The sequence below is a fragment of the Protopterus annectens genome, chromosome 2.part0 (genome assembly GCF_019279795.1).
Source record: "Protopterus annectens isolate FY-2018-M chromosome 2.part0, PAN1.0, whole genome shotgun sequence".
NCBI lineage: Eukaryota > Metazoa > Chordata > Ceratodontiformes > Protopteridae > Protopterus > Protopterus annectens.
Genome location: NC_056728.1, coordinates 995,418,255 through 995,490,343, shown reverse-complemented (window position 1 = coordinate 995,490,343; position 72,089 = coordinate 995,418,255).

Below are 72,089 nucleotides of genomic sequence, written 5' to 3'. Positions count from 1 at the left end.
CAGGTGCCTTTGGAAGGAGACTTCTCTAGTCAGGGCTTAACTACCTGGAGAAACAAATTAAGGGAGATAGTGAAGGAGACAGAAATAAGTAAAATACAAATAGTCTTATAAGAGGGTAAGTTAGGCAGTCAGACATTGTGGCAGTTTTGGAAAGTAGAAATGGTAGGCATTGCAGTTCAGAAAGTTAGTGAGACAGTGGTGGGAGACAGGTTACGGTGAATGTGTATTTGATACAGGGAGAACAGTATAAATCAAACTTTCAGCAGCAATCCTTATAATAAGAATTAAACCATCCACAGGCTGCACTTAGCAAATAACTAAGTAAAATATTAGCATTTTATTGGGAATAGCTTAGCTTTAGTGGAAGGTGTCTAAAACTATGTAACTTTCTTTGTTATTATGCAGTAGAAGGTGACAAGAAGGGAAGGCAGAGTCTAGTGAGATAGAAATGCTATTTAAATATAATAGGGATTGGCAGGCAAATAATTAGGTCTCAGGGGTATTTGTTGTTGAGATGTACAGGGTAGTAAAGGGGGTTACTTAAGCAGAAAAAAACATTGGTTGTTGTTACGGCAGGTGAAAGGAGTAGTAGGTTGAGTAGAGGGGGTCAAAGGTAGTACATCTCAGGCGATGTGTAAGGTAACCTGACCTATGTTAGATAAAATATAAAGCAAAACATGAATAGGCAGAGAAACACAGCCAGAAGCATAAAATCAAATGTGTTAATGAAGTAGGTAAGCTCTTTCTCACTATAAAGTAGTGCTTCATCAGACCATATAAAATATACATGCATCACTTCCTTTTTACACAAAACAAACTAATGAAATAAATTTAAAAGGACCAATGAGGTTTTGGAGATATGCTCTAGAGAGAAGAGGAATGAAGGTCAGCAGGACTAAGACAGAATATATGTGTGTGAATGAGAGGGAGGATAGAGGAATGGTGAGGATGCAAGGAGTAGATGAGGCGAAGATGGATGAGTTTAAATACTTGGAATCAATAGTTCAGAATAACGATGAGTGTGGAAGGGAGGTGAAGAAGAGAGTACAGGCAGGATGGAGTGGGTGGGGAAGAGTGTCAGGAGTGATTTGTGACAGAGGAGTACCTGTTAGATTGAAAGGAAAGGTCTACAAGAGGGTAATGAGACCAGCTATGTTACATGGGTTGGAGACAGTGGCATTGATAAAAAGGCAGGAGTTTGAGCTGGATGTGGCAGAGTTAAAGATGTTAAGATTTACACTGGGTGTGAAGAGTGTGGACAGGATTAGGAATAAGTATATTAGAGGGTCAGCCCAGGTTGGAAGGTTTGGAGACAAGCCAGAGAGGCAAGATTACATTGGTTTGGACATGTGCTGAGGAGGGATTCTGAGTATATTGGGAAAAAGATGCTAAGGATGAAGCTACCAGGTAACAGGAAAAGAGGAAGGCCTAAGATAAGGTTTATGGATGTGGTGAGAGAGGACATGCAGGTGGTTGGTGTGACAGAGCAAGATGCAGAGGACAGTAAGAAATGGAAACAGGTGATCCGCTGTGGTGACCCCTAACAGGAACAGCCGAAAGAAGAAGAATGAGGTTCTAAAACATATATAATGACTCAAATACATGGTCATCACTTTAAGAGACCACGCACTTTTAAAACAGGTTTGATAAAGACACTATCATTTAAGCCCAGAAGCTTATCTGCTTGTAGTAATATAATCCAATACAGTTCACCGGTTTCACTAAAATTCATAACATCACCACCTCATTCATTGACACTTATAATTTCAATCACTCTAAATGTAAAACAATGTTCAGCCCCATTTTCCATGTAATGTCTAGGTAGTGCATTATGGGCGTCATCATTCCTTATACTTTAACAATGTTCTCTGATCCGTTCCATTAATGATCTATTAGTTTTTCCAATATAGAAACAACAGCATGATACACAGAAAACCATATATATCAAATTCCTAGTACGGCAGTAGGCCTTTACTTTAAATTTGTATTGATGATTGTACTGGATAGGTAAAACATACAGATGTATCAACGTATGTACAAAAGTTACATGTCGTACAGCCATAAGTTCCTATAGGGTCACTCATTTCAAACAGGTCTATTCTGAATCTTGATGAGCAGATTGCAGCAGTTGTAGGGAGCAGACTTAGTTTTGTTTTTAAAAACAAGAAGTCACTTAAAGACAACTCTGCTATAAACTTTCTTTCATATGGAAACTGACTGCCCTAACACCCCACAACATTGACTGCATCTGAGTTGCCACAGGTTTCTGTTCCTCCTCTTGCTGTGCAACTCCAGTCGAATGTTTGTACTGGATTCCTATGGAAGGCTCCAAAGTATCTTCATATGGCAACTGATCAGATGTTTCTTGCTCCACTGGTTTTGCTTAATTTGGGGATCCATTGCTCAATCCTGCTGTGGTGTTTTCTGAGTTAGATTTTTCTACACTAAATTCCTCACTTCACAGATATTCCATAACCACAGTTTCTATGTCTTTAACTTCTCCATTACCAATCTTCTTTTCTACTTTTCCTATTTGTTTTCTTATTTTGTATTGTAAAATTTTCCATGTCCAGATGCCTTTGCCTGTATTTCTCTTTAAATATCTTTGGTGCTGCTGTTTTTGTATTGATTAGTTTTGCTTTCTCCTTTACATAAATATTACACCATATTAAATCTCTTTTTCTTTCTCATGTCCATATTTCTTCTTCGGATGTCTCCTGATCCTCCTGTTTTTCCTTACTTTGGGGATTCATGCCATCATGTGATGTAACATGTATGAGACTTTCTACACTAAATACTTCACTTCACAAGTATTCCATAACTTCTTCTATTTTTTAACTTCTACTTTACTAATCTTCTGTTCTGCATTCCCTCTTTGTGATCTTATATTTTTCATTGTGACATTTTCCATATCTGAATTTCTCTGCCTGTATTTCTCATACAATATCTTTGGGGCTGCATTTTTTTATTGATTAATTTGGCTTTCTCCTTTACATAAATGTCAAACTATATCAGATCTCCCTTTCTTTCCCATGTCCATATTTCTTTTTTGTACCTTTCAAAGGTCTGTAGATTTCATTCTTTTTATTTTTGCACTTACTCGGATGCTTCTTTTTCCAAACAGATTAAGGTTTCTTTGTCTATATAATGTTTTTCATAAATCTGTTGTATTAACGAATACAAATTTTTATTGAAGCTTCTGACAGTTTTTCTTCTGGAAGTATTTTGCTTTCTTCTAATTTCTCTCTTAATCTTTTCTTGTATATCTTCTGTCTGGAAATTCTGGGCTTCTTGCATAATAGTAACGGTACATAATTTCTTACATATCCTCAGCAGTTCACTCTATCCTCTTTATGGTGCTTTTTTGGCCTATCATTTTTTCTGATTTTTGTGGACTGCTATTTCCTTCTACAACAGGGGGCCATCCTCCCTTTGGACTTGGCCTAGCCCCACTGTAGTAATGTTTCCATTTCTTGAGGATTCTACACTGTCATTTTTTCCACTCCTGAAACCAGTGCACCTATCAGGATTGGGCACCTTTTTATCCTGGGCCTTGTGTACCCAGCCATCTTTTTTTATTTAAGCTACTTCTGTTCATGATATATGCTATATACAATACAGTTTCTGTATCAGTCTCGTCTTGGTGAGGTTTTGTGTAAAACAGGGTCCACCTCATGAAGGCACTCACCAAGACTTGAGGATGAATTCAGTTCCAGCAATATTACTCTCCTTTGCTTGCTGACTTATCATCTCTCCATTCAGACCATATGGTACAGTATGGACTGCAAAGTAAAGATGCAAGTTATGTGACTGTCACACAAGGTGACATAACAATGGAGAAGATATCATTGTGAGATAAACATCCTGCCATGAACAATGAAAAGGACGTATATCAGGGATGTTATATACAATCGTGGGTTAAGTGCATATTGTGAAGCTGTGCAAACCGATTTGCCTGAATATGAGTGCAATGTCAGCAGAGGTCTCCAACATGTGGGACACAGTTACAGGCTCATGGACAACAGTAAATGAAGCACACACAATCATGGTGCAAAGCTGATTTATTACTTAGTATATCTGAATTTGTGATGTTGTTTTGCTAATTGTACCTTTGACATATGACAGCTGGGTTCCCTTCAAAACATCTAAAACCCATAACATCTAAAATCATAACATCAAAACCATAACATCTAAAACCCAAAACATCTGAAACCCATAACATTGAATTTCATAACATCTAAAATGTGCATTACAACACCAAACACTACAAATCACAGGAAAATAATATCCCCGCCACATATAATGACACTAAACTAACAAACATACTTTTTCCTACATTTCTGCAGTGGGGCTGCCCCCTCCCCTCTGTAAATTAAATATACCAACTCCGAGATCACACTACAGTGGGAAAAAGTTAATTTCCTAACCCCACTGTTTCACAATCACCATAAAGAATGTACACATAATGTCTGTATCACTTACCTGTATGGCCTAAAAACACATACAGAGTGGCAAAATAAACACTATATAAATAGTATAAATTCCTACACTATATAAATAATAACTATAGAAATAAAAACTACAGCATCTCATGCTGATACCACAAGATTAACAGATTAAACTATAACATTTACACGTTTGATGATACACTATTCAATATTATACATTTTAGATGTTATGAAATTCGATGCTATGGGATTTAGATGTTGTTGGTTTTAGATATTATGGTCACAATGTTTTGATTTAGATGTTATGGGTTTTAGATGTTTTGAAGGGGAACTGACAGTTGATAGAATCAAAATTTTTTTGCTTCAGTATTTTTAATAATCTGAGGGTTGTAAAATCTGAAACTGAAATGTTTCTTATTACTTTTTATAACTTCTGTCTTTCATAATTTTCCAGTACAAAAGTATGAGGCCAAACTGAGGACACTCAGTGACCATCAGTGCTTTTGAGAGGTATGAATGTGAGAACTTTTGATGCCTGAAGCCTACTACTTAATGGAGGACACATGAATTGACATAAGTCTCTGCTGTCACATGTTAAAGTCATTTCTGTACAAATCACTCACCTTTTACTTGCTTACATTGCCAAGTAACAACATGCAAGGATATACCATTCATTCATATTATTACACAATAAACTCCAGGTTCAACACTTTCCTTGTACATCCAGTAGTTGCAACAGTTTTAGCTCAGGGCTGAATCTGATGCAAGCAGTACATAGCCATTACATGGGTAGGTAAAGGTTGTGAGCGTTGCCTGGCATCAGTGTTACTATATGTATGTGCATAGGAGGAAGGTTTTAGCTCCTTAGGTGGTAAGTGAGTGAGTGTGCTATGCATTGCCTCTTAGTCAATACAAAGGCATATTGAGCATGCCTACATCTGCCTACACCCACAGCAGCTGCTGGATCCACCTCTGACTCCTTACCTGCGTGTGGCTGTGGTGACCTTGCCATTGGTGGTGGAAGGTGTGCCCCTTCTCCTTGTTGATCCTGCTGAAGCTGTTTTCTCAGGATGATGTTTTGTAGCATGAAAGATGGTGAATATTTCAGTACTTGTACATGGATTGTACTGCAGGGCTTCCCCAGATTCAGTACTTGTACATGGATTGTACTGCAGGGCTTCCCCAGATGTATCTAGGCACTGGAACCATGACTTCAGCAGCCCAAACACATGCTCTGTGATATTTCTGGTTTGAGCATGTGCCTTATTATGGCATTCTTCAGCAGGTGTGTATGTACATTTCTGATGGGCATCATCAGCCACAGTTCCAGTGCATAACCTGCATCCCCTAGTAAATGATCTTGTGCGATATTCCCACCTAGTGAACTTCTGACACTGTTGGGAGGTGTGCCAGATATGTGATTTTTGGTAACTGCCTGGGTTACCAGCACACACATTCATGATGATTCCCTTGACATTACACATGACTTAGCAGTTAATAGAGTGGAAGCCCTTTCTATTTATGTAGAGCCTTCCCTGTTCCCTGGGCAGTGCCTTAATTTCTATATGTACACAATCTATGGCACCCAATATTTCATGGTAGTATGCTACAGGGTAGAACTCCTGCATAGTTGTGGCCCTGTCCTCTGGAGTACAGGAAAATATATGTGGTCATACATACTGGAGCTTAGCATTCAGGAATTGATGGGAGGGTCTGGATGTTGATGCCTGCGACACCCCCAGCATGTACCCTGTTGGTCTCTGAAAGATTTCTGTAGCTAATATTCGAAGTGCTACACATACCTTTGTCTCTACTGGTATGGGTTCCCCTCGGTTTGCCCTTCATCTGAGTTGAGGCCGACAGAGGCTGCAGATTTCCTGTAGTTTGTCTCTATCCACCCAGTAGCACTCTACAATTTTCATGTCATACAGATTGTGATAACTTACATGGGGTCTGAAAACTCTTCCCCTTCTTGACCATGGTCTATTAGCAGCAGCAGCAGCATAGACTTCACCCTGATGCACATACACATGAATTAAAGCAACAGCAGCCCCTAACATTCTTTCTGTGTAGACTCCTTTCCATGGCTGTATTCCGATAGGTTTTGGAATTCAGAGGGAAAAGCAGCACTGGTTGCTTTATAGTTTGTTGAATAGCTCCTCCATGTTGGATTGGTTGATTAGCATACAATGTAGCTGCTTATGCTGCAGTTAGCATGACACTGTGTTTACCTTGTTTGTGTGGCTCTACACACTGTGTAGAGCAGCTTACTGAATCCAAACCAGTATGCTAGTGTGTGTGTCATAGTGCGACGTGCACATGATGTAAACAGACTGTGTAGGGTTTATTTAATCTGCCTGACAATCTAAATCTAAACTAGTATAAACATTATTTATTTCTAATGGGAAATCTTAAGCAATCTTGTCAAAATAATATATTATACTACACGTTTTCTTCCTTATTCTACTCCTTCCTCCAATATCCTTCATTTAATTTAGTTTTTTATCTGTGTTCTGTGATTCTGCTTTACGTATCTAGATTTGAAATTATCATTTTACATAATTCCATATGATTCTTAAACTTTGAGTTCTGTGAATAGCAATTTAGAATTATCTTTTGTTCATAAGAGCTGATACATCCACAAAGCAACAACAAACTGAAATAAGAAAAAAGTGTAGCTTATTCCACAAAACCTGTTTCATTAAGTCTACCTCTATTTCTTTAAAGTCAGTTTACATTTATGTGACCTTGACAAAAATGTGAAATGTTTACCTATGCATCTACTGACATGGAGGCAGCATCCCATACTCCTGTTACCCATATATATTAATTCCAAGATCACTGTTGTTCAGAGTAGGCATTTGAGCATTTATGTATATTTATATGTTTATTTTTCTAATATTATGGTCTGTTTAATTATAAAGCATTTAAAATTTAAGCACCAAATTGTGTGCTGTTTTATTTGTTTAATAATCTGTAGAATGACTTACAGATTAAAGCTGATTTATATGATGTGTCTAAGTCTACATATAACACTTTTCACTATTATTAATATATTAGTGTCTGTTAAAAGTGATCAGTTCTAGGCATGACAAAAATGTATTTTTATTCCCTCTACTTCTCTGGCAGCTTGGTCCCATCTCTGATGTTTGTAGAACATGTTCAATTGATGAGCCAAATGGCCAGAAAAGGTGGTCAAGGAGATGGATTCAATGTTCAGGGGCAAGTTTTCCTGACAAAGTGGAGTACACATGAGGTCCTCATTCAGTTTCTGTCCTCTGGTAGCAATTCATTACATGAGCACAACCACAATTACTAGCTGCCCAGCCTTGATGATATCTAAAACTTTACTTAGGCTCAGTATTGTATACACATTGAAAAACAAGACATACTGAATGTGAAGGTTTACTGTCAAAATTCTGAAATATCGGTTTTGTGAGTAGTGATTTACTCAAACCAAAATGATGAAAATGTGCACACCATTTGCTCACAATGAACACTGTAATGTTTGTATGTCAAATTTGACATTGTCGACATTACCCAACTTACCTGGACATCTGGAGATATTCTACAAACATTTTGCAGGGGGAAGACAAGCCCCCCTGCACCCCCCAATGTGGTGGGCTGCACCCCAACCCCCTCTGCTAATTATATATTCTAACTTTGAGATCACATTACATTGAGGAAAAAGGTAATTTTCCCAATTCCCCCTGTAGTTTGATCCAGTTAGAAAGCAACGCTCAAAACCACGGACGCAACCTACGTGTTGACATTTCAGAGGTGACGGGATTTCCACTTGCGATTTTAAACTTTTGCTCCTTTACCCACAACCTTATGAACAACGTTAACGTCAGTTTCAAACATTTGATAGTAAACCAAATTTGAAGATATGTCAATGCAGTTATAGTTGCAGGTAAGATAACTCATTTCAGTGTGTGCTGAGAATGAGTCTCTGTTGCCCCTCACTGGATAGTAGGGGCCTTGTCACATATGTTGCATCCCAAAGACAGTGATCCAGAAATTATAAGGAAAAATGAGGATGGGGAAGAGATATAGAAAATAGTCAAAATAGTCCATCAGAAATCCTACAGAAATTCTTCTGTGATGTCACTGCATCTTTTCAGTGCAGTATTTTTGTCCTGAGATATTCATTAAAGGTCTAGTAGATTCTATTCTGTCTAACAAACTGTACTAGCATATTTATCTAGAGGATCTTTAAAAGCCTAGCCTTGTATTCCCATGGTAATTACTAGCCCTTATATTTTCCAATACAACTATTCAAAGTTGGGCTGAACAAGTACATTTTGGGATAATTACTTTTCTTCTATCCATGAGGGCCATTGGTTGAATGAAGAATTTGTGGTTATTCATTTATTAAATCAAATTGCATTTGAACAGATTAAGAGAAGTACTCTGCTATATGTGGATTGGAAAACAGTTCCATAAAAGTGGCAGTCTCTAAGATGCATACTTATCTCCCTAGCATGTTCTACTAATTATGCAAAAGGGATTGAGGTCCCTTGAGACTGTGTTTATGATATCACTGGAATTGCAAATATGTAATAGGTCTGATAGAACAGAGTCTCTTGATGCTGAGTTCACGAGGCAGAAGTCACCTCTAAATAACCTGATACTGAGAAGAGGTAAGGCTTTGAGTCCGTCAGCGTAGGTTTTATGATTTGGGTCCTTGATTTTTTTTCTTAGAAAGTGTTCTGCTTGTTTCAGATGTGAAAAATGCTCAGACTACATACCAAAAGGGGAATTGCTCTCAATGAGTATCCAATGAATGCCGAGTAGAGTGGAATAACTATGTATCTGGATCTGGATACCATAGCTTTGGGAGTCAGCTGTGTGATGATAAAGGACTGTCTTAGAACAGTGGATATATGATGATCAAAGGACAGTTCATACAGGTTCCCAGATCTCTAACTACAGGATCAGCTTTCAGGAGTTGTTGTCAGTGTAATAGCTACAAGCATTTGATTTTAGTCCATGGTTTTGACATTAACTATTTATTTGGGATAGAACCTTTTGTAGGATCCTGGTGTTCTCTGGGGAGTTTATGATGTTATCAAGTTTGCAGTCATTTTTAAACTTGGTCAGCAAACTTGGTTAGTCACAAACTTTGATCTTCAAAAAGCAATTGCCAAAGAGAAGTGGTCCAAGGACTGAACCCTGGGACACTCTACTAGTGACAGATGTTTGGGAAGAGGAAGAGCTGTCCAGTATTAATTCCTGAGTTCTATTTGTGAGCCAGTTAGCTATCTAATGTGTTATATAAGGATTAGCATTTAGCTGGCAGAGTCTGTCTGTGATTCCTTAAGTGTGGAATGGTGTCAAACACATTTGTGAGGTCAGTGTGTGCACTGATTTATTTATTTTATTTTTTGAAGAAGTCAACCAAATTATATAGTCAGGACCCACCCTTGATAAATCTAAACCGGCTATAGGTTACCTACATCCCTATTTAATAGTACCATAATAATCCTTTCCATAGTGTTATAGATGAAGCATTTCAGTCACATGCATCTATAATTACCTGGGTCTATTGAAGCCCCACCTCATGTCTGACTTTGGATGATATGATTAGACTTTGGACTTCCTTCTTTATTTTAGCAAGAGCATTTTTGTCTTCTTGAGAGTTAGATTTATTTCTGCATGCAGTGAGTTTTTTCTTTTATTATAGAGTCTGTTTATATTAGGGTGTCAGCACAAAGGTTCATTTTTAAATGAGGTGCTGTATTTGTTTCTCCGGGGGCACAGATGCATCTCTGCAGGAATTTACATATGCATAGAATTTGGCATTAAAGGATTCCTCATAAGCAATGGGATCACCTAGGTTGAAGGGGCTTTTGAACTGAGCCAGGTCATCACTCGGTTTTAGTAGAATAACCTTGGCATATTCCCTAAATACTGAGGCATTGGAGGATGGTTCAGGCTTCCTTCTTAAGGCAAATGCAACTGACCTGTGGTCTGATTTAACCAAGGAGGAAATTACAATTGATTGGGAGGGGATCCACCCCATACTGGTAATGATCAAGTCCAGAATTTTATCGTCCCTAGTTGAAGTACAGACTACCTAGTTCAGAGAGTTTGTATTGATGAAGTCCAGAAATCTCTGGGCTTACATGTCTGAGGGAGTATCAGCCTCCCAGTTTATGAAGTGATAGCTGAAGTCTGCCAGGAGAATGGTGTTTGTTATAATACATGAGGACTCCATGCAGGCTAAGAAGGAGGTATAAGTTGAGGGGAACATAAAGGGGGTCCTTGCATTGGCTGTTATGTGATAAGGGGTTTTTATAATAAGTTGGACATGGAGGAGTTCTAGGTCATTATCTTGCAACAAGTCTGGAGATGAGATATTTTTTCAGAATATAGAGACACCTCCACCTTTAGTGCCTTTATCTAATGAAGTAGGCCTGATTTGAATATTAGACATTGAAACACTGCACTGATGGAGTGCTTTCACTGGTATTGAACCAGGTCTCTGGCAAAATGCATATATTGATGTTTTACATGGTAAGTAGTGCTCGTAAGGTCAGGTTTGTTAATGTTCCTTGCATTAAGCAGGAATACATAATGCTATCCTGACTCTGTTTAGCTATGTTGGAAGCCAACAAGAAAAAACTCATGAGGCAGCCAAATGGAACCAAATATGGAAAAAGCAAGTCTGAACTGTAAAAAAAAACAACGGTCCAAAATGTCTCTGTATTAAAATGCAGTATATATATATATATATATATATATATATATATATATATATATACATATACATATATATATATTTTATGTAAAGTAACAAAGCTTTTGAGTCATATAGACCCTTTCTCGATGTCTAAAACAGTGAATGAACTTAATGAGTAGCATCTATATTTATCTTATAAAGTGAGTCTGTCAGAAAATAACATTTCCGTCACATGAGGTAATGACTTAATTGATTAAAAGATTTAAAGTGCTAAAGTGCATTCCTTTCATAAAACAGAGGAACATTACATAAATACAGCATATACAATACTACACTTTGGTACTCCATAAAATAAATATTAGATATTGCAAAAGAAACACATACAAATACTGCTTGGGTACTTCATGTAATACATTTTTAATGGGAAATTTTGGCCTTATGGCATGGGGAGCTGCACCTTCTCACTCTCGTGTAACATATATATATATATATATATATATATATATATATATATATATATATATATATATATATATATATATATATATATATATATATATATATATATATATATATATATATATGTATATGGTTTACTATTAAATGTTTGAAGTGCCTTTGCCCAACTGGTATGCGGTCAAAAGGCACTTTTTAAATGGGCAGAATGTTGAACCAAAATACATCGGCTACACTACAGAATAGGTAGTGTAGTTCGAGTATCTGAGTTTGGCATTGTGAACTGAGATCGTGGTTCAACAAGGAATTAGCCCAATTTCTCACTGCAGTGCAATCTCAGAGTTGGTATAATTAATTTGCAGGCAATGTAGGGGAGCAGTCCCCCACATGGGGGCTGCAGGGAGGGGGGTGTAGCTCCCCTGAAAAATAGTACAATTAATGTACCGTTGACTGTTGAGTGTAATGGTAGATTAAGGGGTATAGCATGGGTGACTGATGTCACCTTCTGCTATGTCAAATACATCGAACTATGGATCTCGATGTATTCATTTTCACCACGGTTGCTGTTTTGAAGTTCCAAATTCAGCATTTCGGGTTGACCATGTTCGACAAATGCAGTTTCATAATTTCAATAGTAAATATATATATATATATATATATTTATATAGAAATGGTCTCTGGTACTGCATGTATGGGTATCATTTATTTATTCTATTTGTGCCTCACCATTGAATTGAACTGTAATTCTAAGTGTCAGAATTTTCAACAAGAACACTGATAATCTAGGTAGCATGTGGTGTTATAGATGATATTAATGCTGCCATTATTATATCATCCTTGAAGTGTACATAATACCTCTCTATGGAACAGGATCCATAATAATGTAAATGGTGTTCAATGCCAGAGACTGTGTAATCTTGGGAATATACACATTGCATTTGTGTGGCAAAGGATCCATGATTAGCCAGACGGTGTGCAATGTCACAGACTGTATTGATGATAATGCTGTCTGTATTAAATCATTTTGGAAATGAACATAACAACTGTGTAGTATTTGCAGCACCATGATTATGCTCTAAAAATGGGAAAAAGACAAAACTGTTAAGCACCTTTTTGACATTAGAAAGGTGCTTAACAAATGTTGCTAACCATCCCTCACTGCTGTTAAGATCTGGCCTTGTACTAGGTACTCACAACCTCACTTTTGAGGTCTTAGCATACATGTCTCAAGCACACAACTAGTTGGATATGATCAGAATCCCAGTCATAATTAATATATAAAAGAGGAGTGCTGATTATCTAGGTGCTGTGCACTGTCAAAACTTGCGTTAACATAAATCACCCTGGGAATACACGTAATACTCCTATGTGAAACAGGATCCCTGATAAGCCAGTTGGAATGTGATATCAGAGACTATATCAATGTTGTTTACATTAAATCAGCCTTGGACTGCACATAATATCTTTCTGTCTAGAAAATGGCAATCTTATTCTTAGCTTTGCTAAAGGTGTAATATCCTGTGGCCTTCTTTTCATCAGGAGATGTAGTATACATGACAGGCAAAGTACTGAGTAGGGTCTATGCAAACAAGGAGTACACCAGTGACAGGAATCAAAACACACACACACACACACACACACACACACGCACACACACACACACACACACACACACACACACACACACACACACACACACACACACTCGGAAGCAACATGATATTGAACCAATGAACAATGCTGTAGTGCTGTACCAATATTACTTACAGAAATATGGGCCTCATGAATGTAAACAGTTCTTTATTGCTCTAAGAAATGCTTTGGATTAAGATTGCAACATTCTGCTATTCACCAAGATATCCGGAGATGAGATGCAGCTCAACTGCACTTCTTGGTGCACTTTTTACCAAGAATGGTCTTCTCGACAAGTTTTGATTCAGTTTGATTTGCCCACCCCAAAACTTTCATTACTATTCTTTGTAAGCTCCATTACCCTAGGGTTACATAAACTTCAGGTCATTCTCTATCCATTTAGCCTTTGCTTTCTTCAAGTCCAACTGTTCACTTGCTGTATTCAGTTCTAACCTGGATACTGCCTTGAAATCAGCAACAGCTGTATCAAAAAAATGTTCAAAAATTATCAAGTTTAAAGCAATGCTTATAGATACTTGTCCCAAACAGAATGTAATCTTCTTTCATTGTGACTGAACCCTTTTCTATATTTGTACGTGCACACACACACACACACACACACACACACACACACACACACACACACACACACACACACACGAATCATCTTAAATGCAATATTATTCGTCATCTTGTTAACCATGAAGACAGGTATACTTTATGAAAGGCTGACTTTACCTCTTAACTGAACGTATTGTCAGTATCATACTCCCTGCACACCTGCACTAGCCTCCAACCCTTTCTTTATGAGTTTCCTTCTTCAGTGTATTAAATCTACGTCAGTAGAATCACAGCTCTACAGTAACAAGAACTTACTGGCAAACTGATATGGAATGCTCCCATCTAGCCACATGCTTACCAATGCACAACCAACTCACTGTAACCTGTGTCCTTTTTCTGACATACCAGTGGAAATCTCTTTACTCTTGTTTTGCACTCAGCTTTGTTTTTCTCTGCCTTTTACAACTGCCTCTTGCGACAGTGTCTGTAATGTTAATTGTGCTGTACTATGGAAGGGGTGTGACTGCGAACTCTTCTCACACTTCTTCCCTTCTTTTAAAGATAGAGCATGTCACATTTAATGAAAAGTGTTCCTTGCAAGTACTGAATCATACTCCCTTAAAGATCACCTGAGAAGCCGAGTGACAGCAACCTCTCCTTTGATAACCACATTGCCACTGTAGTAAGAAAGTCCTTCTGTGTGGCACATCTCATTACAAAAGGTTTCTCATCTAGAAAGAAAGAGGTCATAATCCCTCTCTACTCATCCTTCATTAGACCTATTATACAACTCCTCGTTTGATAAGTACCTCACTAGATGCCTACAACAACTGGAAAGGCCACAAAAATACCTCACTAAGAGGATCTTAGGCCTTAGACATATGCCCTATAAGGACAGACTCAAAAAATCCAGCTATACTCTTTCTCTTATTGCCTACTTACAGGCAATCTCTGCTTGACCTACAAAGCCATGTTTGACCCAGAGCTGCTAGATATGGTACACCTAAAGAAATCTCAATCCCTCTGTGCCACACGCTCCAGGGACCTAAACCTCATTACCACAATAAACAGAACATGCTGGAGGGACAGGTTCCTAACCCAGAGACTTCCCATACTCTGGAACAAACTTCCCATTCATGTCAAGCAGAGCACTTCACTGGCTCTCTTTAAGAGAAATCTTGACGAGTGGATGGGCAATAGGAAGTTCACCCTCGGGATTACTTCAGTGGCCTTGCTTGACAGGGGCACTCGGAAGTAATTTTGGGCAGCATGATGCCAGGGAATCTTCTTGGGCTAGGCTTATATAGGCTCCTGGGCCATTAGCCTAGTACACACCTATGAACCTATGAACTATAACAGACATTATCATAAATTATATCTTTGTACTCTCCAAGAATGCAATTCAAAGTATTTTTCTCTGCAACTTATCTAGTGTACCTTATCTGTCTGTGCTGTTGTTACAAGTTTACACACTTACAGGTATCTCTTTTACATTTTTCTCTTTCTTGAATACAAATTCAGTACAAAGTACAATGTACTTTTAGAATTTGTTTGATTAAAAGAATATTCTTGTTAATTTTGCATGCACAATGGAGCCATTAAGTTTCTGCTGTGATCAGCTTCACTGTAACATTATGAGCTACATTTATAAATGTTTAATGCTAATTATTAGGTCTGTGAATTCAGCATATGTTCATGCAATGATTTCTAGTTCATGGAAATAAGGAAGACTGAAGCAGACATGCCAACTCAGCATAGTCTAAGAAAGGCTAGGGTTACAAATCATATGTGACAGTGCACATTTAAATAAGCAAACTAGAAAGATAGCAAAATTTGTCTGTGAGTTATTTCTGGATAGGAGTAGAGCACCAAGGCTTATAAAGGGGTACAGGAGAACAATTATCAGTAACATGTTTTCTCTTCCCCAAACCAATGATTAAACATTACAATAGATGTGGGATAACCCAAATATATTACATCAGAACATGACTCATTAGGAAACCCAGGAACAATTAAGGCAGAGTCAGCATCCTGACCACTATTTGGTATATTTTACAATAACATACAGTCCTACAAGTGCCTTTGGATGGTCTATACCCCCAGGGAATGAGATAAGCTCACCCTTGTGCATTCTAGCTACACAGATGCTCCATAGTGTCACAAGCAATGCAATAGAAATACCTCATAGTTCTATACCTTATAGTTCTTCCTAGATACTATGTTGCTGTTTATCAAAGATTATATTCTATTGCTGCAAATCGACTGGAGTTCAAAAACGACTTGTATGAATTCTGTGCCTTAGCTGAATTTTCAGTACTAGGTGGTATAAAATGCACCCACATAGCCATGAAGACACTAAATGATGGGAAGGGAGTTATACACATTAGCCTGAAAGGAAACTATTCTGTTAAATGTTTGGTTATCTACAAATGGCCTGATAATAATTGTGTATGTCCAGCACCCTGTGAGTGCACACAGTGCATGTGTCTGCATTAGTCAACATCACTAGTCCCTCCTCCATGACAAGAAAATAAGCAGGCATCTTAGTGAGTATTGACACTGGACAACGACAGCCAATACAGTATGGGTAACAGATACAAATATATATATATATATATATATATATATATATATATATATATATATACTTTGAGGGGTTGATGAATGAAGAGAATGAGAGGGAGAGAAGGTTGGATGATGTGGGGATAGTGAATCATGAAGTGCAATGGATTAGCAAGGAGGAAGTAAGGATAGCTATGAAGAGGATGAAGAATGGAAAGGCTGTTGGCCCAGATGATATACCTGTGGAAGCATGGAGGTGTTTAGGTGAAATGGCAGTGGAGTTTTTAACCAGATTGTTTAATGAAATCTTGGAAAGTGAGAGGATGTCTGAGAAATGGAGAAAAAGTGTTTTGGTACTGATTTTTAAGAATAAGGGTGATGTGCAGAGGTGCAGTAACTACAGAGGGATTAAATTGATCAGTCACAGCATGAAGTTATGGGAAAGAGTAGTGGAAGCTAGGTTAAGAAGGGATGTGATGATTAGTAATCAGCAGTATGGTTTCATGCCAGGAAAGAGCACTACAGATGCAATATTTGTTCTGAGAGTGTTGATGGAGAAGTACAGAGAAGGTCAGAAGAAGTTGCATTGTGTTTTTGTAGACTTAGACAAAGCATTTGACAGGGTGCCTATTGAGGAGTTGTGGTATTGTATAAGGAAGTCAGGAGTGTCAGAGAAGTATGTAATAGTGGTACAGGATATTACAAGGGCAGTGTGACAGTGGTGAGGTCTGCGAGTGATGGATGCGTTTAAGGTGGAGGTGGGATTACATCAAGGATCAGCTCTGAGCCCTTTCTTATTTGCAATGGTGATGGACTGGTTGACAGATGAGATCAGACAGGAGTCCCCTTGGACTATGATGTTTGCAGATTACATTGTGATCTGTAGTGAGAGTAGGGAACATGTGGAGGAGACCCAGGAGAGGTGGACATATGCTCTAGAGAGAAGAGGAATGAAGGTCAGCAGGACTAAGACAGAATATATGTGTGTGAATGAGAGGGAGGATAGAGGAATGGTGAGGATGCAAGGAGTAGAGGTGGTGAAGGTGAATGAGTTTAAGTACTTGGGGTCAACAGTTCAGAGTAATGGTGAGTGTGGAAGAGAGGTGAAGAAGAGAGTACAGGCAGGATGGAGTGGGTGGAGAAGAGTGTCAGGAGTGATTTGTGACAGACGAGTACCAGTAAGAGTGAAAGGGAAGATCTACAAGAGGGTAGTGAGACCAGCTATGTTATACGGGTTGGAGAGAGTGGCATTGACAAAAAGGCAGGAGTCAGAGCTTGACGTGGCAGAGTTGAAGATGTTAAGATTTGCACTGGGTGTGACGAGGGTGGACAGGATTAGGAATAAGTATATCAGAGGGTCAGCCCAGGTTGGAAGGTTTAGAGACAAAGCCAGAGAGGCAAGATTACATTGGTTTGGACATGTGCTCAAGAGGGATGCTGAGTATATTGGGGAAAAGATGCTAAGGATGAAGCTACCAGGTAACAGGAAAAAAGGAAGGCCTAAGATAAGGTTTATGGATGTGGTGAGAGAGGACATGCAAGTGGTTGGTGTGACAGAGCAAGATGCAGAGGACAGGAAGAAATGGAAACAGATGATCCATTGTGGTGACCCCTAATGGAAACAGCCGAAAGATGATGATGATGAGATATATATATATATATATATATATATATATATATATATATATATATATATATATGTGTGTGTGTGTGTGTGTGTGTGTGTGTGTGACAGATCACTCTACACACTTTCCTATACCTCCCACACTGGCTACACTCAACCCTCCTCCTGCAAGTTGAAATGGGTCAAATTATGAATAGCAACACATCTATAAAACATGTCTTTGTGACATAATTTAAAGGTAGATATGTCAAGGTCAAATGAGATCATGTAAGCACGTTTCTAATACTGTTTTTATAATTTGTTTTACAGTATGTATTATGAAAACTTATATTTCTGTATTGACATAATTCATTGGGCTGATAAGGATGGATATTTATGAAACAATAGTAACCCATCCATATTTTTCATTCAGTTGGAAGAATAAGCTGCTTATAATGTACCTATCCTCTAGAGAGCCAGATCTTGGTCAAATGGGGTCTTAGGCAGCAGACCACCCCCCCTTGCAGCACCCCCCCCCCCATTCTAGTATTCTATTGCTTGCCCATATGTCCCCATTTACCATAAATGTTCAGGCCGGTCAGTGCACACACTATTTTCTTTACTTCTACAACGATCACAGATATTTGGACTTAATTCAAAACTTGTATTTCAAATTTTATAGCAGAAGCACTGATAGCCATTTGCTAAACAAAGCAACACAGGCTCACAGTGAAGACAGATTTAGCACGAAGAGTAAACCTCTCTGCCACTGAAACCCACACTCATTGAAACAACATTGAAACTCACATTCAAAGAAAATGCATCTGGCCAGTGGCAGATTAAGTTTTTCTTTGGGATGTTTTCAAACCATAGACCCCTTGCACATATTTGTAGGACCATGCATACATCCATGTTTTCTTTGAGTCACCTTCCTGATTGTATTAAATTATATTCCTTGTATAATACTGCGCCAATTTTAGAGTGTGATTTAAATGTGTAGGTTTGAACATTTTTCCAGTAAGCATGAAACAAAACAGGTATACCAATAATGACACAACTACCCATTTCACATTTCAACCATAAAAAGCCACTCAAACTTCTGTCATTACAATCCACCAACATCAGTAAATATGTTTAATCACTGCAGACGTAAAAGTCATCTGAATAATTCCACATTAAATAGATCTGTAGCTTACTAAGAGGTTGGTGCTGGCAAATGACTTTACAGTTCAGTATTTCATGTACAAACTCAGTGCCTGGTGCACTTAAAGAATAAATTGCCAATGTCACATTAAAAAAATGGTAATCTGGTAGTATTACAATAGGGAATGGCTAGCAAACTGACAATAGTTTCATAGTAACTAGGCATATCATCCAAAGGAGGACAACCCTCATCCCTCCTTAAAGAACACTGCAGTATCAATGATCCATCTACATGGTGGGGCAGTAGAACCCACAGCCTTCTGCACCAAAGGAAAGTATGACACTTGTTGTACTACTAACACTGTTTCAACTTTTATAGCACCAACACTGATGTCCATTTGCTAAATAAAACAGTTGCAGGTTGAAGACAGACTTAGCATGAGCAACAGTAAACATCTCATCCCCTGAAACTCAAAATTCCTTGAAAATGCACTGAAACTCAATTCCTTAAAAAAAATAACTGAAACAAAAAAAATAATGCACTGAAACTAAACTGTTTGAAAATGTAAAGAAACTCAAACTCCTTGGAAATGCATCTCTGATAATTGAGTAGTCTGGTAGATGGTGCAGAGGATTCAGGCTCTTGTCTCCTGCAATCAAGTTACAGATTTTAAGCCTAAGCAAGTTAATTAACTAACCTGTCAGCCTTACTAGGGCATTTCACACACACTTCTCACTATGCATTCAGGTAAAGAGTAGTCTTGCTCACCTGTCTCTCTCATGGAGTTGTTGCTGTTCTCCACATTTGAATTCCACGTGAAAAGCAGCAGCAGGGAAGGGAAAGTTAAGTGTGCATGTGTCTTGCATGCAGAGGGTGGTCACGTGTGTCTTACTAAAAATGCATGCAGAGTGCATCCTTAAAGGAGAAATGTAAGTTTTTTGTTTTAATTAAAATAAAATGTTGTGGCATCCCCCGGCTGGTGGAGCCTCCTCCATCCAGTGTCCAGGCAGCGGGCCCTAAGCAACTGCATAGGCCAGCTAGTGCTGGATCAGGCATTATTTCTGGCTGCAGCATTCTAATTAAGATACATTCTTTGCATTAAATATATTATGTGGTGGGACATTTACTCTAATTTACAGTTTCTGAACATGCCATCCCATCACCATAGTTTTTATAGGAGACCCAGGAACATTTATTCAAAGCCATGGAAAAAATTAGCATGGAAATGATCAATAATGACATAGGTAACCTCCACACACTGGACCCAATCCAATTTGGTTTCATCATGGGCAGGTCATGCTTACTCATCCTGCTGGACTTCTTTGAGAAGGTCACCAAAAAAATGAATTAGGGCAAAATGGTTCACACTGCCTGCTTTGACCTGCCAAGGCATTTGACACAATCTTCCACTCTGGCATTGTTGACAAACTTAAGAGGTTAGGTACAAACCCTTATGTCATCCGGTGGATAGTCAGCTGGCTCATAGAAAGGACCCAGGAATATATAATTGTGGAGTCCTCCTCTACAGAGAGGGCAGTCACAAGTGGAGTCCCTCTGAGATCTGTCCTGGGACTGCTCCTTTTTGGCATTTAATTCTCTGAAGTCAAGTCTAACATCAATGGTCTCTGGCTGATTAAATTTGCAGATGACTGCAAATTATGAACTGTCATTGAATCGCCCACCAACACAAATGCTTTCCAGGAAGGGCTGATACAGACAAACAACTGGTAGCAGAGCCATGGACTAAAACTAAATGCTAAGAAATGCATAACAGTATCCTTCAGGAAGTCATCCACCATTGGTAACTATCATATTGACAACACACCCCTAAGAGTTGACCCAGTAGTTAGGTTCTTGGGGACACACATAGACAGTAGTCTTACCTTTGATCATCATCTGTCTGCAAATCATTCTATGCTGTGCAACTTATAAACACAGGTATGGCATCTTAGTCCAAGGAAGTCATTGTTTCACTGTATTTGGCATTCATCAGACCTATCATTGAGTACATTGTCCCCTTTGGTATGTACCTAACCAGGCATATCCTACAACTTGAACATCCACAGAGGTTCCTCACTAAAAGAATACAGGGCATAAGTAACATGCTCTATGCAGACCAACTCAAGACCCCATCCCTGTATTCTGTCTTCTACAGGCTGTTGAGGGGAGATCTATGCCTGGCATACAAGGCATTATCAGACCCCACTCTGATGGACCTCCTACATATCCACAAAACAAACAGCACCATAATTACCCATTCAAAAGACTTAAACCTTGCCAGTGATATAAATAGGACCCACTTGAGAGACAGATATATATCCCAGAGACTACCCCTTCTCTGGATCAGACTCCCTATCCTTGTGAAGCAGAGTTCCTCCCTAACCCAATTCAAGTATAACTCTGACAATTGGATGGGGAACAGGAAATTCATCCCTGGTTTGGTACCTATGTCTCTAATTAACACAGGCAACCTGTAAATGGTTCATTTCCCAGGTTCCTGCTTGTAAATGTTTACCTCCCAAGCCAACCCCTGCTTACACTTATCAAGTGTACCAGAACTTGTCAGAGACTTAGGAAGCATAGCTGCACTTAAAAAGACCCTTGTGGTCATTAGCCTAGTAAACACCTATGAACCTATGAACCTGTAAGGGACCTTCTCAGTTTACAGGTGAAGATGATGGTAATTAAACTTGGAATTACAGGGTAAAGATTTTGGCAAGCCATTACCAAGCAGCAGCATTGATACTCTGTGCTTACTCACCATAAGTTTCATCATCGAAAGTCTTTTACACAAAAGCAGGATAGATACAAGTAAGTTGCAATCTGTCTTTGATAGGTGGCATTTTGTGATGCAGATAAACATACATCTTGAACTAGATATGTGGAAATCTATAATGCCATTGCCGAATATGAAATGGTTTAGGTATTATACAATAATATGTTTACAAGTTACATCACAAACTGAACGCTGGAAATTGTGCTATTTTTCTCAGTACCTGTCTGAAGGAATATGGGAAGATGGTGGGCAAGAAGCTGGCATCAGTAAGGACAACTCATACCAGGTCATGGTACATAGGTAAGACACATGCAGAGATCTCAGTGGAATTCACAGACAGCACATTGCACAGCACAAATTAGCATGGATAATGGCCATGCACAGAGTGTGTGCAATTGTAAGATATGGTGCAGCCAAGATATAGTCAAGACATCATGGTGTGAAGTATGTGTTAATGAATTCATAATTACATATAAATGAGGAGCCCCATGCAAATTGACAACATGGATTATGCAAATGTGGGAACTCAATATGGGAGGCAGATTGAGAAATATATAAAACAAATGCAGTGCAAAATTCATGGTGTATATGGGGGAACCACACTAGGAAATAGCACAAATTGTGTACTAACCTTACTTTTGACCACCATGTCTCCACAGTGGTAAGAAGGGCATTCTATATTGCTCATCTCATAAGGGCATTGCCTCCAGAAAAAAAGAAGTTATAACCTCCCTGCATTCTTCCCTTGTCAGGCCAATAATTGAGTACAGCTCCCCCTTTGGTATGTACCTTGCCATGCACCTACAGCAACTGGAGACCACAAAGGTTCCTCAAAAGGAAACTTCAAGATCTTCAGCATCTGTCCTATGTGGATCATCTGAAATCATTGTCACTTTATTCTGTTTCATACAGACTACTCAGAAGCAATCTCTGCCTTGCATACAAGGCAACCTCTGACCATGTTTTATTGGAAATGCTGCATATCTGTAAGTCAAATGGTATACGGGTTACTTTTTCTAAAGACCTTAGCCTGGTATGTAACATTAATAGAACCTGCTGGAGGGACAGCTTTGTCTCCCACACGTTACCACACCTTTGGAACAGAGTCCCACTTCATGTCAAACAGAGCATCTCATTGGCCCTCTTTAAACGCATAGATGGGTAACCATAAATTCACCCCAGGGATTCCACCTGTGTCCCTCTTGGACAGGGGTAATAGGTGCTGATCATGGAAATAATGGTAGAACTGCACTATGATCCTGTGAAATGATGTATCCAGTACTGCATCTACCATCTCCTGCATGCCATGCATTTTCCTCTTCTAAGTGTCAGTACTGCTGTGAACTATGTCATCCCCCTCCTCCCCAAACATATGTGAGCTGACATTGTCTGCTTACTCCCATCTTCCCCCACCTCACTGCTCCAATGCCAAAGCTGACAATCCATCTTGGGTCATATGGGCTGCATCAGGGCGTCATTTCTTAATGCATTAAGCTGGGCTAATATGACTTTGTTTTGTTTCTCATAGCCTGTCCTTTTAGGTTGTTTATCTTAAACTGTAAATCATATGGCTAAAAGACCAGCTTTGAACAGTTTCATGATATCAAAAGGATCTGTTGATGTCAAGGAGAAATGCAACAAACAGTTGTTAGAAATCTAAATGTTGTAAATTGATTCACTTCTCATGTGAATTAAAGCACAGAGATCAGCAGCGGTCTTGGACGTCATCAGTATTTTGAAGAACAATTTTTCCACAGCATAATACCTGTAAGGGAGGGCCTCCTGCCATCCACTAAGCCAGATTCTGACAACATGATTCTACCTGCTTATTCACATGGGAGATGTTTTACATCTGTTAAGGACAGCAATTCTTCCGCTTGGGGATTGTCTGTTGCTGTTCCCACCTTTTTTTCCTTTTGCTGCCCCCCTTTCTGTTCTTAGAACTGGCACTTTGATATTCAGGATTTACTGGAAGGTTCTTAGTAAGCTTAGTCTGTATTGGCTCCTTCACGATTCCCACAATGCAGTCACATTAGCAGATGCAGATCATTCCATGCACAAGTGAGTGTCCATTTTCCAATATCATCCAAGATTTAGCCTGGATTCAATAGCATATTTGATAGCTTTCAGCCATCTATAAACGTCTCAGTACTACTTCTTTTTTATTGAACAGCATTGGCTGTCAATGTACACAATGCCTACCTCAGCTTCATAGGCTGAGTTTGGCAACCCAAGCAACCTCAACAAATCTTCTGGGAGTGTCTGGGTATTTCTAACTTAAACAGACCACACAAGCTTTGGGTATTACTGTTGTGAACAGACCAAACCGGCTGTTATTTACACAGAATTTCTTTTGTTATATGTCCAGTTGAGCACAGCCTTACAGTCTATCTACTGCTATAATAGCAGATGTTCCTTTTTGCCTTTGCCAAAGTATTTCCAGTCTTAATATATACAAGTTTAGCAGTCCCCTGAAAATAGTTTATACACTTAGTGGTACCAGATGAGTCAACAAAAATAAAGGGGTTCAAAAGCATATTTTGGTCCTTAGTAGGTACATGGCACAGAAGCTCATTCTGAATGTGGTCCCTACCTACTGCGATATAAACAGACAATCAGTATCACTTGGCATTGCACACCTGCATGTAATTTAGAGAATCATCTATGATATATACTGGGGATGTTGGAAGAACCTGGAACACCAAGAAAAAGTGCATACAGACAGAAAGTGGACATACAGACTCTGAAGCAAAGGTACCCCAGTCATACCTCTCAACTTCTTAATACAAGAAATCTGGACAATGCCAAATGTGATGGGGGGACAAAGGCCCATAAGTAGGGACAGATTTCAAATATTGCTCTCATAAACTTAGAAAGCTGTTAGAATAACATGTTTTGTGTTAACATGTATTTTCTGAATGATATGAAACTTGAAAGTCAAATAGCTTCATAGGTAAGTACTAGAATAACTGCTATTGCAGGCCATTTTAAGCCTAGCTAATTTCCATTTTTATGCTTAAAATAACAAATATCATTTGGTTATAGATTGGCCTTACCCATCTCATCATCAATAATTATATATTACCCCTAATAAGAATAACTTGGATCATACTATAATTTGTGGGGACTCATACATGGGATAAAGCATTTAGAAGCTGCCTGTGTCTATTAGTAGTATAGGGGGCAGTCCTGTAATACATATTCTGTTTCCCATCCATAGACCTGTGTTGCACTTAAAAATGAACAGGGATGAAGTTTGTTTTATGTAGATCGAAAGTCTGTTCTGCAGTAGCAGTATCTTGTGCGAGAAATACCTCTCTCTCCAAACTATTCTGTTGGTGTTGCAGAACAGATTTAGATCCCTAGACCAAGTATTTCTAATGCCATTAGACTTGCTGATGTGCAGTAAATCAATCAGTAATGGGTCAGAGGATGCCTTGTAGGCCAGACACAGGTTATCTCTTAGAAGTCTGTTGGATTCTCAATACAGAGATAGGACTTTGAGTTGGTCCATGTAGGTCATGTTGTTTAGGCCTTGTGTCCTTTCAGTGAGGTATCTCTGTGGCCATTCCAGTTGTTATGTATGTAATCCATTATAAACTGATTTCAGTTGTCAGTGCCATGCTCGAAAATCACAAGTTTTATGAAGAACAGACGAAAAATATGAAACAAAAATGTGGACATTCTGTGAAAATCTGAACACTTGAGAGGTATGACCCCAGTTGTGAACCAGCCTGGAGAACCAATCACATTGAGGCAGTAAACCTTACCACTGCACTACTGTGCCACTCCAAAAAGTAAACAAATAAAATAAAATAGCTCTTTTCTGATTTCTGCAACATTTTTCATTGTATGGCGATGTTTGCACTAAGTTATCAATGTCAGTACCTGAACTGCAATGTTGTATTGCACCTGAAAAACAATGCCATCCCTTTTTTGGTTCATCATTATAGGTTCATAGGTTCATAGGTAAGTACTAGGCTATCTGCCCAAATGCATTTATAAGCTTAGCCAGAGTGTGTTGGCTCTCGCCACCCCCTTAGATTAATTCCCTGTGCCGCTGACCAGCAGAGCCATTAATTCCCTGCTCCTCTGTCCAGCAAAGCCACTGCAGTGATCCCTGGGGTAAATTTTCTGTTTCCCATCCACCCATCAAGGTTTCTCTTGAAGAGTGCTAGTGAGGGGCTCTGCCTAATGTATACTGGAATCTTTTTCCAAAGCATGGGGAGTCTCTGGGTCAGGAATCTATCCCTCCAGCACGTCCTATTTATCGTTGTGGTAAGGTTTATATCCCTAGAGCGTGTGGCTCTCAGGAATTTGTTTTTTTTTTTTAGGTGGAGCATATCCATCAATTCTGGGTTGGACATGGCCTTGTATGTCAAGCAAAGATCACCTCTGAGTAAGCGGTATGCAACCGAGTACAGCTGGAGTTCGTTTAGTCGGGCTGCATAGGTCATCTGTTTGAGGCTGTAATCCTCTTGGTGAGGTACTTTTGTGGTCTTTCTATCTGTTGCAGGTGTCTTGTAAGGCACATCCCAAATGGGGCGTTGTAGTCTATAATGGGTCTAATAAGTAATGTGTAGAGAGGCACAATAACCTCCTTTGTTCTGGATGCGAACCCTTTTGAGATAAGGTGGGCCACGTAGAAGGATTTTCTAACCACCTTGGCAATATGATTATCAAAGGAGAGATTGCTATCTACTTGGGTCCCCAGATCCCTTATTACTTTTTCTGTATTTAGGGGACTACCACCTATGTGGTAGTTTGTGGGTACTTTGTTTTTTCCAAAGGGGATGACTATGCACTTTTTGGCATTCAGCTTGAGGCCATGATTTTGACACACATTGTATGAGACACCTGTGAGAATAGCATGCAAAGCCATGCAATGGGACCAGTGACATTCATAACAAAGGGCACAGAGCTGTGCTATCACTGGATGATGGTACAAACCTGTGTCCACGTAAATACATATGCTGTGTCTGTGAGAAGACTAGTGTACACAGTACGTATATCAGTACTGAACTCCTCCACTAATAGGTTCAAAGGTAAGTACTAGGCTAGCTGACCTTGTGGGCCATTTTGTTCAGAGCCAAATTCCCTAACCTATCCCATTTGGTTATAGATTAGCCTTAAACATCCCATGGTCAGTAATTATTCATTACCCCTAATTAGAATAACTCCAGTCATACCATAGATGATTTGAGGGGACCCATGCATGGGATAAAGCATTTAGGAGCTGCCTCTGTTCATTAGTAGTACAAGGGGGGGAGTTCTGGGGTCAATTTTTTGTTTCCCATCCATAGATCTAAGTTGCGCTTGAAAGCAGACAGGGATGAACTTTGTTTTATGTGGATGGGTAGTCTTTTGCACAGCAGCGATATGCTGTGCTCGATATATTATGTTATGATACAGTGCACAGCAGCGATATGCTGTGCTCGATATGTTATGTTATGATACAGTGCACAGCAGCGATATGCTGTGCTCGATATGTTATGTTATGATACAGTGCACACGAGTGGTAGTGGAAAGCAGTGTAGCTGTATATGCTGCGTACAAAAACTGTAAAACTTTTACACAGTATATAAATATACTCATAAGCCACCATTTATATGTACAAGTGCACAAGTCTGTACACAAACAGAAAGCTATTAAAATAAAACCTAGTAACTTATAACAAGTGTCTATACATCTCCAAAAGGATGGCATCAAGATCTAACAGATGAAAACAGCAGAGAATAGCGTATCAGAACTGCAATAAATTGGCCAGACACAGAATAAAGCCATTAAGAGGACATTATGTAGGATTGGCCTTCTTTCAATGTGCTGCTCACAAAGCATACCCAAGCGTATTCATGACACTCGATTAGCATCTAAAATCTATGAATCAAATATTCTGAGTCACAGTGACCAGTGTTTTTCAGTGTTGCATGCAGTACAACACATCACGAGTTAATTATATTTTTTAGGTGTTTCTTCCAGCTTTTGCATGTTTTGTATGTATTTTACCTGCTTATTACTGATTAGCAGAAAAACAAACATAGTGACAGAACATTGATTACAACTACAGCCTAATTACTGTGGGGCCGCAATGGTATGTGTAAACCTGAAGTTCAGTTTAATGGTGGAAATGAGGGTAGCTAGTAGAGAATAAGAATGAACATTTTTAACTTTATAAGTTAATAACATAAAACCAATAATCTGTCAACAGACAAATCTTTGCAATCACTTCTCAAAGCAGCTGCTGTGCAAGGAACAGTAATGGAAAGCGTTTTCCTGTTGCTGTAATTATTATTACTGTTATTGGTCTGCACCCATGAATTAGAATTATTTAGTGCAATGAAGTGTAAGTCCATTTGGTCTAATTGTGTTCTGTAATAGATGGAGGCTTATAGGAGTTTCTGATTCATAAAAAACATCCTGTAGACTATTACATAATGCAGTAAGGCATAATGGAGTTATGGACTTAATGTCTGTTTATTACACTAAGCACTATAGCAAAGCAGAGCGGAATGTTAATGAGCGAGCATTCCATTTTGCTAGGCTAAGCCTTACTTCCTATCCAAATAAGAAAAACACATAGTGCTGTGGCAAGCTGTATACTATGAAATTATGGCATAAACAAACTGCTTCTGACATGGCTGCTATGTACTCTAGGACCTCATCAAAATGTACTGCACTGGTTTGCTGTTACAATATGCAGAGGAAACAGGCCTCATAGTCATGTATCTATCAGGTATGCACGTGTTTATGGAATGTTTACTTTATATATATATATATATATATATATATATATATATATATATATATATATACTGTGTTGACAAGGCAAGCAGATGACATGCAAATAATCTGCATAAGCAACTGATTCATGAATGTGATGGATGTTCTGTCTAAGGCATAAAATACCTTAGGCCTGAGCATAGTGACAAAAGTGGTCTTAATGAGACATTTGAATAAAATGAAGTGGGTCTACCCTAAACATGATTGCTTTTACTTATTGCTTTGTCCACAACTTTGTGTATGTTTCATGTTAGGAAGTAGATTATCATAGACATAAACAGCTAAACTGAATTAACAGCTGATGCTAAAGATGAGTATACTAGCTTGTGCATTAACATAGCCTAGTATTATATAACATCTTGTCCCTAACCCCAGAAATTATCCTAGGAGATGACAGTTAAAACTTAATTCTTAGTCCTAAATAGCAAACCCTATTACGGGACCAGACAACATGCATATGCAATTTCCAAATGTTTCTGGCCAGCTTGGTAGATTTGGGCATCCGAAGGCAATGTAGCAATTGTCTCATGTTCTCAGACAACCAAGTAATCATTAAAGAAAATAAAATGGTATGCAAGATATGTAAATACACACTTCTCTGAAGGCAAAAATCTCGCATATAGATGAGGTTATCAGGAATACTCACACTATATTCCCTCGCAAACACCGCTGACCACACACACGCATATTGTCTTATGTTGAGGTGCTCAAAAGAAACCTTCCCAAATCTCAAAGACATCCGAAGCCATCTAATGTCAAAACTGATCCTCAGCAATCACTAAAATACACACCAAAAGCAACACCAAACATCTCACATAAGCCTACACCTAATGGTCCCCCAAGTGCAAAACCCATAGGCCAAGCATCCACTTTACCATGTACTCTTGTCATTGGGGACTCCACTGCATGCCACACAGAGGCCCCACTCACCAGGTTAAAGAAGGAGAAGATAATGGTTAGTTGGCTGTCTGGAGCCAGGATCCACAATATCACACATACACTCAAGTTACTGCACCCCAGGAAATAATATGATTCTGTCATAGTCCATGTGGGTGTAAATGACCTGAGACAAACATCATTTAACTGTATGAAATTAGAGATAATGGATCTCTCGGAATATGTGTCATGTATAGGTATGAGCCTTGCATTGAGCAGCATTCTACATTCACCTAGGATGATGTCACAATATGAAAATAAAATGATTGATTTTTAATAATTGGGTTAGTTTCTGGTGACACTCCAGGGGGATCCAATATCTGTCAGCATGGGAGACCATGGTCAAAAGACCACATTGCTTTTCCAAGGATGGGTTGCACCTGTCCCCCCCCCCCAGTCTTTTGGATATTACCTAAAACTTTATCTACTTCCTTAGTGAATTTTTAGGCTATCCTAAAAAGACAAAGTTACCAACATTGTGAAAAAGTCCACAAGCAGCCTTAAGGTGTGCTGATCAATGCTTGGAGCCTAAACAAAAAACTCCACACCCGGCAAGCCCTCCTCACTCTGGAGAATGTAGACATCTCTGCTGTGACCGAGAGTTAGTTTAAAGCCATAGAAAGCACTCCTGAAGGCTACAGTGCCTTCCACACATTAAACCAACAACAGTTGGTCAACCAAAAGGTGTACTTGTTTTGATCTATGTTACCAACAAACATACCTCCATGTTGGTTGAGCAGGATGATACCATGGAGCTCATCCACATGCAAGTTGCCATAGATAAGGTCCCTCACTAGATCAAGGCTACATGTCACCATCTATGCCCCTACAGTCTCACAGCTCTTACCTAAAACCTTCTAGAGATGCTCACTATCCAACCAAACACGCTATTCATGAGAGACTTTAATTACCTCTCTATAGCCTGGCAAATGTACACTGCCTCTAACTCACAGAGACAATGCTTCCTGGACTTTATTAACACAAACACCCTGGAACAGACAGAGCACACTCCAACCAGAGGATCAAACATACTGGATCTGGTATTTTTAAGTTCAGAGTTTTACAGATACAATACCCAAATAGAAGAGAAGGTGATTCCACAGGATCCCTTGAGCTCAATGAGCTAAAATGGATCTTGTCCCTTAGAGCCCACATAGAACCAGGACTCAACACAGCAGTCAGTATTAGACCAGCACTTCTATAATGGATGGGGGCCATTTGTCACTCCATTTGACTCAGGATATATATTTTTTATTATTTCAGTTCTCTTTTTTTCCCTTCTTCTCCATTACCCTTATTCTATCACTTCTTTCCTTTCCTTCCTTGCACTTCCTTTCCCTTCCTTTCCTTTTTTCTTCATACTTCCACATCTTTCTTTTTCTTTTCAGCTTATTTATGATGGGCTTCACATATATATGTTAATACAGGATTAGTGCACTTTTATACATCTTCATATTGCTTTTTCTGGTGATTCATCATGGTGACAGAATGACTGACTACATTTAATATTCATTAGCTATGATCAGGATACACCTTTTAATACACCAAGTGGAGACATGATAGCACTCTCTCCCTAAGCCCTTATGTCTTGGAGATTTGCATCCAGCATATTGTATTGTGGTGTTTTATAGTAACTGACACCTAGGTGTCAGTGTTTTAACATTGCCTAATTTGGTCAAGACTTCCTATTTAGTTAATATAATATGTTAATGGTCGATTTCATTGTTTAATTGTTTTATTACTATGTGATTTATAGAGTATATAAGGATGGAGAGAAGTTATGTTTTTGTAACCTGATGAATGATGTGCGTTTTACTAATTAAATCAGTTGCTGTTTTATTTCGTGGTGGTTCCAGTGTCTTTCTTATTCATGGATCTGGTACTCACCAACACGGGAGAGCATTGCACCCCACCCTCCCCATGTCATGTCCTCACAGGTAAGGTTGGATCACAAAGCTTGTCCCATTTGAAGTAAAAATCAACCCAGAAAATCCAACAAAAGTTAGGTACTATTCAAAACAAAGTACATTCTATTAAGTGACAGTTTGTCAACATTCAAGTCTCCTCATACCCCCGAGACCACAGCTACCTATGCAGATTTATTCACAGAGTCGCTATAGAAACATATGAATGGCTGCATAGAGGCTGCTGTACCTGCCAGAAATAAACCCAAAGCAAACACTAAAAACAAACTACACTAGTGGAATCCTCACCTAAACAAGGTATATAATAAAAGAAGAAAACTCATAGTCAAAATTGGGAAAAACAACTCCCTTAAAGCGAAGTGCTCTCTCTCATACAACTAAATAAAGAAACTAAGAGGTCTAATTAAGTCCAACAAGGGCAACTATGAGGTCAGGATAACCTTGCAGGCTTAAGATAATCTGAAGTCCTTCTTCGGATATGTTCAGAACCTTAGAAATAACACACAACAGTCTACTGAACTGGTGGTGAATAGTACCACCTTCACTGATCACAGTAGCATAGCAAATCTACAGGATTTTAAATTCAGCTCAGACTTCACCCCCTACTGTCTCCCCCCAAGCTCCACCAAGTGAAATCCCCTCAAACATACTTCTCCCAGCTATCTGCAGGAATCAGGTGGTGGCAGCACTTGCTAAAGCCAAGGACACAACTTCCATTGGTTCTAACATCTCTGATTGCCCCCTAAACAGTCTAAAACATGACCTATCAGGACCACTTGAGGCACTCTGCAGCTAAAGCCTTGAAACAGACTACATTCCAAGTGAATTGGAGGTCTGCAACAGTCATTCCTGTCCACAAGGGTGGAACATCAACTGACACAGGGAACTATAGAACTATCACTCTAACAAGCCTAATATGCAAAGCCATGGAATGAATTATCATGGAAATGATAAATAAGGACATTGGCAACCTACAGACACTGGACCCACCCTGATTTGGCTTTGTTAAGGGACAGGAAGGTCATTCCTACTTAACCTGGTAGACTTCTTTGTGAGGGTCACCAAGGCAGTGAGTTGGTATAAAACATTGCATACAGTATATCTTGATCTGGCTGGGACATATAATACAATATCCCAATCAGACATTGTTGACAAGCTCTTTGAGCTAGGTATAAGCCTTACATAACTCACTGGATTGTCAGCTAGCTCACAGACAGGACCCAGGAAGTCAGGATCAGTGACACCATCTCCACCAAGAGACCAGTCACCAGTGGAGTACCCTAGAGCTCTGTGTTGGGCCCACTTCTGTTTTGTCATCTACTTCTCGGATGTCAAGGCTAATGTTAAAGGCCTGTGGCTCACCAAGTTCACAAATGACTGTAAGTTGGGACCTATTATAGACATCCCCCAAGGCATAAACATCTTGCAAGTGGGTTTAACACAGAGAAATGACTGGTGCCAAAGCCATGTCCTAAAATGCAGTGCCAAAAAATGCATTATAATGCCCTTTGGGAAACTGAAAATAGAAGTTAGTCTATCAATAAAATGCCCCCTAACAGTCAACCCAGTAGTAAGGGATCTAGGAACATATTCTTGCTGTACTTTCTGTTGTTGTGTCATCAGTGTTGCCATTAAGCTTAAGAATAATACTGATATGCCAGATCTGCATGCTTTCTGCATTTTTCTTCTCCTAGTCTGTGCTTAAAACTGAGTTGCTAAATACAGTATATTAAAACAGTAACTAAAATATATATAGTCAATGACGCAGTGAGGAATGATACCCAGTCCTTTACATTTTATACAGGGTGCAGGCACATTTCAGATATAGATAGGTTCTCAGCCTCTCTCAGTCAGCTTCCCTCAACCTCAAGATTGTACTTACGTCTCCCCTACACATCTAGAAAAGCTGTTTTGTCCTCTCCTTATAAAGATATATACTACAGTATACAGAGGTGGATTGCACAGCAACACACACACACACACACACACACACACACACACACACACACACACACACACACACACACACACACACACACACACACACAAAGATATATACTACAGTACACAGAGGTGGATTACACAGCAACACATACACACACACACACACACACACACATACACACACACACACACACACACACACACACACACACACACACAGATATATACTACAGTATACAGAGGCGGATTACACAGCAACACACACACACACACACACACACACACACACACACACACACACACACACAAACATATATACTGCAGTATACAGAGGCAGATTGCACAGCAACACACACACACACACACACACACACACACACACACAGATATATACTACAGTATACAGAGGCAGATTACACAGCAACACACACACACAAACACACACAGAGCTATATACTACAGTATACAGAGGTGGATTGCACAGCAACATACACACACACACACACACACATACACAAAGATATATACTACAGTATACACAGGCGGATTGCACAGCAACACACACACACACACACACACACACACACACACACACACACACACACTGCAGGCAAACTTAAGATAACAAACATTTGGCTTAGTATGTTTTAAGTAGGTTTTAGATACATGCCTCTCTTGGTTAGCTAACCAAGTATTTCAGAAATCTTGTTTTTTTTCAGAATGGCAAGATTCTAAAATTTTAGCTACTATTTTATACTCTGTTACACATACCCAGGTGGGAAATATACACCTTCAGTCCCTGACGGGCAACTTGATTTATCCACTTAAACAGCCAAATGCAACCAATATTTTAATGAGTGCTATTATCCGTCATGTTGTGCCCTGTATCATTTCATATAATAATCATGGACTATAAGTTACATTACATTTGCTTAATCCCAGAATAGGGTGATTAGCCTATTTAAATCACCCTTTAGGTGTATTTAGTATTCTACTTTCTCCCTAGCCCTGTCTTCGCTTTCACCCTTTTTTCATCTATCTTGTGCTCTCTTGAGTGCCTCAGTGAGTACTCCCTGTACCACAGCACTGAGTTTTTTTCCCCACTGACCCACAGCATTCCTGGTGAAATCGTTTTTCCTGGATCTAGGAAGTAATTGACTTTTACAATCTGCTGCTTTGTCTAATTTAGGTCTGATCCAAAACCCCACATTACTTTACTGCTCTGTTGCATTCATTTCCATTTGCTTAATCTGATACTTTATACAATGGCTGATGCAACCCAAGTGTTATATTTTATATCTGTTTGCAGTTAACCTCAGCTGTCATCTTTTTGTTCACTTGGTCATCATTTTCAAATCTTTCCTTAAAAACTTCCTTTTTCCTAAACTGATACACTGGTCTTTGTACATCAGCAAAGACATTGATCTTGTTCTGTGTTTCCTCAGGCATGAATGGGATAAATACAGTGAGGAGTACTGGTCCCAGGAGAATACCCTACTGAGACAGTGCTGTGGTATCTTCCTTCAAGATTATTGATGTCACTAAATCCCTTGTTGTCTTATCCTTCAACCACACAATGTTCCAGCTCTATAGTCTCAGTTTCAAACCAGTTTTTCAATTTTTCTAGCATCCACCTATTTGAGACTGAGTCAAAGGCCCTGAGAAAATCAAGCTAGACCATATTTATCACTAACCCTTATGACACACTCGTGTAACCAAATCATAACATATATAATGTTTAATTAGCACCTGCTTCTGTGTCAGTCATTGCCCTTGACATTGTTGTCCTCTTTGAAAACAACCAAATTTTCCCTCAGGAAAAGTTTTTTCTCTACAGTTATCTCACTGTTATTAGGTTAACAGACTTGTAGTTTTATTTCATTCTTGTTCCTTGCTTAAGAATAGTACAATTATAGTTTTCCAGTCTCTATGCACTTCTTTGCTAGACCATGAAGTGTTGAAGATCTCCATCTTGGGATTCTCTAGAACTTTGTGAGGAACCCATCTGGTAAATGTGCTTCATCTTTCCTTGGAGTAGCCCTTTTTCTCCCCATCTGCTTTTCTACTTTCCTGATATCTACCCATCACTCTATCAACTCTGTCCTACCTCACTGTCTTCCTGTGTGGCACCCCCTCTCCTTTTCTTTTGTGAAAACTGAGGTGAAGAATTCATTTAGTGCCTGTGCTTTTTTCTGTCTTACACAATCTCTTTCCCATCCTCACTAAGCCTGCCCTGGTCTGTCTATCATGTCCTCCATTCTGTTATGTCTGTAAAGTCTCCTTTGATGTCCTTCAGGATCTCAGCTCCTTTTCAGTGCATAGCTTTTCTGCCCACAGCCTTGTTTTTGCTTTTCGTCTAGTCTTTTTGTACTACGCTTCCTCTGATCCCCTTCTTTCCACCTGTTGTGTGTCATAGCCTTTGCTGTAACCAGCAGGCTCAGATTCCTGTTCAACCACATTGATCTTTATCCTTTTTCCCATTTTGCAGATTACTCATATGTTCGTCCATATTGTAAGTACTCCATCAGTGACTTACATATTTCTTTGTTCTCTTCCTCAGGTTGTCTCCACGCTCCTATCACATCTTTGTCCTCCACACAATTTATCATAATGATCTCCCATAAAGAACCACTGCATTGTTTTTGTTTTCTTAACTCATCACCTCACTCTGATCTGTACAGTGACATGTTTATGGTAAACTAAGAGCACCTTACCTGCACGTCCCTAATACTCTCCTCCTTGTCTAGGACCATATTCAGAATTCTAACTTTCTTAGGCAGTTCTTTACCATATTATATAGTCCTGTACCAGTTCGCAGAACCCCAAATGGTTTAAGACCTCAAATACTCTCCACTCCCACTCTGTGCAGAAGCCCAGAATTTCCTAGTTCAGTTTTGGGAAGTTCAGGCCTTCTAAGAGTATTTAAGCAAATAAAACACCTTAAAACAGCTGAAAGTCGTTCCGTAGGCAAATAAAACAACTAAAGCAGACAAAATGCTGGAACGAACCACCACATGATAGAGCTCTAAACAATTTGTTAAAATACACAGTCCCAACCAATCATGCACTTATTACTTGGCAACATCCTGTTCTTATTCGCAGTGGGAGTAAAACAGTTATGGTATGAACTGACTACAAATGTAAATTAAGTTAATATATCTTTAGACGTCTATTTTTTAGAGTTGGTTTTATTGGCAGAATATTGTTGATGCCAGCATGCCTGTCAGCTCTAAGGTTTATGATCCACTCTGTCTCTCGAACTTCAGTTAAGTTTTTAAGGTCATCACCACGAATATTGGATTTGATAAGACCCAGAACCATAAAAGTGAATGAATGTGTAGGAAGTTGTATGACATGATTCTCTAAGGCATTCTTAGAGTTTGCTTTCAAAACATCTCGTAGTTGTTGCATAATCATGACCTTGAATAGTTGGTTAATTTTACCTACGTAGAAAGCTGTGCACTTTTGGCAGCTGGCAAGAGGTGTTTCTCCTACTCTACCTCTTATCTTGTCATCCTCTATCAATACAGGCCAGTATTTGTGTATGGTATCACAGATCAGCTTAGAATCTGACCCATAAGTCATCATGCATTTTAAAGTACTTTTCCTTTCAGAATTATTTCCATTAAATCTGTTCACTTGTCTTGCCACATCTTCCATTTTTCAGACAGAAAGATGACAAGATAAGAGGGATAGTAGGAGAAGCACCAACGTTTATTTACAAGAATAAAACGAACTTAAAGAGGATGTTGTGTTTTAAGGATGGTGTTCCGAAAAGACCTGGTATTCAAGTATGCAAAAGAGGCACTTATAGATGTGGCAAATGTAAAGCATGTCCATATAGAAAAACTGGTAATTCTTTCACACATCCTAGTTCGAATCATTCTTTCTATTTTAATGGATATGCTACTTGTTTATCCCGAGATCTAGTTTATCTTGCCAGCTGCCACAAGTGCACAGCTATCTACACAGGTAAAATTAACCAACTATTCAAGGTCAGGATTATGCAACACTTACGAGATGTTTTGAAAGCAGACTCTAAGAATGCCTTAGCGAATCATGTCATACAATTTCCTACACATTCATTCATGTTTATGGTTCTGGATCTTATCAAATCCAATATTCGTGGTGATGACCTTAAAAACTTAACTAAAGTTCGAGAGACAGAGTGGATCATAAACCTTAGAGCTGACAGGCATGCTGGCATCAACAATATTCTGCCAATAAAACCAACTCTAAAAAATAGACGTCTAAAGATATATTAACTTCATTTACATTTGTAGTCAGTTCATACCATAACTGTTTTACTCCCACTGCGAGTAAGAACAGGAAGTTGCCAAGTAATAAGCGCATGATTATTTGGGACTGTGTATTTTAACTAATTGTTTAGAGCTCTCTCATTAGATCTGATGAAGGCTGAATAGCCAAAAGCGCTCATCACACAATAGAGCTCCTGTGTATTTTATTTGTTTTATTTGTCAATAAATAAGGACGTTGCTTTTAGTTCGTGGTGGTTCGTTCCAGGATTTTGTCTGCTAAGAGTATTGCCTTTTTTCTTTCTACTGTTTTCCTTTGTTATCCTACTGTTTTGATTGTCTGTGGGGAAGGCTGGTAAACTTTGTCAGTCCCAGAATCACTTCTGTATTCCTCCTTAACCTCCTGGACACTTAACTGTGGTTAAATCCGTGCTCGCTCCCTCTTCACTATCTAACTGATTAGTAGTCTTCTTCCCCTCCACCCTGACATCTCATGTACTTCATTATGTAGATTGCTATGCCATTCCCAAACAAACACTTTTATATCCCAGTCCTTACCCTTTCTTTTCATTGACCCCACCGATGTTGGCCTGCTTCTGTTCCATCCTACCTTACACTTTCCCATGATCCTAGGCAGACTTCTCATACTTCATAGGAATAGTAACAGGCAGGTTTTGAATCATGCCTTTCCCTTTTTTCAGTATACTGTGTGTCAGTTTTCTTCACTTGCATTTTGGCTGTGTACCTATACTTTTTTTCTCCTTCTGTGATACCTTCTCCCTTTGTTTATAATTTAAAGGTACAATTATTGACCCATAACATCTACTCCCCTGTATTAAGGATCAGTGCTTGCTCTGTGTTAAGAATGAGTGTCTACCTGTGATACAGCTTGCCTTCTTGCCAGCTTCCCAACTCATGCTCCTAAATGACACATGCTGTGCACCCTTGTCCACTCACTCATCCAGCCATTATATTCACAATCTCAGCGATCCTCTCTCTTTTAATGATATAACGGTAGGTACCCCTGGCTTAAACATTTCTGTGATGTACCATATTTTTCTTTCTTTAAGACTTCTAATTTCACTTTGAGTGGCTCTTGTGGAAACCATGCTTCAGTAGGGTGAGGACAATGCAGGAAAATATTAAGTGACTGATCACATTGTTGTACAAATAGAGATTTCAGACTTTAAAACTCAATAAAGCCAATTGACAGATATACGTCACTTCTTTGAATTACAACGGATATGTGCTGACAGAGAATAATGTTTAACTAGATGCATACCTATCAACTGTACAGATTTTTGCACAATGTCCACATTGTTGCTTCATATTTGGGGACTGTTTCTCATAAAAGTATGTTTTTCTGGAAAATCACTGCCAAATAATTGAGGACTGAAGTCAGAAAATAATGGCACACATTTGAGTTTCAGACTTCACATCCTTCAGAAAATTCATGCCAATGCATAACCTGTTATTCTATCAACTTTCTAAGTTTGGAAGAGCAATATTTAAAAAGTGTCCCTATTTTTAGGCCTTTGTCCCCCCATTATTTCTGCCTTTGTCCAGATTTCTTTCTCTAACAGGTCGAGAGGTATGACTAGATTCTGACAATTTTACAGAAAGCTACTGACAAATGATCCCTGAAATAATTCTTGGGAATGGCATAGACTCTGCCTGAGTGTATAGCTCACTTGGCAGAGATCATAGTACCATTAAGTAAGCTTCAAGAGCCTGATTCAATATGGTGTTGGTCAGGAGGTCAAGAAAAGAGTTGTGAGTTACTGATGCATCTAGTAATCTCAACACTAGCACTCAAATACTACAGTGAGACACTACCTAAAAAAACTTGCAAGATAATGAAAGTCAACAAGGATTAGGAGTAGGTCTGTAGCAGGATGACAGATCTAATGCACATGCATTGATGAGACTGGAAGATACTCAACACTACATGCTGATGATAGTCTTTGGATGCCACATGTTGTATAATTACAGTTATAGTATAAAAGTACAGTGGGGTCTGACCAAAATCACTTTAAATTATCTTTAAAAGACTCTGCACAACACCCCAGCACATCTGCAAAGAATCCTGCTGTCACTACAGAAGTATGAGTTCCATGTAGAGAACAAATCCGGGAAGGTTATACACAGCTCTACTCTAAGCAGGGCATACTTAAATGAATGTAAGGATGATGTCTTAGAGAAAGACCTGGAAGTGTTGTGAAGTGTGCTGCAGGTGAAGCTGCAAGAACTGAAAGATTACAATAGGTATCATTTATAGTTACAACTAGGATAAGATGGCCTGATGAAATAAATCCATTCCATCCTCTCTTCAGACCATACTTTCCAGAAATTAGCTATAGCATGTACAGGGGCTAATACTCAAATATGATAAAATAGTTATCCCTACGCAAGTGCATGACCAGAATACTGGCAAAATTACATGAATCACTCCTGGCATAAAAATGCAAAGGCAACACTTGATGTTGTATCGTGGCATCTGTGAAGATGAAACAGCCGATAAAGAATTCTGAAATTCATTACATGTTTTAAAACCAGAAGCAACAGGGGAAACGCATGCCACATGATATTCCGTCATGTTCACGGGTGAACCTGGGAATGTACTTATTTCACTACAAGAGTCGACATTTTTCCATTATGTTCATTTACTACATGGAGTATCAACAACTACTGTAATTAAGAGGTACTGCTACCCAGTCAGTGTTGATTACTGTTCTAAAGGTGATAGTTTCAAGCTCTGGGGTACCAGAATAAGCTGCATTTGTCAATAGACCATAATTTAATGGTCAAGAATTCTACGACTTTTACAAAGCAATGGGAGATTATCCATGTCACATCAAATCCATAACACTTTCATCCAAATGAGCAGGTAGAAAGTAAGAAATGGACAGTAAAAAGATTTCTGAAGAAGAAGCACAGCTGTGCTGAACAGGTTGGTTATTATTTGTCTTTCCTAAACATTTAATCACAGAGCAACAATCTGTAAGGCTATCATTAACACAACTTATTATGTACAGATGGCTAAAATCCAAAATTCCTGTGATTTGAGAACTGAGCTATATTTTCTATTAACCCCTGTATACATTTTTCTATCTAGTCTGTTTATTGTAGATTTAGTCAATGGTAAACCAACTGTGAAGGCTTTTCCAACTGTTTGGAATGGAGTAAATATTGAATGGATCATTGTGATACAAGTTAGATGTCTGAGATAATCTAAGACCAGATTGGTGCTGTGTGAATTTCTGGAAATCTGAGAAACAGATGAACAGCCAGCCAATACGGAATAAGTGAGTCATTTCAGTGACTAGAGAATTAAACATCTAAATGTATTTTTGAGAGATGGGTTATGTGGGCTCTTCTAGGGTGTGGATGATCTGAGGAATGGAAAGCAGTGTGCATCAATGATCCTGTTCCATGCACGTGATGTGGTCCCCCAGAGCTGTCATCAATGATCCTATTCCATGCATGGGATGTGATCCCCCAGAGCTGTCAGCAATGATCCTTTTCCATGCATGTGATCTTGTCCCTCAGAGCTGTCATCAATGATTTTGCTCCATGCATGTGATGTGGTCAGCCAGAGCTGTTATCAATGATCCTGTTCCATGCACATAATGTGGTCCCCCAAAGCTGTCATCAATGATCCTGTTCCATGCATGTGATGTGGTCCCCCAGAGCTGTTATCAATGATTTTGCTCCATGCATGTGATGTGGTCCCCCAGAGCTCTCATCAATGATCCTGTTCCATGCATGTGATGTGATCCCCAAGAGCTATCAGCAATGATTTTGTTCCATGCATGTGATGTGGTCCCCCAGAGTTGTCATCAATGATCCTGTTCCATGCATGTGAAGTGGTCTCCCAAAGCTGTCATTAATGATCCTCTTCCATGCATGTGATGTGGTCTTCCAGAGTTGTCATCAGTGATAAAGAACCATGCATGTGACATGGCCTCAGAGCTATTATCTTATTAACAAGACAACATGTTCTGCTGTTGATGCTGGGTCTGTGCCCTTCTTTCTGTATCTCTCTCTCTCTTTTCTCATCATTCTTATTTACCCACTTACTTGTAATCTAAGTTGTGTAAGACTCCCATCACTGGTAACAGTGTTAGACAAGTTCTCTCTTTTTCACTGTAAGACTTAGACCATTGTTTTGACTGGTTGCCCCTTGTACTTGAGACGTTAATCTTTTGTTATACTATGGCATTGTGTCCTATGATGTGTATAGGACAGTGTTGCTAACTACACCATGTGTACTACTGCTAGATTCATTGTGCTGGTAGTACTGCAGGAATGCCCTGTGACTGCACTGGGTAGTTCTGTTTTTAACAAATACTGTCACATATCATTACATAAACAGTCAAGCAGAGAAAGTAGAACCTGGATACTAATCCATCAATTCAATGAACTTTGTAGTAAGTTATAGCTGGTTGTATAAGGAAATGGGTTTGTAATACTCTGCAGTAGGCCATTGCCATAGTTTTTAATTTAAAGTTGCATATCTCTGTCTTTCATTTGAATAATGGGCCTCTAATTTGTTGGTTTTGTATTTAAACTTTCCTGCATTTTACTGACTTCTCAAAGTATAGTAAATTCTTGAAAAACATCTGGCAAAACCTTGTATCTAGGTGTGACAGTTACATGCTAAATGTAAATGCATTAAATAATAACTTTTTAATAAAATTTGCTACTAAATTACTTTCATTGGTTAAAGATCCTAGAGCTCTTATGAGGACGAACTTGTTGGTCTGTGGAGTATTATTGTGTGACCCATAGATGTTGTCAGCCTTTATTTCAACATAGGTTCATAGGTTCATAGGTAGGTACTAGGATATTGGCCCTAGGGCCTATATAAGACTAGCCAAAAGGTACACTGGTTTTCACCATGTCTCAGAAAGATGGTCTGTAGGGCATTACATCTGTTTTTCTATGGTTGCCTCAGTTAATTTTATTATATAGCTATTGCCCTTTTGTTTTAATCACATTTTTTCTGTTTGATGAGGAACTTTACCATCAACTTTGAGGTATAGCAGGGGGTGCACATTTTGCCCTATGTTATGCTAATCTCTATATGGGGCTTGTACTTGAGTTACTTGAGTACATTTATTATAATTCTTCCCTCTAAAAATCATGTTGTCTCATTTTTCAAATTAATTATTATTTCAAGGGGAGTACCCAGTATTTTTTTCTACATCTTTGACAATTGAATAGATTTGGCCTCCTGTATATATATATATATATATATATATATATATATATATATATATATATATTTACTTCACTTCACCGAAATCCCGTTTCACTGAAATTCATTTCACTGAGATCAAATCACCTAAAGTTCACAACATTGACAACTTCATTTCACTGAATCTCATTTCACTGACAGCTAACAATATTACATTTCACAAGACTAAATGGGAAACCAAAGACAAACAAACTCACAAAACTAAAGGCTACCTCTTTTGCAGCTTAAAAACTATGTATTTATCCTCTTAACAGAAACCAGACAATATAAAACCAAACTAAGTGGGGGCTATGCCCCCGGTGCCCCCACACACCCCTAACTATATATACTAACTCCAGGTTGCACTACAGTGGGGATAAGGGCATATATCTTTTACTTGCCAAACAGTACTCTACACACTGCCACATCAAGTCTATAGCTTACAATTCAGTGAAATGAGCTTCAGTGACATGAATTTTCAGTAATTTGAACTTTAGGTGATTTGGTCTTAGTGAAATTAATGTCAGTAAAATGGGATTTCGGTGAAGTGAAGTAGACCCAAATATATATATATATATATATATATATATATATATATATATATATATATATATATATATATGAGTTACAACCCACATATATTTATTTTTTTGCACCTTACATTGTTGGGCACACTACAGGGTTGTATACAAACTAAGGTTTTTGGAAAAAGGTACTTCTTCAACTATGTTATATACTACAAGTTGTAATCCTACACACATAGTTGGTATTGTTCCCTGAGGCAAATTTGTAAGGTTAAGGAGAGAGTATAGTCTTCTCCCCAGAAGGCAGAGGAAATTACTTTAATGCTTTTGAACAGAGGCTGTGAATCTGAATTTTTTTTATGATGCCTACTGGGAATGCTGTTTATTAAACAGGGTTGTATAGTTGTGGTTCTGAGTATGTGTCTGTTAATTTTAATTTATTTGCATTTGTTAACTGGGGGTAGAGCACTGATCCATATACCCCTTTTTCTGACTCAGCTGGGACCACTGTCTGGTTAAGTGGCTTTGTCAGAGTCACATATTAGGCGAATGGAGGTTGAGTGAACCAAGCTGTGAACTACAGAACGTAGCTTGCCAACAGCTCATAGTATTAACTCATGTGCTGTCACTAACATTGCTTGGGTATAAATCTAGAAGTAATCACAAATCCACCAGCAAACGTCTGTTTTAGTTGGTGAGTTCAACATACTTAGTGAGAAAAGTATTCAGTTTATATATTTATTGGATGGCGTTTAGTGGAGACACTATTTTATGTGAAGTACTTGTGAAGTATCCCCTTTTTCATATATGAAGATAGGAATAATTCAGACTGTTTAGGCATAGTTATTTTAAAAGATCTGCTTGAAGTATTATAGTGAAAACAATACTAAATTTTCATACTTACCTGAATTATTTCTTCAGTACTAATGCTATCCATTTCAGTAACACCGGTCCTTTAAGTTGCGACTCTACCACAGTAATATATGCCCTGATGTGCCCCTGAAATCTGGCATATATTGGAAAAAACAAAAAGTAAATGTAAACTTAGGTTGCAGGAACACGTGAAAGACATTAACAACCGAAAAGGTAAGTGTGCAGTGCATGCCTCTGATGCTGCTTTAGGTAGAACAACTTTTTTGGAGGATGTGCTTGGTAATGAGAGATATGCTTTTGTATTTAGCATGATAATCTATATGTGTTTAGCATATCTTTGTATCTATAAATATGTTTAGTTCACTACTTATGTGATTTTATTCACCTGGGCTATGTCCATTGAGATCAATGTACTACCCAAGTAAACAAATATAAATAAAATAAAATAAATTAAATTAAAATATAGAAAATCCATCCAGGAGACGGAGGTGTTGTCCTTCCACACACACACATAGCACATGCATCCTGAAAAAAGGAAATTCAGATAAACATTTTTGTGAACAGGCATGTCAGGGAGTGGTGTAGAAAATCCATGGCCAGAATAGGAATCTACTCCAGGTTTGGATAAGGGTGTCTGATATGACACTGTATGCGAAGAACAAGGCACTAAACATTGCCAGAAACATATTGTCCAACATAGGAAGAGGACTGCCAACACAGAAGAAGCTCACAGAAGTACAGGAATTCCTAGTGTATTTGTCTGGGAAAGCAATTAGACTTCATACCCAGTAATAGCCTGGATGTGGGAGTTTGTTGGTGACCTAAGTTTACATTTCCTTTTAGTTTTTTCCTGCTATAAAGACCACGTTTGCACGGTTTTGTGCGCCGGCAGCACCGGTTAGCTAGGGTTAAATTATTCCCGGCTCCACTAAGTCTCCTCTTCATCTTTTCCCATGAAACTAGCCTAACTCTCAACCTAAGCACTCAAAAAGCATCCTGCAGCCCAGCACTTGCTCAGACCTAATAGCAAGCACTAATATACCCCGACACTTGATTGCCCAGCAGGACAAGGCTCATTATTCACCCCTCACCAACCAAGCGACTAAGCAGCTCACCCTACTATTCAGGCATGACAAAAGGGCAATTTCAGGTACACTCTCCAGTCCAGCTGGTGAACCTAGGTATCCTGAGGCAAAGTTACAACTGCCTCGTGCACAGACAGCCCTCTCCTCCTACCACAAAACACTAACATATGCAAGAGATGCAATTATACAGCCAAACTGGAGGCTAAGCTGTCTCCACCCAAGACTGGAACAGACAGTCAAGAGGAGAAGGTTAACACTTGCACCACACCTCCAGCCACACATAGACCTACTAAACCAGCACTGGCAAAAAATACACATAAATACACAAAATCATACTCAGAGGCTCTAAATAAAAACCTGCATAAGCATCAGAGACCTCCAAAGCAGACACCCAAACTACCTGCACCTCCCGTCACAAACCAGACAACACATAAAACACAAAATCAGTGTGCCGCACAATCACAGCCCTTAAGGCGAAATAACATACCTAACACACTAGTAATAGGTGAATCTATAGTCGGGCACACTGACGTCCCACTCACTAGGCTGGACAAGCAGAAGGTTACTGTTAGCTGCCTGTCAGGAGCCAGAATCTGCCACATAACACAAGCACTCAGGTCACTCCAGAACAAGTACAAATATGACTCTGTCATTGTTCATGTTGATGTGAATGACCTGAGATGTACATCCCTGGACTACATGAAAAGAGACATGGAAGAGATCTCTGATCATGTAGCCCATGCTGGTATGACCCTGACCCTGAGTAGCATCCTGCCCTCACCAAGAATGATACCTCAGTATAAAGAAAAAATTATCAATTTCAACAATTGGCTATGCTTCTGGTGTCATTCAAAGGGGATCCATTGTCTGTCAGCCTGGGACGACATGCTTGACAAGCCACGTTGCTTCGCAAGAGACGGCTTGCACCTGTCACCCCTAGGCTTTTGAATACTGACCAAGGCTCTTGCAGCCCCCATAGTGCCTTTTTTAGGCAAGGCTCAAAAGTCGAACCCACCTCCGTAAACAGCACAATTAACAAAAAAACTGAGGGTTATGCTACTCAACGCCAGGAGTTTAAATCCCAAAATGCACGAGCTCGAAGCACTCCTCAGTATGGAGAACGTCAACATCTGTGCAGTAACTAAAACCTGGTTCAAGGCTCCAGAGAGCACCCCAGCACTACTGGGCTACAACTCATACCACACGTTTCAGCCACAGAACACGGACCGAAACACAAAAGGCGGGGGTGTATCCATATTCATCAAGGGTACCTACACATCCAGGTTAGTGGTGCATCATGATACCTCTGAGGTCATCCATGTGCAACTAACATTGGGCAAATCTGCAATGCAAATTGTGGCCTGCTACAGATCACCCTCTATGACCCAGGACCACCAATCCACCTTTCTGGAGACACTGGAAAACATGAGGGTCCTACCTAACACCCTGATATTGGGTGATTTCAATTACCCTACCATTAACTGGTAAAACTACTCGAGTACAAACTCCCAGGCCCAGTGCTTCCTGGAATGCATCAACTCAAATGCCCTGGATCAGCTGGTAAACTCCCCTACCAGAGGTGAAAACATATTGGACCTGGTCATCACAAACATGGGCGACAGGTGTTCCACACCGGAAGTCAACCCGTCACATGTTAGATCAGATCATAAACTAATCACTCTGGATGTCCACACCCCACCACCACCCCCAACTAAGGAAACCACAGTAAAAAAAAACCTTTCTAAAGCAAACTTCACCTTACTTAAGACAGAGGCGGTAAGTTTCACAGCCCCCATGCTAAAGCATAACGCTTCCCAAGATGCAGAAACCTTCACAAATGCACTCTATGAGCACCTACAAGGATGCATGGATCATGCCATCCCTAGCAAAACCAAGACTCATTCCTCTAAGAGAAGGAAACAAGTCTGGTGGACCCCTGCCATAAACAGGCTATACAATAGAAGGAGGAAACTAGTTCAGAAAAAAAACAAATCCCAAGAAGGAAAGGCATCTCTGATCAGTAGGTCCCTCATAAAATCATCCAAGGCTAACTTTGAAAGAAAAATAGCCAAGGATTCAAAATATAACCACAAAGCCTTCTTTAGCTATGTTAAGAATCTAAGTGGCAACTCACAGATATGCACTGAACTAGTGCAAAATAGCACAAAATATACTGAGCCTACTGATATTGCCACCATCCTGGCAGATAGATTCAGTGCAAACTTCACCCCCTCTCACCCTCGAAAGGGCCCACAACAATACCGGAAAAGTGTAGTGTCCTGGAAATCATAGATGCACAGGTGAAAATAGCCCTTTCAAAAGCCAAAAACACAGAGTCAATGGGGCCAGATGGTGTCCCAGGCTGTGTCTTGCATGAACTACAGAACGAACTAACCCCCCACCTAAACATGCTGTTCAACCTCAGCCTCTCCACAGGCTATGTGCCCATAGAATGGCACACAGCAACAGTTATTCCACTCCACAAAGGAGGGGCCACAACTGACACTGGGAACTATTGCCCCATAAGCCTGACTAGCCTGGTCTGCAAGACTATGGAGCGCATCATCATGGAACTCATTAACAAAGACATTGGGAACCTTCAAACACTTGACCCGACCCAGTTCGGCTTTAAGGGCAGATCATGCCTACTAAACCAGGTTGACTTTTTTGAGACAGTCACCAAGGCCATAGACGATGGAAAGGTTGTTCACACAGCCTACCTTGACCTCGCCAAGGCTTTCAACACCATTCCTCACTCGGGTATTACAGAAAAACTCACCAGCCTGAAAATAAACCCCTATGTCACGAGATGGGTTGCCAACTGGCTTACAGACAGAACTCACTCGGTAAGAATAGCGGGTTCCAGGTCCGACTCTAAACCAGTCAGAAGTGGTGTCCCACAAGGCTCCGTCCTGGGACCCCTACTGCTTGGCATATACTTCTCAGAAGTACAGGCAAACACAGGAGGACTATGGCTAACCAAGTTTGCCGCTGACTTCAAACTGGGAGCCATAATTGACACTCCGGCTAACACAGACATCCTCCAAACGGGCCTTACTGAGATGGACACCTGGTGTAAAAGTCATGGCCTCAAGCTAAATGCCAAAAAATGCATAGTCATCCTGTTTGGGAAAAGCAAAATACCCATGAATTACCACATAGGTGGTAGCCTCCTTAATACAGAAGAGGTAATAAGAGATCTGGGGACCCAGGTAGATAGTAATCTCTCCTTCGACAGTCATATTGCCAAAGTAGTTAGGAAATCTTTCTATGTGGCCCATCTAACTACTAAAGGGTTCACATCTAGAAATAAAGAGGTTATAGTGCCCCTCTACTCATCGCTCATCAGACCCATCATAGAGTACAATGCCCCATTTGGGATGTACCTCACAAGACTCTTCCAACAGCTGGAGAGACCACAAACCTACCTCACGAAGAGGACTACTGGCCTTAAACATATGCAGCCTGACTGAAAAAACTCCGGCTGTACTCAGTGGCATATTGCTTACTCGGAGGTGATCTCTGCCTGACTTACAAAGCCATGTCCAACTCAGAATTGATGGACATGCTCCACCTAAAGAAATCCAAGTCACTGCGAGCCACGCGCTCTAGTGAGCTAAACCTCACCACAACAATAAATAGAATATGCTGGAGGGATAGATTCTTGTCACAGTGACTCCCCATGCTTTGGAACAAAATTCCAAACTACATTAGGCAGAGCACTTCACTAACACTCTTCAAGGGAAACCATAATGAGTGGATGGGTAACAGAAAATGCACCTCTGGGATCACTTCATTGGCTCTGCTTGACAGAGGATCAGTTAATTAATCAATGGGGTGGCAAATGCCGACACACGCTGGCTAGGCTTATAAATGCCCTCGGGCAGATAGCCTAGTACCTGCCTATGAACCCATGACTGTACAAGTGTCTGCACAGTGCAGTGCCAGTGTATGCCAGGCAGGACTTACTCATCAGTTTGATTTTGCATATGTGTCCTCCTGGGCTCTGTTCTACAGGTGCAACATGCTACACAGCAAGGAGGTAAGTTTGCATCCATATGTTACTTACCATTTCTGTCATATAACAACATGCCCTTTTGGGGGGGTGGAGTTTTCATTTTGTAATAGTGCTGCCACAAGTATATTGTTTTTATGCTTACATAGGTTCTGCTGGTTGATGGCCCAGAGGATAGCACATGTGGCTGATTATGACAGCAAGAGGCACATGCCAGCAGAAATGGCACTGGCTTAACCAGCACCATGTGCCTTTGGCACAAAATAGAACCCCACCTCCTCTGCTCTTCTAGTGAAGAGCAAAAAAAAAGGTCTTCTGCAAAACTGCAGGATGCAAGTTAGCTGGTTTCTTGCAGATAGTACATAATCCATGCCACCCCCAGCTCTTCAAGTGAAGAACAAAAAAAGTCCCCTCCTTCTACCGGCAAACCAACCAGGTAGCCAGATACATGACATGCAGAGAGTTATGTTCTGTCCTTAACTTGGGTTTGACACTTGGCATTAAATAGCTGATGTACAGGTCAGAGACCCAGGTGCAGACAACCACTACCCAAATCATTATAGAGATGGTGAATGTGCAGTGTGACCTAGGGATAACATGCAACACCTAAGAATACATGCAGAATGACATCCAGTGCCAGTATAGTGAAACCGAGTACAGGAATATGGAGCAGACAGTGCTGCTTCAGGCACTGGTAGCTAACATGGCATCCAATGCTGTGTCTGTGTGCTAGATGGTAATTGTCCTCCAGTCTGCCTCTGCAGGTTCTACATGGCAGGATCTGGATGCAAGGTGGATGATTACAGCTGGGCAAACATAGATGACAATAACTGCTCCTGAGTCAGTATCATTCTAAGCTCTGACCACACAGGCCACCACACCTGGTTGTGGTCAGTCTCATGTATGTGGTCACTGACACTCCTTAGGATCCACCTCAGGGAACCTCACCGAGCTACATGTTCTTGCTTCCATAGTACAACTCTGTCACTAATCTTGTGGGCAGATGGAATGCCATGTCTACAAATTATTGCCGTTCTGGTCATGGTTGCAATACATCTGATACCATCCTTGTTATGTATTGTATCAAGCTCTGAAACTGGACACAACTACAGTACACATCATTAATATTTTTGACATGTCAGCTCTACCCTCCTTCTAGAAAATGGAATTGCTGACTCAGCACAACCTCTCTTGTGTTACTTTATCTTTCTGCTTGTGTAAATGATGATGGCCATGCCCTGACCAGCCGTATCCTAGAAGCATAATGTAATGTGGCCTATATGCTCTATTTCATACCTTGTATTTGATAATGCATGCATCACTTTATTCTGCACTGTCTGTGGCATGGGCCATAATGGTGGACCACAGACTACATCTTTAGTAGTGTCACAATGTATTTTACCCACCTCTACCTCTCATGGGGTCATGCTGCTGCCTATTCCTTTTCTAACTGGCTGCCATGCTCCTTGTCCACTGCTCCAAGTGGTATGGTAGGTCCTGATGAGATGGTTCTCTGTTGCTCAAACTTATTGCACATGACCATATTATATAATATGGCACACACTACAAATATTTGGCTGCAGGTGACAGATGAATATGGCATTACCCTAGTGGATTCATCTAGGCATCAGAAGTGCTTCTTAAGATAACCAAACAATGTTTCATATCTGTGTGTGTGCAGTATTGTATGCTATCTCTGCCATTATTTGGAGGCTGCAGACTGAGGTCATCATCCATGGTTTCAGTATATATTTAGTATCCCCTGCAACACACAATGGTGATGCTATTGTATAGGATATGACTTGCTATCTGATTGCTGGATGACTGTATACAGTGGATTCTGTAACTACCTGCATGTGTACTTACTGAGTAGATGATCATGTAGAAATTTCACCCATACAAAAGATTGGAACAAGTTAGATATTTGTCAGATGTGACAGTGATAGGAAATGCTTAGGTGGTGCATAGAAATATTATAGATAATACCACTTGGTACATGAGGGAGTGGGAGTCTTTTCTGTTGATGTATCATACACTCTGTGGACCTGGTAGAGCCTTGATGGCACTAAGTGGGCAATCGATGGCTTCCAGTACTGCAAAGCAATAGATGATGCTGAAAAATGCCTAAATAATGATGGCTCAGTCCACTGTAGCCCTTGGGAACCAGACATAGTCTTCCACATACTACAGCAAAATGTCAGGGTACTTCTTACATGTGTCATCTATGGTTGCTAAAAGATCTTTGTAGCTATCATGGTTAAACATTATTCTCAACCACTTAGCACATGAAATCTCGACAAGGCCTAAAATAATGGGGGGGGGGGGGGCAAAGGCTGAAAAATAGGGAATAGATTTTAAATATTGCTCTTATAAACTTAGAAAGTTTCTAGCATAACAGGATTTGTGTTAACATGCATTTTCTGAAGGACAAAAGTCTAAAAGTCCAATATATGCCATTATTTAGTGACTTCAACCTCAGTGATTTTCCAGAAAACCACAATATTTATGAGGAACAGACCAAAAATATGAGGTAAAAATCTGGACATCCTGCACAAATCTGGACAGTTGGGAGGTATGTGGTTAAAAGTATATATACCTTAGTGTACATTGGGATTGGCAGTCCAATTATCCCCCTTGATTTCACATGTGGGTGACAATATTTGACAAACTCTTTGCTACACAAAAGTGGTCTACAATCTGCTGGTCAGCCAAATAGTAGTAGAACAGGTCCTGGTGATACCATCTGTGAGAACAGGTCCTGGTGATACCATCTGTGTTAGTGAAGAGTGCTAGAGTATGACATGGCACAGTAGAACAGGTCCTGGTAATACCATCTGTGTTGGTGTTGAGTGCTAGAGCATGACATGGTACAGTACAACAGGTCCTGATGATACCATCCGTGTTGGTGTGGAGTGCTAGAGCATAACATGGCAGAGAAGAACAGGTCCTGATGATACCATCTGTGTTTATGTAGAGTGCTAGAGCATGGCATAATGCAGTTGACCAGGTCCTGATTATACCATCTGTGTTTTTGTGGAGTGCTAGAGCATGACATGGCACAGAGGGACAGGTTCTAGTAATACCATCTGTGTTAGAGTGGAGTGCTAGAACATGACATTGCTCAGTATGACAGGTCAAAGTGATACCATCTATGTTAGTGTGGAGTGCTATAGCATGACATGGCACAGCAGAATAGGTCCTAGTGATACCATCTCTCTTAGTGTGGAGTGCTAGAGAATGGCATGGCACAGAAGAACAGGTTCTGGTGATACCATCTGTGCTGATGTGGTGTGCTAGAGCATGACATGGCACAGTAGAACAGGTCCTGGTGATACCATCTGTGCTGATGTGGAGTGCTAGAGCATGACATGGCACAGTAGAACCGGTCCTGGTGATACCATCTGTGCTGATGTGGAGTGCTAGAGCATGGCATGGCACAGTAGGACAGCTCCAAATGATACCATCTGTGTTGGTTTGGAGTGCTAGGGCATGACATGGCACAGTAGGACAGATCCTGGTGATACCATCTGTGTTGGTGTAGACTGCAAGGGTATGACATGCCACAGTAGAACAGGTCCTAGTGATACCATCTGTGTTGTTGTGGAGTGCTAGAGCATGACATGGCACAGGCACCAGCCCTGAGATTAGCCACTAATGCATTCTGCTGTGCTTTATCTACAGCTATAGTATTTCCTGGCAAATCAGAATAGGTGATCTCTGCAGTGCTGTGGGCCTTCTTACACATTTCTGAATTACTCCTTCATCTTTAATGGCATCATTTTCATATTCACTACCTCTCCTTTGCATTTATGCCATTTCCATATTTATATGCAGCCTTTTGCATGTCCTGCCTACTGTGCTGTTTTTTCCTTTAACACAACCACACTACGTGTGATTATGAATGACCTCTTCTATGAGTGTAGCTTCTCTTCTTGCTTTCTTGAATAGAGCAAATTTATTTAGCTGGTTTAGTATTCTTTAGCTTTTAGTGTCCTTGAAGTGTTGAGAACCCAGACCTCTGCATAAAAGGAGCTTTTTATTTTATAGGCAATCTTTTCATGGTATTTTAGTATTTTTCATTTATTGTGGTTATACACATTTTTTGTCAATCAGTGCTATAAGTACCCATTACTTTATTTTCTGTTTGTGGAAAAAGACACAGTTTCTGTTGGAAGGGAGCCCATGATCTATAATATGTGGCATTGTTAGCTCCACTAAGACAAAGCACATCAAACCAAAAGGATTAAAAAATGTCTCATGGAGGTACCAAAAGACAAAAAACTTAATCCATGTTTTTTGTATGGTCACCCCCCCCATGGTGAGGCTTCACCTTTATTTATACCCTTACTTAAATGTACTAACTCCATGGTAGCACATCTGTGGGGAAAGGTAAAACACCCTGCAAGACAGAATGCAATGGTCACTTGATATATTGTATTAAGAAGCGCAGTGATGGAAGGTAACCTCAGGGAATGAGACCAGAGAGAGAAACCTAGATCAAAGAGACATAGACAAAGTGTAGGTAACTCCTGCAGCTGCCAGGTAGGATTAATGTCCTCTTGTACTAGATACCCTTGAGAGTTTAATAATAGAAAGATACCTTTGACCCATTTCCTTTTTCCTCCCGTTCTCCTCCACCTTCCACTCATTTCTGTTAGGCACCTCCCCCGAGCTCTCAGCTGACCTGTTTGATCCACCTAAATGTTCATATTTTCTTATATTAATAGGTTCATTGGTGTTTACTAAGTTAACAATCAAAAGGACCATTTTAAGCCTAGCTATAAATCCCAAATCTCGGATACCCTTGATAAGTGTAAGCAGGGGCCTGGGAGATGTACCATTTACAGGTTGACTGTGTCCATTACAGACATAGGTGCCAAACCAGGGATGACTTTTCTGTTCTCCATCCAACTGTCCAAGTTACACTTGAATTGGGTTATGGAGGAACTCTGCTTCACATGGATGGGGAGCCTGTTCCAGAGATGGGGTAGTCTGTGGGATACATACCTGTCTCTCCAGCAGATCCTATTTATATCACATGCAAGGTTTAAGTCTTCAGAACAGGTAATTCTGGTGCTGTTTCTTTTGTGGATATGTAGGAGTTCCATCAGAGTGGGGTATGACAATACTTTGTATGTCAAGCATAGATCTCCCCTCAAAAGCCTGTAGGAGATAGAATACACGGATGGGGCCTTGAGGCGGTGTCCATAGGACATTTTACTTATGCTCTGTATTCTTTCACTGAGGAAACTCTGTGGATGTTCCACTTGTTGGCTATACCTGGTTAGGTACATACCAAAGGGGGCACTGTACTCAGTGATAGGTCTGATGAATGCTGAATACAGTGGGGCAATGACTTCCTTGGATCTAGACACCATACCTTTGTTTATAATTTGCACAACATAGAATGATTTCTTCACTACTGTAGACACATTCATAGGTTCATAGGTGTGTACTAGGCTAATAGCCCTGGGGCCTTTACAAGCCTAGCCCATAGGATTACCCTGGCATCGTGCCACCTGACCTGATGATCAAAGGCTAGATTACTGTCTATGTGTGTCCCTAAGTCCCTGACTACTGGGTCAACTCTAAGGGGTGTATCAATATGATAGTTACCAGGGGTGGATGACTTTCCGAAGGATACTATTATGTATTTCTTGGTATTTAGTTTTAAGTCCATGACTCTGACACCATTTGTTCATCTGTGTCAGTCCTTCCTGGAAAACATTTGTGTCAGTGTGGGATTAAATGACAGCTCCTAATTTGCAATCATCTGTAAAGTTAGTCAGGCAGAAACCATTGACATTGGCCTTGACTTCAGAGAAGTAAATGCCAAAAAAGTGCGATTCAAGAACTGATCCCTGAGGGACTCTACTTCTGAATGGCCTCTTTGTACAGGTGGACTCCCCCTTTCTGACTTCCTGGATCCTGTCTGTGAGCCACTTGGCCATCCACCGTAAGACATAAGGGTTTTACCCAACCTCCTGAGTTTGTCAACAATGCCCAAGTGGGGATAGTAGCAATAGTACCTTAATTTGTCTTTTATAATAAGAATCATACTAAGAATAGTTGAATAATAATTGACTCATATGCTACAATACTTTCTGGGGTATGTGCTTATATAATATCATATAACCAAGTTTTTTTTTCATCTCTAGCTGATCGTACCTTCTGTATAGATGTCTCATGCACAGACCACATCCCACAGGTGCTAGACTAGTAAGGGAATGCAATAAGCATCATGTATGTCCAGTTACCATTCCCTTGGTCTACATTTCAGGGAAGCTAGCCCATAGTCTGAACTATGTTCGCTCTAATGAAATGCCCAGCCAAGATAAGATGGCCTTTGGTATTTAGCTTTTATTTGTCTCACATGTATTGACTATGCTAGAGCTTTGCCACTGACTATTATATGGATGTTATGGCTAAATGCAATACATGCAGAGGATATGCTGAAGGAAGTATGCAACACACAAGCATTTCAGTGAGCTAGCCTTGTGAAAGTGCATATAACAAAGGTAAGTCATTAGAATGGTGCAGCCCATGAAGAGGCTATTGAGGAAGAATTAATTTTAATTAAATTAGACTTGTTTCATATACACATACGTAGAATAAAAATTCACTGTGTAAAACAATAAACCTCCTGTAGTGAATGGATTCTGAAAGACCATATTTTACTTTTTAAGTCTTTATGCATACATTCAGGTCAATAAAGCAATACCCCACTAGCTGCAGAAATGCATGTTTCATCCTTTTTTTGACCTCGTCAGTACATCATAAGTAGATTGCTTGGCTCTGCTTTACAAACATATATCTTAAAATCAAGCTTGATGTCCATAAACACTAGGCTGCTTCAAAGTATTGCACACATGCACGGACTCCTGACCAAGCTATATTCCAGTGGCAGTATGGAGCTCAACAGGCTATTAATGCTGCTACTGCAGTGAGCCTAGGCAGCCTCCCTACCCCACAGTATGAGTGATCTGGTGTCACTCGCTCATGCACATCCTTCCCACGTGCCCCTTCATCACCATTGCTGCTAGTCAAACATGAGTCATTCTTCCTTCTATGCTATGGGGCCAGATGATTTTTCCTCATAATTTCATTTTCTCTGCAGTACTAAGACCTCATTACCACAGTCAGTTTTAAATACTATATTGTGATTTTTGTACCCAAAAAATCAGCTGTTGGGGAGTGCCATATGAATATATCAGTTTTCTCACTGTCTTTCTTTCCCCCACAATATGCTGTGTTCCCATATTATAAGACAACAGAGAAGCAAACAATTAGCCATTTGTTTTTGCATTCATTTATAATAGTGCTAACATCTGAGACTCTCTTAAAACAAAGACAATGTTTATTATTTACTAATGTAAATGTGTTTACTCTACACACTGAAGATAAATTGAAAGTTTGGGTGAGTCTTAATTAGGTATCAGGAATAGCAGCTCTTCTCAACTATCTGTGACTGACAGTTGACATTATAGACCTGGTGAAGCAGCTTCAAGCATCTTTCTGGTATTTCATAGTACCCTTAATTTTTATACAGTCACACAAAAAATAACATTTCAAATGTCATAAATGAGAGCATTACCCAGTTTGTCTATATAACACACAAGTGTAACAGGCTTCTATTCTTCGTGTAATATTCTCCCTAACAACTTTAGAAAATAGTTTCCTTGCAGTCCTTGTGTATTCATAGCCCTTCAATGACTTCAGCAAATCACAGTGTCAGGATATTAAACTGTGGGCTGTGACTAACAATGAAAACTGCATGAAGAGTGTGTTGTCCTATGTCATGCAGTTTGGGACAAATGATTTTCTGAAGTAACATGAGATGTGAAAAGGAAAAAAATATGGTAAATTATAATCTGTGTAAAAAAACAGATATTACAAAAATGAACATTTTATTATTAGGTTTCTGGACACTAAATTACTCCTACATGATGCTACAGGGTCAAATGTAACACAGAGATAAGACTAGATATACTTGAGGCATTAGTTGTCCTTTATTTATGCACAACCTCTTTCAAGTAAAGGGTCCATTCTATGTACAAAATAGGAAATGGGATTGAAATATGAAGCAATAGAAGGGTCAGACACTCCATGCAATACCAGATTGAAATTAATTGTGAACTGCCTTGATATGATAGTTAAGCAGTTAAATTACTAGAACTATTACAGCAGATGCATAATAGTCATATGTACTAAAGATGCAGTAATGGACATAGCAGAGCACACCACCCCCTATAACTCATGTCCATAAATGTTGTTGATAATAGAGGATCACACCTGCAGCAGGTATAAGAGAACATACAAATTATTTCTTTTGTTCTTTATAGTCTTCTTCAGAGACTTCCATCAGGGGTATAAATCTTGCATCTGTTCATTTTATCCTACATGTAGCAAGGGATGACATTAATTTAATGGCATAGTTACACACAATACATGGTTTTAAAGATGATCAAAATGTTTTGTGAGGTTATCCTTTAAAAATAGTTCTGCAAGACCCTGGGCTCCTTCAGTTAAACTGTAAGAAAACTTTCCCCTCCCCAGGCCCCAAAGCTTATAAATTGTTCTACTGTAACAGCTCTGATGTGTGTGTGTCAGAAGCAGACTCAAAGGAGTAATTAGAGAAATGTTTCTGAAGACATCGCATGATTAGGATGGCATGCAGAAATGCTCAAGAACAGACCTTATGGATGTTGATTTGCACATACATTCAATTCCCAGTGGAAAGAGGAAAAACACACCACCTGCAGCAATGGTTTACCATGAAGCAGGCCTCCAGACTGGATAAGCAGGTATTACTGTCTTCCTCCTGTGATCTTCAAAGCACTGTATTAAATATCCAGTATAGCCTGCAGTCTGAACTTACTGCAGATGTAAGTATAACTTCAGCAAACTCAGCCTTTAATTTATTGCTGAAGTCAGCAGCTATAAATACCGTGACCTCAGAGAATCTCCGAGTCAGGAATCAAGATGCCAGCTGTAACTCCACTGGGAGAGCACAGATATTTGCAGGCTAGTCTGAGACCATTTCCACACTGTTATTAATGCACCTTAAAGTGCTGCATGTAGAAATCAGACAAAATGCCCAGCATAGTGCATCTCTTTCAAACTGCATATACATGTATGTTCACTACCATTTGGACTAATGTCCTGCATAATGGATGTTGCTGTCGCTTGCCTTCTTTGCCTTTGACCATAATTTTAGCAGCCTCCATTAAAAGGGCAATGCTGACCTCTTCCAGAGCTGCAGTTGCTCCCTTGTGAGCTTTCTCATTGTCAGTCTGAGTGGTCTAACCAATGATAAATATGAACACTGGAATTTGCCGAAGTATGGGTTTTCATAAGCAAGCCTTTCTTTCTCAAATCATTTCTGAATTTTTTGTAGCTCGTTTTGCCTTTTTCAAAGTAAATTTTGCAGATTATTTTAAATATTCAGAAAATCAATGGTATGCAGATGAAAAATGTTATTGGAAGAAATTGACACTCAGTTACTGTAAGCAAAATTTAATTAAAAATGTGACAAGTGGTAGTGTGTTTATGTTTTAGGTGACATACATTCATATTCACACACACACAAAATTCGGGCTTGTCGGGAGTTGTACACATTAATACAAAAGAGTACCTCCTGCTGGCCAAGGAACAGAAACCAATAATATGTTGCTTCTCATTTTCTTCATGTGGCCTTGCATAGGCCCCTGCCATTCAGCTGTCCACAATTTCACAAAATGTCCAGATTTTTTTTCTTTATATTTTTGGTCTGTCTCATGTAAAATATGTGGCTTTCTGGCAATATCTAGGCCTGCACTCATTAAATAATGAAAGGCACGAGTTTCAGACTTCATGTCCTTCAGAAATGCATGTTAATGCAACTTTCTAAGCTTATAAAATACATTTCTTAAATCTGTTCCTCTTTTTTGGCATAATTCTTGCATTAAGAGGCTGACAGGTATGCATATACTTGGCAAACAAAATTACGGTGTAATAGAAAATGCAAAGCTGTAATAAGAAACTCTTAGATAATTTTATTTGCTCAGGAAAACAATAATTCACAAACGTAAGAAGCTTTTCATCAGTGCCTTATGGATGTGTGTCACTGACCATATGTATATATAGGTATGGGGGTAGTGGTTATTCAGAAACAAACAGCACATTGTTTTAAGAGCAACATTAGAGTGAGCTTTCATTACATGGAGAGGGTGATTCAGAGACACAAGTAGCTCAACCATGCTACTGAGAGTCACATGCTAATGAGAGCCATTGCATATGTAAATGACAAAATCAAACATAGTGAAGTGATTCAGAAATGTAAAAAAAATTATTGCAAGAGAACTTGGCAATCATTTGTTTCTGAACACCAAGATTTTTCAGTGCCCAGGAGCTTTATTCACTTTATGATTCTAGTAGTAGCATCAGCATTAATAGAACAACACGTGTTAGTGCCTACATTCATAGTTGGTATCTGCACTCTCTGGATCATATACGGATTCACCAGTGACTAACACGCCATTAATTATATGACAGAGACATTGTTAACCACTGCCATTTGACCCAAAACACTATATGGGAGTTAGACACATGCTGCCCTCAGATAGAAACAAGGGCAATGTATGGACTGCCTATCCCAGTGGACATGAATGTTTATAAAAGCATTAATCTCCTTGCTAGAGGGATTTTTCCACACCTGACAGGGAACATATTAGGAGTTTCCACAGGTTTTTGCCTAACTAATTCTACACATGATGGTACAACAGGAGCATATCTAGTTTTCTACAAACAGCAGAGTAGATAACCTTCATTATGTAGGCATTTTATGACCTAGCCAATTTCCCTGAGATTGTGGGTAGTCATTGACGGCATCCATATTTCTAGCAAGGTCCCACCAGTTCCACACAGCATGCATCAAATCTACTAGTAGGGTTTCCTCTCCATCAACTGTCAGTTAGGGGAGCAGTGCACAGCGTAATATATTGAATGTGTGTCTGTGACATCTGGGCAGTTCCCATAAATCCCACATTGGGCACATGTATGACCTATGCCAGCATTCATGCAGGGTGGCTTTCCATCAGGTCATCTAGTTGGAATGTGCACAAATTTTCACTCAGACAATGTCCTTGATATGCTGGTGCCTTGATCATAAACAGCAGTGGACACATAATGAAGTCCATTGCTATGTGTTGCAGGTGATGAACCATGGCTGATAACCCACAATTGCAGCAAACAGACCGGGAGGACATGACATATAACATTGTGCTCTCACATATAGAGAACATTATCCAATTTACATTTGGATTTATGAAGCCCAGTTCTGATACTTGGATGCATATGGTGGTATGCTGCAGTATGCAACAGAGATCCACAGCAAAATAAATAATGAACTGTGTCATGCTACATAGTATGGTGCTGTGAAAGCAGTTACAACATGGGGACAATATAGCACAGCCAGGCATACATGTGGTAGTAGCCGAGGAAGAGTCAAATGAGGAGTCATTGCAAAAACTGTCTGCAGAGGTACCATATGTGAGGCAGAGGTGGGCAGAATATATTGTGACACTGGTTTAGAAGGGCACTTGGCCCCCAACTAAGAGCAATACTGAATAAAACTGATGTATGCAGTAACACACTGAAGCTATGAAGCACAGTGCACTGACTGAACACACTGTGCATCAGACATTACTATACTCACACAGACCTGACAGATGTCAGGGTACAGCCTTCCATAATTTGCAGAAGTGGTATGGAACATGGTGACAAAGGACAGCAATGTTAACATAGATGAAAGAGTCATGAATGGTGGATGCTATAGCTATATACTTTTCTAGAGGGTTGCAGTAGTTGGCAATCATATCCTCCAGTGATGGGATGAAGTTTCCATGAGTTGAATTCTAGCCAGGCATACCATGTGGGCCTGCAGTGTCAGGATTGTAGGTATCTTGTCTAAGGGATGTGAATCATATAGGAACCATTTACAGTAGCCCTGCTTTGGCCATAGCCATGTTTTGTGGCAGTAGAAAGTCAGCATTTGACCATTGGTAGATGCTGTTTGTGGTAGAGCCACAGACAGAGGAGTGTGACAATATGGGACCCTGACTGGCTTGGGTAGTAGGCTGTGTCCACTGTGTCACCAGAAGAGCATTAACTACAAGTATGACAGTGCTCATGCCTAGGGCAGAGGCAGCCATTGACAATGTGGGTAATAAGCTGTCCTTTGACTAATATGTGTCATCTGTATAAGCCTTGTATGTGACTGTACAACATACATCCATCTCCTACCACCGCCTTGGTGGCTAGCTGCTTGCATTCTGATAGCTGCACCAATGGCTGAACCATGACTTCCCTACCTGTCATGGCACTTTGAATGCATTGCAATATGACCTTCAGTCCCTGTAGTGGTTGTACTTTCTAATGCAGGTCAGACAACTCACTCAGCATTTCTGGAATAATGTGATCAGTTGCCATCTGTGCCTGGGTCACCAACATGTACATTATCTTATTGATGCCAAGGGTGAAGCCCATGTCTGAGAATGTCCTGGAGACATGGCAGTGAAGATGCTGACACATCTCCCTATGCACATACTTTTGAGGCAGCACAGTCCTCTGATACTGTTTGTGGGGGGTTAAAGCTGATATGTCTATGACATCCAACAATAAGCATATGAAATAGCAGAGGTCCATTGTATCCCTTCCCAATGATTATCAGCTGTAGATGATGTGAGTGTGCCCTCCAATGTTAGCAATGTTGACAGTACTACTGTGTCAGTGAACTATGCTGTGTGCCTGATGCTACCTTCATCAGCCACCTCTGACTCTCTGACACCAGGCATGATCTGACCCATTGTACGAGAACCTCAGCCAGTGGAATCTGAGAATGTACACAGTTAACATACCTGTAGCAAAAACATCAGCCAATGGAATGTGAGAAGGTACACAGCTAACATACTTGTAGCAAAAACCTCAGCCAGTGGAATCTGAGAATGTACACAGTTAATATACCTGTAGCAATGCTGGATCACATCTGTGAATCTTACCCCCATGTGACACACAGACTGCTATGTATTAATCATCTACATTGCCTATGGTATACAGTACCATGAAGTACAGTTTGTTGATATTGTAGCCTCTGTGTCCCTAGATGACAGACATGCATATTATGTGTTTGCCTGAGTAAACTGTTCACAGTTACTGGTCACTGTCATACAGTAATGGTACATGCTACTAATAACTCGGAGCATCCTCTACAGACATTGGGACAGTTGTCACTATCCCAGCTCTAACAGCTACACCATTGTCAGGTTTAAGGGTTCTCTCACCTTCCCAAGTGAGAGATGCAATGACTTCTTTCACCTTTATGTGATACCTCTGCACTGATGACCCAACTACAGTTGTCAGCTTCTATCTGACAATTACCTGAGCCTTTGTCTTGGCATGCAGTAATATATCAGTACTTCTGTGGCATAGCTACATTATTGCACTGTTATTCATTAATGCCCTGCATCAGCCCCTGTCACACCTCCTCACAGAAGAACTTGTGTGGATTTCCTCTGTGTACTCCAGTTTCCTCACACTGTATAGAGACATGCATCTGGAGCCTTTCTCCCAGGGCCAACACTGAAAATTGGATTGTTCCAAGTTGGACTTTCCTGGTAAACAAATGTTAGATAAAATTGTCTGCATTACCCTTCTTAAGGATACACATGTCATATATGTATGCAGGGCCTGTAGTAGCAACTCTTTTTCAGGTGCGGAGACCTATTCCAGCTATTGCCATTTCTTTGGTTGGGGTAAGGTGGTTACCATGCAGACACAAGGAAGGGTGTGATTCTCATCTTTGAAAAGAAATTGTCTATTCTTCAAGTAGTCTGCAAGGGCAGCTAACCTAGTACTTAACTATGAACCTATGAAACTTTGATCCCATGATAAGATGTGCACACATAGAAAAAAAAAAAAAAAAACAGCTTCAGAAAGCAACCAGTAGTTTTAAAGTGCATAAAACGCTTTTCATTTAATAAACTCAAACTTCTTTAGATGCAAACATTCAAGGTACAAGTTTCGGTTAAATAAAATACCAGGAAGTACTTGAGCCTGTCAACTCACATGCTGTGATGACATCAGCAACAATAGTTAACCCTTCCTGTTCTACACACTACGAAAAAATACTGTTTAAAACTAGAACAATGCTGACAACCATGAACAAGGAAGATTGAAGCTATGGTTTAAAAGTAAAGTATGCTGATAGATATACTTTAAACAACAAGAACAAATAAACATATGGAATAATAAGGTTACCTATAAGGGATTACTATTGCACTGCTGAAATTCTGCACTACAAACTTTTTTTACTACAACATTTCATACTGGTTCATAGCTATTAGCCTAGCCCAAAAATATAAATCAGCTGGCAGTTCGAGAAATAAATGTAGGCATCATTAACAGTGACTAAAATTACCATACAAGAAATTAACTTGATGTTAGTACATAATTTTAGAAATTGAAAGGAACAAAACAAACTCCTGAACCACACAAGGACCAAACAGCCTGGAAACCGCCAAATGGAATCCACAAAAATCCAAGTACATAATTTTAACTGGCTATGATGACCATATTGCTAAATCGATAGCATTCATACTATGCTACGCCATTCACTTAATTCCACAATATGGCATTCATTATATATAAAAAAAAAAAAATATATATATATATATATATATATATATATATATATATATATATATATATATAAAAATACACAATCTAACTATGACCTTTAAGGAGAATTGAGGCTGAATATTCTGGTATCACGTTTACTAACATAAATTACTATTAGAGATGAAAATTATTCATAATATTAATATGAAATTAATATATAAATTATATAAAAATTATTTTTGTGTTACATAGCTAGAAGAGAGATGGCAAGGGTGGCAGCTGGAATAATGGAGAAATGCGTTGGAATAAGTACTTTTCCTGAAAATTCTTTTTCCAAAGAAAGAAAGTACTTATTCCAACGCATTTCTCCATTATTCCAGCTGCCACCCTTACCATCAAAAACATTTAGTCGTTAAGGGCCAACTGGTAAGGGCGGCTAGAATTATCACTTTGGCTAGAAACTTTGAGTTGGAATGTGAATTACTAAGGAACATGTTTTTAGCTCAAGACTACCCCAGTGATCTAATAGACTCACTTACAGAGGAGGTTCAGAGTAAGAGAAGGTCAGGCTTTTACACCCCGATTTTGAGTTTGGGAGGGGTACCAGCATCAATATCTAAAGAAAAGTGTGGGTAAGACTTTAATGTAGATAGTCCAATTACAGAAGATGATTTCACCTTGAGCCTAGTTACTACCTATAATGTGGATAGCCATCTTGTACAGAGTTTGGTCCGAAAAAAATGGCAATGGCATAGACGTGACCCGACCTTACTCAGTAGTTTAAGTACTTCACCCAAAATTAGATATAGGAGAGGGTGTAACATCAAGAACCTCTTGGAATCAAGCAGACCACAATTGGTGAAGTATCCCGGGATGTTTAATTGTGAATCCTGCAACTTTTGTAAATTCATGGAGGTAGGAAACACATTTGAGGTGACCAACCATGTCTTTATATTAAAAGACAGATACAACTGTAATACCAAATTAGTAGCATATTTAGCAAAGTGCCAGTCTTGCCCAGTATTTTATATAGGCAAGACTGACCGTAAGCTCCGGGAGCGAGTGTACGAACACCAGTACACTATCAATAAAAAGAAAACAGAGAATGCATTGGCTAAACATATAGGAATATTTCCAAACCATAAATTTAAGTTCAAGATTATTGACCAAGTCAAATACGACATTAGGGGTGGTCCCATCTCCCTTGAAGAAGAACTTGAACTTTATTGGCAAATTTACCTTAACGCATACTACTACCCAGGTATTAATGACATGTGCCCGATTAGATGTCTACTTAAACTGAAAAGTTTAACTAGATGACAGAATCTCTCTTCTAGCTATGTAACACAAAAATATTTTTTATATAATTTATATATTAATTTTATATTAATATTATAAATAATATTCATCTCTAATAGTAATTTACGTTAGTAAATGTGATACCAGAATATTCAGCCTCAATTCTCCTTAAAGGTCATAGTTAGATTGTGTATTTTCATATATATATATATATATATATATATATATATATATATATATATATATATATATTTTTTTAATTATTTTTATATAATGAATGCCATATTGTGGAATTAAGTGAATGGCATAGCATAGTATGAATGCTATAGATTTAGTAAAATGGTCATCATAGCTAGTTAAAATTATTTACTAACGTCAAGTTAATTTCTTGTATGGTAATTTTAGTCACTGTTAATGATGCCTAAATTTATTTCTTGAACTGCCAGCTAAGTTATTTTTCTGGGCTAGGCAATTAGATATAAACCAGTATGAAATGTTGTAGTAAAAAAAGTTTGTAGTGCAGAATTTCAGCAGTGTAATAGTAATTCCTTATAGGTAACCTTATTATTCTATATGTTTATTTGTTCTTGTTGTTTAAAGTATACCTATCAGCATACTTTACTTTTAAACCATAGCTTCAGTCTTTCTTGTTCATGGTTGTCAGCATTGTTTTAGTTTTAAACAGTATTTTTTCATAGTATGTAGAACAAGAAGGGTTAACTATTGTTGCTGATGTCATCACAGCATGTGAGCTGACAGGCTCAAGCACTTCCTGGTATTTTATTTAACTGAAACTTGTACCTTGAATGTTTGCATCTGAAGAAGTTTGATTTTGTTAAACGAAAAGGACTTTATGCACTTTAAAACTACTGGTTGCTTTCTGAAGCCGTTTTTTTCTATTTTAGTAGTTTCTTTTGTGTTTTCTCGGCTTAAGATGTGCACACACCTAGAGTCAGATCCAGCACTAGGCAATCTAGCCAGCTGCCTAGGGTCCACTGGCTGGGGGGAGGAGCTGCCACAACATTTTTAATTTAAACAGATTAAAAAACCTTACATCTCTTCTTTAAGATTGCACTCTGCATGCATTACATTTCTTCCTTAAGGATGCAGTCTGTATGCATTATATTTCTTCTTCTTTAAGAATGCAGTCTGCATGCATTGCATTTCTTCTTTAAGGATGCACTCTGCAGGCATTGTACTAAACGCATACATATTCAAACTTTGGAACTTTGTACATGCTCATGGCAGAATTTGTAAGCATTCAGAATTGCTGCCACAGACAAAAGACAAGCAAACACAGAAAATGGATGAGGGGACAATAAATGAGTGCATCAACATGGAGAACAGGTGAAGGGATGAGAATTGTATGTGAAATGCCCCAGGTAAGGATAACAGGTTGGTTAACTGGCTCAGGCTCAAACCCTGTACCTTGATTACAGGTGATAAGGCCTGAATCCTCTACACCAACTACCAAACTGCCATCATGGGGTGAATTTTCAAGGACTGTTGAGTTTCAATGCATTTTCAAAGAATGTTGCATTTCAGTGCTTTTTCAAGGAATGTTGAGCTTCAAGAGAAGAGTTGTTTACTGTTGCTCATGCTAAGTCTGTTTTCAATATGTAACTGTTTTATCAAATGGACATCATCAGTATTTGTGCTGTAAAATTTCAAGCAGCATTAGTAGCACAACAGGGAACATACTTGTCTTTGGTGTGGAAGGGTGTGGATTCCACTCCCACACCATAGAGATGGAGTGCTGATACTACAGTGCCTTTTAAAGGGGGATGAGGGTGTTGCACTAATGAGGGTGTTCTCCTTTAGATTAGATGCCTAGTAACTATGAACCTGTTGTTGGTTTGGCAGCAATTCCCTATTGGAATGTTACCAGAATACCAATGATTTTTTTAATGTAACATGGACAATTCATTCTTCAATGGCAGCAGGCACTGAATTTGTACATGAAACTCTGAAATGTAAAGTTGTTTGACTAAAGCAACCTCTTCATTAGTTACAAATCTATTTTATGTGGAATTAATCTGATAACTTTTATTTCTGCAGAGATTGTATATATTGACTGATATTGGTGGAGTGTAATGACCTACATTTGAATAGACTTTTGTGGTTGAAATGTTCTGAAATGGGTTGTTTTGTTATTATTGGTTGATATGTTTTGTTTCATTGCTTAGTGGAAAAATGTTCAAAACTACAAATTTAAAACACACTCTAACAAGTGGAGATGTATTATATAAGGAATTCAACCAGGAAGGTGCATCACAGGATGTATGCATGGTCCTAAAAATGTGCACAATGGGCCTATGGTTTGGAAACAGCCCAAAGGTAAACTTAGCCTGTCACTGGCCAGATTTATTTTCTTTCAATGTGAGTTTCAATGGTGTTCCAATGAAAGTGAGCTTCAAGGGCAGAGAAGCTTAATGTTCATGCTAAGTCTGTTTTCACTGGGAGACTGTATTGTTTTATTTAAGTAATGGCTAATAATATTTGTGCTATAAAATTTGAAGTAAAAGTTTAAATATCTCTAATCACTGTAGAAGAAAATAAGAAAACAGTTTATGGTAACTGAGAAGAAATAGCCAAGTAATGTGACACTGGAATGGCTGGGGGGAGGGTGGGCTGAGCCATTTGACCATGATCTGGCTCTGTACACACCTGTGGGTTACATATGTGGACAAATGAGACAGCATCATGCCTGTTCATGCCCATCAGCATTTGCCTCAGTACTGTCAGTAGCCCCATTCAGTAATCACAGCCCTGTGTGCTAATATACAGTCAACATTCTGACACTGTGCCATTGGCTTGTTGATTATCAGAACTATACTGACAGCACAGTCTGTGCCAGTGTGTTAGAGGCCATCCTATCCCACCTGGTATGTCTGACAGTCTATTTACATAAGGTATGATATGCTGATGGGAACTGCACACAGCAGGACAGTAACCTGTATTGAGGTTGTTCCCTGTTTCTAGTCAGATCCCCCTCCTTGGAGAACTGCAGCCTGGCCAGCCTGATCTTTGTAATTGTTAAGTTAAGATCCCCTGCAGGACAGCAACCTGTCCTGCCCTGTTCCCTCTGCCTTGTCTGGATAGGCCCCCCACCAGTATGTCAGGCAAGTGTCATGGCCTGTGTTTCAGTACTCACTCCCCTACTCAGTAACTGTCCCTGTTGCCGTCATACACCCTTGTGTGGTCACTGCATTCTTGAGGTCCACGACCAGTCATCTTGTTTGTTGTCAGTTTGCTTGTAATGCAGCACACTCTGTTGTCCACTATATCCTGATTCTGTCAATGCTCCCCATAGCATGGTCACCTGCAAATTATTGATCACAATCTCTATTAATCTAAAATAGACCTTCTAGCACAGTAATTATACTAAAGCTCTGAATTACAGATGCAATATGATACATTATCAGCCACATTTGGTGTTATATTTGACAAACACTCCACCAAGCAAAATACAAGGAAAAAACACGAGACTCCACAGCTAGAAGCAGAACCTTTAATCCACTGTGCAGTTCATTCAACTCAGCACACAATTCCAAAGCAGTTAGCAGCAATATATCAGCCCGAAGGGTTGAAACAATGAACAATACCAACAATTCTCAAACACAGTAAAATGTAATAACAATTAAACGCTTTCACCTAACAGATGTCAGGCTTCATCAGAACAAATTGGCAGTGTTTAAAGTGCTCTATAAATGTAACCAGCAACTTCAAAACTCCCAGTAAGAAATAACTTCAGTCAGCCTTCGATTCCCCATTTAAAAGAACATACCCACAATTTCTAAATACAACTAAGTATAATATGTAATGACATAAAAAACGTTTGAACCCAATTTTAAAAATATTTTACATAATCATTATTGCATTAACAACATTCCTACAATAAATAGATTACTTTTTGACTGTTGTTCTTATAGTTTTGCTGATCTCAGTTTATGGACACTACTAATACTTATATAGTCGTTCAACCCCGGGGCCTTTCCTGCCTCTAGCTTAATCTGCCAGAACAACTCTCTGTATTCAAGTCTTGCCTCCCAATTACCCCCACGGGCATCAGATGTAACATGTTCAATGACCATAAACTTAAACTTACAATTAGAGCATACTGTAGAGTGCTTAAAAAGTGCACTGGTTTCTTTCTCCTTCAAAATATCATATGTATGCTCATAAATCCTCCTTCTGAGATTCCTCTCTGTCTTTCCTGCATAAAAACTCTTACATATTTCGCATACTGCCACATAGACCACCCCAGAAGTGTTGTGTGTGTAATGTCCCTTACTTATCAACTTATTCCTAGCTGGTATCACCACCTCATCTTTATCAATGATGTATCTGCACTATTACTCATTCCACATTTATAAGTACCAACTCTGTTTTACCTTATCGTTATTAATAATCCTCCTTTCTAACATCATCTTCTTTTGGCTGTTCCCATTAGGGGTCGCCACAGCAGATCACCCGTTTCCATTTCTTCCTGTCCTCTGCATCTTGCTCTGTCACACCAACCCCCTGCATGTCCTCTCTCACCACATCCATAAACCTTATCTTAGGCCTTCCTCTTTTCCTGTTACCTGGTAGCTTCATCCTTAGCACCTTTTTCCCAATATACTCAGCATCCCTCCTCAGCACATGTCCAAACCAACGTAATCGTGCCTCTCTGGCTTTGTCTCCAACCCTTCCAACCTGGGCTGACCGTCTAATATACTTATTCCTAATCCTGTCCACCCTCGTCACACCCAGTGCAAATCTCAACATCTTTAATTCTGCCACATCCAGCTCAAACTCCTGCCTTTTTGTCAATGCCACTGTCTCCAATCCATTTAACATAGCTGGTCTCACTACCCTCTTGTAGACCTTCCCTTTCACTCTTACAGGTACTTGTCTGTCACAAATCACTCCTGACACTCTTCTCCACCCACTCCATCCTGCCTGTACTCTCTTCTTCACCTCTCTTCCACACTCACCGTTACTCTGAACTATTGACCCGAAGTATTTAAACTCATCCACCTTCGCTACCTCTACTCCTTGCATCCTCACCATTCCTCTATCCTCCTTCTCTTTCACACACATTAATATTCCCCCTTTCTAACATTTCCTTTAAATTCATGAACCTTCTTCTAATGAATGTGGGTATATCAGGTATAAAGTTCTTAATTTCCTCATGCATTTTCAAAATTCCCCAGTGTCTCCCAATAATCCCATCTATTTCTGTGGAAGTGGTAGAGTATGTATGAACAAAGGCAGTTTCATATTCTGCCTGAATTGCATTTTGTTTCATGTCTGAATTACAGCCTTTACCCAACAGTGGACTGTATTTAATGTCCCTGTCTCGAATCACTTTGTTAATTAATCTATTCACTAAATTTAATGGATATTCCCTCTGTACAAACAATCTCTTGATGAATTCTAATTCCTGATGGAATGTCAAAGGTTCACTACACATTCCTGAAGCTCTAATTAGCTGACCCTTCACAATACCCTTCTTCTGAAAGTTAGGGTGACCACTACCATGGTGTAAATATGAATTTGAGAATGTGTGTTTCCTGAATATCCTAGAATGGGAATAATTGTTCACTAAATCCTTATATAACATTGCAGCCAAATAGTTTATTTTCTCCAGGGACACTGTGTAAATCTCAAAAAAGTAGTTGCTGTATTAATGTAAGTCAGGAAGACTGTCAATTCATCCGATGACCCCTGCCAAAGCAAACAAATGTTGTCCAGAATCCTAGTACAATAACTTATACTTCCTTACCATTCTGTATTTATAATGTAATTCCTTTCCCAAAAAATATAATACCAAATTGGCATATAAGTGGGCGCAAGCCTCCCCCATAGCCACACCTCATTCTTGCTTATAATATTCACCATTGAAGTACATGTAGTTATTTATTGTTTCCACAAATTCAATAATCAAATTAATCACATTAGCTTCCAGATACTTAGCTTCAGATAACACCTCTTGAAACCAATCCAATCCTATATTATAGGGAATACTGGGAATAGTTCCACTAGGTACACTGTAGCACTATATTTGTCCTCTGTAATATTCCTTAAAAAATCCTAGGAATCCTTAGTAATGTGTTTTAAGGAGCCTAGTAACTTTTTCAAATGATGGTCTACAAATACGGCCAAAGGTTCCATTATGGAACCATCCCCTGACACTATAGGCCTAAATACTGGATTTTCAATACTTTTATGTGTCTTGGGTATTCCAGACATTATTGGTATACGTGGTTTCTCCACATGCAAATAATTGCAAAGATTTTTATCCAGTGCACCCTGTAACAGGTGGTCTTTTAAATAATACTCAATTTTAGCATATGCAATATTTATTTCATTTTAGACACTATACTATATTTCTCATCATTCAAAATTTCAATCATCTTTGCTTCATAACCTTTTGTATACAACTGCACAACCCCACCCCCTTATCAGGTTTTATTACTCTACATTTGTTGTAACATAATGCATCTATTAAATGCTCCTCAGTATCGGTCAAATTCTTCACCACATTCTTTTTCATGTTTAATTTCCTAATATCTTTTTCCATAAGTTCTTCAAAAATCTTTAAGGCTGGGTTAAGTGGAGGGTTAAAGGTGCTTGCTCTACCTGCTTATCACTTCTTCTCCCTTTAAATATCAAATTCAAATGTAACTTTCTCAAAAAAATTTTA